The following is a 72,089-nucleotide window of genomic DNA, read 5'->3' as shown; positions in this document are numbered from 1 at the left end:
TATTAACATCGTGTTCATTATTAACGTTATCAAAACTGTGTAAGGTTGTTTCAGAAAGTGGAATGCATATATAATTAGCCTTATCGTTCTACCCGAAGCAAAACTATGTAACGTTAGCCTAGTGTCGAACATAAACCCACTTAAAAAGCGTGTGGACACGTAACAACTTAGTTTTGTGTCAGAACTTTTACACTTTCATTCATAAATTCACCCCGTCTGTGTTTGCGAAACGATTGAATCGCGGAATCCAGTCAAAAATAGAACTTGCTGTATAAAGCAGAACGTCAAGGATTTTGGCCATTTTTGAATGAATACATCTACATTAGGGCTGTAAAATCAATCAAATATCGATATGGACTAGTGTATATGAATATTAAAGTTAAAAGAGACTACAATTGTTCTACGTTACTCTGGGATTGAGCGCTCAATATGTGCATTTTTGTCATTCAAATACACACGATGTTCGCAGTGTTTTCCCCCACGCCGACTCCGCCCTCGCCACGCCCCCAGATATGACTAGATGCCGACTGTATCTATTGTTAATCTAAATTAAAATGTGTAAATTAATTCCTATTAAATAATTAATTCACAACTATTTTGACTAATTTTAAAAAAATTTAATTTTAATTTTTGAAAAAAATAAAAAATTAACTGAGAAATTTAAAAAGCTTACCTGGTTGAGCGGAGCTGGGCGGTATCAGTTGAAGTCGGAATGACAGCTCATTAACTATGCAGAATACCGGCAGTTCCTGCTCTCATTGGCTAGAATTAATCAAGTGCTGAAGAGCTGACGCAAATGTAATATATTATATTATTAAATATTACTTTTTCCTTTTTTTTCCTTTCAGAAATATTTAATAATTAAACGATTGATCATGAATCGTATCCAAAATAACTAAATACATTTATTTATCATTTTTTTTTTTTTTTTTTTTACATAATATATGTGTGTGCTGTGTATATTTATTATGTGTATATGTTTATCAATTTACACTGGCTACAAATTGCTGCTCACATTAAATTCAAGGTATTGATGTTTGCATACAAAACCAACACTGGCTCTGCACCCCTTTACCTAAATGCATTACTTCAGACTTATGTGCTTCTAGAAGCTTGCGTGTCACTTTTACAGACTTTTAAATTAAATGTTCCCTCCTGGTTGAATGACCTCCCCATCTCAATCCGAGCAGCTCAGTCCTTAGCCATCTTCAAGACTCGGCTTAAAACACATCTATTCCATCTTTATTTGACCCTCTAACTTTAGCACTCACTATTCTAATTCTATTCTTAAAAAAAGTTCCCCATTTAGACTTAAACTCTATTAATTTACTTACTTGTTTTCTCTTGTTTTCCCACAGTGGGCTTGCCCACAGAAAACCATCATGGGGGCCCAAAAGCATGGGCTAACCACAGTGGGCTTGCCCACACAAAACCCGCTTGGGGCCCCCTGTGGGCAAAACTGCTGTGGGCCCCGCATGGGCTAACCCACATGGGGCCCACGTGGGTTTAGTGTGGGTTTGCTCTGCCCACACTGTCCCACAGAAAACCCGCAGTGGGCCCGCGCGGGCATGTTTGCTGGGCATTGGCTAGAATTAATCACGTGCTGAAGAGCTGACGCAAATTTAATGTATTATATTATTAAATATTACTTTTTCCTTTTTTTCTTTCAGAAATATGTAATAATTAAACGATCGATCATGAATCGTATCCAAAATAAATAAATACATTTATTTTTCTTTTTTTACATAATATATGTATGTGCTGTGTATATTTATTATTTGTATATGTTTATCAATTTGCACTGGCTACAAATTGCTGCTCACATAAAATTCAAGGTATTGATGTTTGCATACAAAACCAACACTGGCTCTGCACCCCTTTACCTAAATGCATTACTTCAGACTTATGTGCTATCTTGAAGCTTGCGTGTCACTTTTACAGACTTTTAAATTAAATGTTCCCTCCTGGTTTAATGACCTCCCCATCTCAATCCGAGCAGCTCAGTCCTTAGCCATCTTCAAGAATCGGCTTAAAACACATCTCTTCCATCTTTATTTGACCTCTAACTTTAGCACTCAATATTCTAATTCTATTCTTAAAAAAGTTCCCCATTTAGACTTAAATTCTATTAATTTACTTACTTGTTTTCTCAAAATAAATAAATAACACTAACTGTTCTATTCTTATGGCATTCTATCTATTTTCTTTTTATTTATTATACAATTAACAAAAGCAAAAAGGCCTCTAACACTAGCTTGCTCTATTCTACCTGTTTTCTTTTTATTGTATAATACTTTTTACTAATTATTTACTAATAAACTTGCTACATGTACTGTGTTTAAGCTAACTGAGACTTGTTATAGCACTTATGTATCATTGTTTTTTTGTTGTTTTTGATTGCTTCCATTGTCCTCATTTGTGAGTCGCTTTGGATAAAAGCGTCTGCTAAACAACTAAATGTTAATGGATATAAATACAAACACATGCATGTATATATTTAAGAAAAAATATGTTATGTTTATATACTAAATATATATATATATAAAATATAAGAATGTAAATATAAAAACGTATATACACATGTAAATATATAGGCCTACAGTAAAAAAATATATTTATATACTGTATGTGTGTGCATTTATATATACATATTTAAAATACACACTACACATACATATATTATGTAAACAAAAATGTATAAAATTAAAAATATATATACAATTAATGGCTATTAGTGCTGTAAAACAATTAATCGCTATTAATCGCATCCAAACTAAATGTTTTTGTTTACATAAATTTGTTTACATTTATTATGTATATACATACAAACATTTATTTATAAATAAATATATTTAATATAAAAACATTAAATTTTTTCTTAAATACATGCATGTGTGTGTATTTATATATACATAATAAATATGTACTTAACACACACATATATTTAAAAAAAAAATAAAAAACCCAGGGTGCCCACAGAAAATCCCCATAGGGCCCCAAATGACCAAACTGCTATGGGCCCCGCATGGGCTAACCCACAAGGGGCCCCAAGCGGGTTTCGTGTGGGCAAGCCCACAGTGGGCTTGCCCACAGAAAACCATCATGGGGGCCCAAAAGGGCAAACCCGCTGTGGGCCCGCATGAGTTAACCCACAGGGGGCCCCAAGTGGGTTTCGTGTGGGCAAACCCACTGTGGGTTTGCCCACAGAAAACCATCATGGGGGCCCAAAAGGGCAAACCCGCTGTGGGCTCGCATGGGCTAACCACAGTGGGCTTGCCCACACAAAACCCGCTTGGGGCCCCCTGTGGGCAAAACTGCTGTGGGCCCCGCATGGGCTAACCCACATGGGGCCCACGTGGGTTTAGTGTGGGTTTGCTCTGCCCACACTGTCCCACAGAAAACCCGCAGTGGGCCCGCGCGGGCATGTTTGCTGGGCACATGCTATATAGATAATAGAGTCGTGCTTTATTTTGAGTGATGACTGCTATTATAAGAGTGGCTTGATGGAGTGCAGGAGATGCAGATAACATGATATTGACCCTTAAGAAACTTTCATTAATGCTGTCACGTAACAAATCTGTCCAAATATAAAATGAAATGAATAGATCATTTCTACATTGAAATAAAAATGTAAAGACTGTACAACTATTATAAATTGCGAATATAAATAATTGGGAATCATGAAATAAATTCTAATAAAATAAAAGCATGCATCTATTATCTGTTTCATGTATCTATTATAACATTTATGTAGTTTTGTTTCCTTGGCTGTTTCCTTATAAAAGTCCAGAAATTTGTAAAGTTTTTCGCCAGGTGTCGTTTTAAATTATATGACGTCATTACATTGCCGTCTTGCCACCAGCCAATCGCTGCACTGCTGATCATGGTTTCGAGTATCGATACATATCCCCTTTTAAGCCAACACATGAACGCGCAATTAGCTCAGATAACTCAATCCAGCGATACTAATCATACACAACAGGTGTGTTCTAAGAACCCAATTAGCCGGATCATGATTAGCACGATGATATCATCTTGGATGTGTCATTTGATCTAGGATGTAATAAGCGACGTACGAAGAACGGGCCCCAAGAGTCTCGGCAATGTAAATATGTAAAAATAACAATAGAAAGAAAATCTGTTTGAAACATACTGTAACTGAAAAAAAGAAAGCTTAATTAAAAAACTTAATTGAAAATTGTGTGTAATGTATTTTTATTATTTTAAGTATACATGTTTGATTTTAGAAATATATGCACAAATGACATTTTAAATGTAATGCACATGAAATATAAATTAATACATTACTAATAAACCAAACAAACATTGACTTCTGTCATTTTCGGCCCTTTTTATTTAAAATTTGGGGTGGGGTGGGGTGGGCAATAGTAAATCGTTTTTTTTTTTAGGACTACATCACTGCTAATTACAATCATTTTCTCACGTTACCATTGACAGTTTTTTCTATTGTCTCTTTTTGGTGGTCCATTTAGATTTAGATTTAATTAGATTGTATACAAAAATGATTAAAATGTTCATGTTCATGACCCTAAAACCTCCAGTAGGTGGTAGCAATTGTCTGTTTTAATAAATGACTCACTTAATTGTTTAATCAAACCAATTGTTGAAAACAGCTGATTCAGTTAGAAATGAAGCAAGTGACTGTTATAAATGGATCACTGAAGCATTGAATAGCATTTGTGATTGCACATATTCTGATATTCACGAAAGTACTTTTGCATGTGTGATTAACATAAAGAAATAGAAACTCAGAGCAATTTATCCAAAGTTCTGTCATGAAACTAGATGGAAGAGACTGATAGATCAACTCAACTCAATCTGATATAATGACATCCTCACATGGCAGTTCTTTTTGTATTAGAAGCCAAGAGCTTGCTTCTTAATATTCAAATAGTTGACTAGTGCTTGCTGTAGCAGATCCAGCTCTCTTCAGAAACCCTCCATCTTCTCCATCTCCACCTCTACAGATCTGCAACTTTTAAAATTCTTTAAAAACAAAATCGCATTAAGTTATGATTTCAAACCATTTTAAAATGAAAAGTTAGCTTGTGTGCAAATAATAGTATTAATTTCTTATTGGCCAATTGACGTAACTCGTGGGAACGTGATAATATGTCGAGGCCACGAGATATTAATTTGTGGGAACGTCATATTAACTCGTGGGAACGTCATATTATGTTGTGGCCACGAGATCATTTTGTCGAGGTAACGACATCCTTATGTCGTGGCCTCGAGATGCTATGTTGAGGGAACAACATCCATTTCTTGAGGCCACGACTTTTTATGTTGAAGGAACGACATTATCCCGGTTTGCTATGGTCACGCAGGTTTGTTAACACATTAAACCCGTGGCCACGAGAAAAACATGTCATTTGTATGTAGTCTTTACAGGGGCCTTCAGGACATGCTGTTGTTGATCTCTACCTCATCTTGTGCTGATATATTAAATTGTTTAGAAGATACTGGAACTATTTGTGATTTCAAAATTGTGTAGAAGTGGTTTTAACAAACCTGACCAAATTCATGTCTCTGTGTCAAGAAGTCAATAGACATATGAACTATTTGTTCAAAAACTACTAACAAAATGCAAAATTATGCCGTATTGTATGGACTTCTGGTAATATCTTTATAAGTTTGAACTATTAAAGCTTTAATTCTTTAAACTGCAACACATCTATAAACATTTTTAGAAGCAGTTTAATAAATGAAAACAAGAGTGAAGTACTGAAATGTGAAGTTTCTTTATTTGCAATACTCAAAAATGGTCTCTTATAGTAATGAAGACTGGAAAAGCTGGAAACGCATACTTAACATCTTGTATCTTCATCAATATTTACAGAACGTTAACTTACAAATGTTACAGGTTAATATAGTTAAAAATAATGGAGCTACTTAAACCAAGAACATTTCCACAGCAAAAATGGTGTAGCTCTTACAATTAAAACAAATATATATGTATGTATCTATGTGTGTGTGTGTGTGTGTGTGTGTATATATATATATATATATATATATAATATTATTATTATTTTTTATTTATTCTTTTATAATCTGAAACCGAGGTGGGAGATGGGGCAGGTGGTCTGTCTGCTTTGGCTGTCTGTAGGAGAATCATCAGCCATAAAAAGGTCTAGTTCTTCAAGGTTGTTTGTTCATTTGTTGGAGACGCAGATTGTGTAGGTGGTGAGAAACTTATAAGTGGAGTGGTTTGTTGATGCGTGTCTGGATGTGATGGTTCCGGATATGCAAGGTGGGTGATGTAGTGTTTGTGTATGGTCATTTGCATTGTGGGGAGGTCTAAGAGGGAGTCCATTATTGTATCTGTAGTGGCTGTTTTGGGAAATTGGCACTGTGGATCTTAGAATGTTATTTTCAATGTTGACTGATTTAATTTCATCAGATTAGAATTAAGATGTTGTTATTGTTGTTATTTTTAGTTTTGCATGCATGTATAGTACAAATGTGTTGTATTTATAAAATGTCACATTTGTCACAAAGGACTCGGGTGCCATGATAGTGTCATTTTTTTCAGTTTGTGCTTTAATGGTCTGATGTAAATTATACTGACTTTTGCAGCAATGCCTGTGACCTGTTCGGATGTTGTTGGCTGAAGTGAAAATGTGGTGTTGGTGCATGTTGTAGCTGAAAATGTTATGTCTTTTGTTGTCGAAATGAATTTTGTACCTCTAAAGACACGTAGTGAGACATTGGTGAAATAGGACCAAGATTACATCTGGAGGTTGTGCTGTCCCCAGACTGTAAATTCCATGATCCCAGTTGTATCCGCTCTTGTGTAGACTGCTTTTTCAAGGAAAATTCATCCCGGAGAAAGGCATGGCCTTCACTTTCCATCTGATTAAACTTTACTGTATATTAACCTGCAGAAGAAAAAGAACATGAACAATATGAATTAATCTTTTATGGTATATTTGAGATTACGTTAATTTGTTAGTCCACTTTATATATTCAGTAACACTTTAGAATACCGGTTCTTTTTGCATACTTGTAGTTTGTGGTATGTTAGCTGAAGGAGCATCAAACTGTTAACAGATATTGGATCAATGGTCTAATACTGTTACTAGTAGCTGAATTTATTAACAGTTCCTGGTTCTGCAGAATGAGCAGATGTGTAAAAAGTATAGTAAACCTGCATTTGTATTATTAACCAAGCTACCAGCATTTTCTAAAAGTGTTAAGTATAGATTTAACACTTTAGAACTTACTCTCTGGTATTCCATGTCCGTTTCAAGAATTTGGCTTATAGTTTTGTTTTGTATTGTTGCCATAATGGTGGGGTTGTAGGGGAAATCTAGTGAATTTAAGCAAGACCATTTGGATTTGTGCATATACATGATATCCTTTTCACCTTTTCTTGATGGCTGCAGGACTACGTTGTTTTCCTGGACAGGGCATCTAAAGCATGACAAAATACATAAGACATTAGAAAAACAAATTTGGGTTTTGATGCATGTCTTTTTGTTTTGGAAGATTTTTTTTTTTTTGCAGACTTTACATTTTAGATAATCGAATAGCACTTGAGTTTTTCTACTTCAAAATTTAACTGTTAGTCTGTATGATATGGTATTAAATTAAAAAAATCACCAGAAGAGTAACTTTCTGTACAGGTTCAAAATATTAAAAGGAGATATAGATATGTATACACACTCATACATACACACAAGTATTTGTGAGTCTATGTAACATGTAAGTTAAAGAACCATACCACAAAATCTAGTTCCAGGTAACTTTATTCATTGATTCTTTTCACTTTTTTCCAGTCACATGGAAGGTGCACATTCCAGTGTTACTGATGTTTGTTGGTGTGGGGTCTTACCTTTCCCTGTGGAGCTTCCTAGTAGGAGGGGCCAGCCTGCAAACAGAAAGCCATATTTATTCCATCAATGGGAGTGGAGGAGCTTACTCACAGACAGTGTGGAGAATGTTTTTACATTTAGTTACTTTGCAGACGTTTAATCCAAAGCGACTTACAATTGGGGGATACATAAAGCATTCTTCTTAAAGAGACAAACAGACACAGGAAGTTCTTGTAATATCAAGTTTTAGACCTTGTTCAAATAAGTACAAGCTAGAAAAAGAATAAACAGAAAGTTTTTTATTTATTTATTTTCATGATGAAGCCAAGTAGGTTCAAAAGAGATGAGTTTTCAGCTGTTTTCAGTTTTCAACATATCAAATGTTCAAACTGAGAAAATGTATAATTTTAAGGGGAAAATAAGTTTATTTTAAATTTCATGGCATCAACACGTCTCATAAAAGTTGGGACAAGGCCATGTTTACCACTGTGTGACATTCCCTCTTCTTTTTATAACATTCAGCAAACGTCTGGGGACTGAGGAGACAAGTTGCTCAAGTTTAGGAATAGGAATGTTGTCCCATTCTTGTCTAATACAGGCTTCTAGTTTCTCAACTGTCTTAGGTCTTCTTTGTCGCATCTTCTAGGATTAAGAGCTTCCTGCTTTGCTACTGTTTGGATGTTCTAGCTTACTGCTCTGCGCTTTGCTTCTTGTTTCTGTACTTTTCTCTGATTTTTCTAAGATTTTTACTTCAGCAGATCAGCACAGTGCTCAAACAACAGTTTTTTGGCACAAACCCTAAAACTAACAACATTGGGACTGGAATACTACTACAAAAAGAAGACTTTTGTCTCCCACTGCCAATCAACATGGTGTCATCTGCAAACTTAATGATGGAGTTTGATCCATGCACAGGCTTGCAGTCGTGGGTGTAAAGGGAGTAAAGGAATAGGCTCAGCACACAGCCCTGTGGTTCATACAGGGTCATTCAGGCACATTAGGGAGGAGTGTTTCGCCATTGGCACAATGGATGTGGACTTAAAACATGTTGGCACAGTTGTTTGGGTGAGGGACAAATTGAAAACGTCTGTGAAGACCCCTGCAAGCTGTTCTGCACATGCCCTAAGCACAAGTACAGGACTGCTGTCCGGGCCAGCAGCCTTGTGTGTGTTGATCCCGCTCAATGCGGTGTGGACATCTGAGTAGATGAGTTTGAGGGGTTTGTGGTTTGCTGAGGGTGTGATTTTGGTGGCCGTCACATTTCTGTCGTTGTTGGAGCGAGCATAAAAGTCATTCAGCTCATTAAGGAAGGGGAAAGCTGTGATTGCTGGAGCAGAGTTGCTTGACTTGTGGTCACTGATGATCTGTATGCCCTGCTGTATGCGTCGGGGGTCAGAGTTGGAAAGTGTTCCTCTACCTTCAGCTTGTAGCAGTATATGGTCTTTTTGATGCCCCTTTTCAGGTTAGCCCTAAATTTGCTGTAAGCCTGAGCATCATCTGACCTGGAGGCAGTGTTGTGGGCTTTCACCTTGCATTTGAAGATACCACATTACGTTATAATTTTATACAAAAAAAGAAAAATCAGTGAAAAAGGCATATTTTAGTTTAGGTTCTAAAGGTTTATTGAAGTTGTCTATATTTAGACTGTGTGTAACACAAAAGAGAGATGATCAGGTCAAAACACACTGAAGTAAAGAAAAACAAATTGGATCAGTATTGTCCGATACTCAGAACTTTTGGTATCGGATTGGGATTGGTTCTGAAAAAAATTATATTGTGCCACCCCTACTAAAATCACATAGAATTTAACATGGATAGTGTGCACATTGGGACGCAGGCTGTCCAGCGTTTATTGGGTTGTCTTCAGTAATAATGGTCCATGGGCAGGGCCGTAGCTGGGGTTTGCGGGGCCCCGGTGCAGGTGGTACCAGTGGTACCGTTTGAAATTGTTTAATTTGTTTGTTCGTTCTATTTATTTATTTGTGCTATTTACACAATGTTTAATATTTTCAAGTTTGTAGGTGTCCAGGTACAGAAACCAAATAATTACATGTAAAATAGCAATGCATATACAGGTCCTTCTCAAAAAATTAACATATTGTGATAAAGTTCATTATTTTCCATAATGTAATGATAAAAATTAAACTTTCATATATTTTAGATTCATTGCACACCAACTGAAATATTTCAGGTCTTTTATTGTTTTAATACTGATGATTTTGGAATACAGCTCATGAAAACCCAAAATTCCTATCTCAAAAAATTAGCATATAATGAAAAGGTTCTCTAAACAAGCTATTAACCTAATCATCTGAATCAACTAATTAACTCTAAACACCTGCAAAAGATTCCTGAGGCTTTTAAAAACTCCCAGCCTGGTTCATTACTCAAAACCGCAATCATGGGTAAGACTGCTGACCAGAAGGCCATCATTGACACCCTCAAGCAAGAGGGTAAGACACAGAAAGAAATTTCTGAACGAACAGGCTGTTCCCAGAGTGCTGTATCAAGGCACCTCAGTGGGAAGTCTGTGGGCACCTCAGCAGTGCCACCGGCTGATTGCCTCCATTGCCACGCCGCATTGAAGCAGTCATTTCTGCAAAAGGATTCCCGACCAAGTATTGAGGGCATAACTGAACATAATTATTTGAAGGTTGACTTTTTTTGTATTAAAAACACTTTTCTTTTATTGGTCGGATGAAATATGCTAATTTTTTGAGATGCTGATCTGGAGTGTGGATTGCGCATAGATTCGGACTACAGATACAAACGTTCCGTCGGATGATGATGCCCCTTTTAACCACGAAGCCAAGGCATTACATTCGCCTTACCGCGCACGTTTAAAACCCCACGGAAATGATACAGACATAAGTTCCATGAAAAAAAAAAAATGCTTGTAAGTCTCTGGATAAAAGCGTCTGCTAAATGCTTAATTTAATTTAAAATTTTAATTTCCATGCAAATTTTCTGGTAGGACCAAATCATTTGGGGACCTATTTCACCATTTACCGGTGTGATCACTCAAAATTAATCTAAAACGCATCTGCCCTCGTGTTTTGACGCAGGATAGCAAGTGTGAGTAAAATTACTGTCGCCTTTTAAGGACCGTAATACGAAAAAACTGGCAAGTGAATATCTTTAGAAACCACTTGGAAGCAAATAGCACATAACTGCCATTAACCCATTTGCTTGCAAGCATCGCCAACGGCCCCAGTTTATTATCGTTTCACTTTTACAGCACGTTAAACATCACTCTCTTACTTGATCTGGATAAACCCTGCATCAATTGAAAGTCTAAAGACTTTGGCTTTGATATTTGACCAATATTTCGATAAAACATAATTTCAGTGACAGTTATTTAGTAATTATGTCAGAAAAACGATTCCTATTCCTGAACGGTAAACGTCGAAGTGTTAGCTCGTGGACAAATGTTGATCATGGATCTAGTCAGAAAGAATCATGAGCAGAAACATCTTTATTTTGGGTATGTAATTTCTGTCTCCATGCTCAAAATGGGGGGTGACTGGTAAGGGGTTAACGTTACTGCTATAATCATGTCTTTCGGTACAGCGTCTTACAAGACTAAACATGCTTCATCGTTTCCAAAAGCCTCTGTTTCCACAGTCTATACTACAACGTGAAAACAGCGTTCCAAACGCATCTGCTCGGGAGACTGTCTAAAGAGCCCGGAGGCCAAGACGATATTAGGCCCATTCTCCAACCAACGTTTTTTATTATAATTATTAGGCGGCCTACCATAATTCGGCTATAAAAACGCTCCGTTATGCCATCTCAGCACTGCACTTCACGCTCGCCCGTGCTCTCAAAGGATGATGTGAGCCTGTAGGTGGAAAAGAAGTCTCCATCCACAAATAGACATACATCATTTGCAGATATAAGGTATTCCATCGTACTTTAACAGGTAATCCGATACCTGCCATATTTTAAAGGAGCTCTCACTAACGGAGTTTAATGCCACAGTTACATTAGAATGCATTTTTTGATGACAGTAGTGCCGACTACATGAACTAGCAGTTTTAAATATAGTATTTTATATTTAATGCCAGTTTATCAGTATGTCCGAAAAATATATTTTTCGATTATTGGTGATTCCATAGGCTCTTTCGTGCACCTGCATGGTTAAAATGGCAAATAGTAAGCTCAGACAAGTATAAAGAATCATTCTCTTACTCCACCCATGCACGATTACATCATCGATATGTACCATCGATCTCACGTGCTGACAATATGACAATTCGACAACGACCACATCGCCGATACATGGCACCTATTTAGGGTACACTGGCACAGGAAATCCAATTTATTTTTGCACGCTTAATTTCGAATACAATGACTGCACCAAGATTTTTCAGACTCATTATCGGAAGCAGCTCTTTGGATTTGCTAAACAATTATTCAAGTAAGCCTCACAGCGTCTACCCTCGTAGACAACCAAATCATCCTTAGTATCGAACTCCCTGTCAGGTGCTAACCTTTGCCTTCTCCGTTCAACTATCTGCAAAGCTTACTCGTATGACATTGTGAGTATTAAACTCCTGTCAGATGCTTTCCCGCTTAAGCAATCTTGGACTTTCCATCCGACCACCAGCGAAGCTTACCCGATTAAAAAGCCGGATTAACCCAAAAAAAATTCAGTCAGCTACACTTACCTATTGAACACCAACGAGTACATCACACCTAAAACAAATTTTCCCTCCGATGGCAAGATGTACCCATCCAATACTGCAAGTTACGCTTTTGCCGAACACCAACGGGTGCTTCGCAGATAAAACGATCTAAATTTTTCCCTCCGATGGCTGGAGAGACTACCCATCTGCTGTCGCAAATTTAATAAATAAATAAATAAATAAATAAAAATAAATAAATTAATTAAAAAAAAAACACCGGATGCCGGCCATAGCCTCCGGGCCAGATAACCTTACATTTTTCTATACTATCCTATGGCCGGCAAGGCTTCTCTCTTCGATGCCAGGAGCTCGAGCTCCCATCGGATGCTGACGAGAGCCTCCCGGCCAGACAACCTCACCTTTTCCATTCTGCGGCCAGCAAGGCTTACCCGTTCGTTGCCAGGAGCTCACACTCCCTTCGGACGTAGGTGAAAGCCCCCGGCTACCCTTTTGCCATTCTGTCTTATGTACGGAGAGGTTTACCCATCCAATGCATGGAGTCAGGGCTCCTATTGAATGTAGGTAAGAGCTTCCCGGCTAGACAACCTTACCTTTTCCGTCCTTTGGCCAGCAAGGCTTAACCGTTCAATTCCAGGAGCTAAGCTCCTGTCGGACGAAGGTAGGAGCCTCCCGGCTGGACAACCTTTTCTGTCCTTCAGCCAGAGAGGTTTACCTGTTCGATTCCTGGAGCTAAGCTCCTATCGGACGTCGGTCAGAGCCTCCCGGCTAGACAACCTGACCTTTTCCATCCTTGGCAAACTCCCATAAGACGCCGACAACAGCCTAACGACCACACAAACTTACCTTTTCCATCCTACGGCCTGCAAGGCTCACCCAGTTGTTTTGGGGGAACAGGAAGTCCCCGTTGGATGCTGGGAAGAGCCTCCTGGCCACCTATCATTACCTTTTCTGTCCCACATCCGGAGAGGCTTACCCGTTCGATGCGCGTGCTCCCTTCGGACGCCGGCGAGAGCCTCCCGGTTAGACAACCTTACCTTTTCCTTTTCTATGGTCAGCGAGGCTTATCCGTTCGATGCGCGTGCTCCCTTTGGACGCTGGCGAGAGCCTCCTGGACAGACTTCCTTTACGTTTCCACTCTACGGTCGGCGAGGCTTACCCGTTCGATGCGTGTGCTCCCTTCGTATGTCGGTAACAGTCTGTCGGCCACGCAACTTACCTTTCCATTTGACAGTAGGCGAGGCTTAACCGTCCGACGCTACGAGTCTCGTCCTCTCGCCAAATCCTGCAAAAAAAAAAAAAAACACTCTAAGCTACCCTCAGCTACCCTCACATCTTTTAACCCCAACTGGCGAGGCTTACCCGTTCGATGTTCTGAGTTTAATGCCCCATCCGGATGCCACGAGAGTCCTCCCAGTCGGGTTTTCCTTTCCACTCTCCCCGTCCGGCGAGGCTTACCCGTCTGATGCGTGTGCTCCCTTCAGACGTCTGGCGAGAGTTCTCCCGATCGGGCCTATGCTTGCCGGCCGCAAGTGAGTCTCATCCATCTAATGCCGTGAGTCGGAATCTCCCTTCGGATGTCGCCAGAGTCCTCCTTGTCGGCCAGCCCAAAGCTTTTTATCTGCCAAACCGAGAGGACCCAGACGTCCGTCATCCTGAGGCTCAATCTTCTGTCGGAGGCTTCATGGGCCCTCTCGGTCAGCATTAGGCCCTTCACCCACTGAATAGCAGGGGCTATCAGCCAGTAGGGCCCGTACGCCGACACCGTGACTTATTCCGGTCGTGGCAACTCGGGTCCTTCCGGTCGGACACCACAACCACGCTGCTCCTCATCCTCGGCCGGTAGGGCTCACCATTCCAACGCCAAAATGCTCCAGTTGAGCATAGGCTCGAGCAGTACCGACCGGGTGCCAACAACCACGTAGTTCACTAGCTGCAGCCGGTAGGGCCTACTCTCCCAACGCCCAAGTCGCTCCCTCTGGAGTACGTAGGCCCTTCCAGCCTGCCAACGAGACAACTTCTCAGAAACCAAATCAGCCCCCGCCAGTACTTTATGCTTTTTGGGGGGGGCATTCTTTAAACTGGCGGCTGTCCTCTTGTACATTTGCTTTTTTGGGGGGTACTCTAGGTTCGGGCCATTCCCGAGCTCGGAGTCCTTCCCCGGACAGCACGGCAAATACGCATACCATACCTCAGCTAATTGTATGTAAGCGTGAACTAGTGAAATGAAATTTTATTAAGATTCGGAAGGAGCGCGTCAGATACTTGCCTAATCAACACAGGTGGACCATAATCAAGTAATCAATCCCATTTTACAAATATCGCTGACTTCCCTCTATCCATTGACGGTTTATCAGCATCCCTCCTCCTACCCAATTCCTCACTTCGAGTTCACTTTATAAGTAGACGGGGAAGGGGGTGAACTAGTGAAATATATATTCAAACCAAAAATTTATTCAGACACTTCAACATTTCTAACATTATCATTTTCTTTGCTATAGTTTAGAAAATGGCAATAAATATGACAAGAACTCAGAGTTACACTGTCAGAAAAAAATCATCTTGATAATGTCCTGGAAGCTAAACATGTAATTGTATGTTCTTGGAAAAAAGAAAAATGTCCTGGAGTATCTCAATGGATAAAGGGGATGACCTCATGCCTTGCTTTAGAAAACATTACCTATTTTTTGAAAAACAAACTTCATGTATTTTGGTCCATCTGGAAAGACTAGATTGTGACTCTTTTGTGGAATTGATGGACATTGAAATTACATAGAATGTATGTTATTTTTTTATTTATTTTTTAAGGTTATTGTTGAGTTCACTTATGTATTATTATTATTATTATTTAATTTTTTTTCAGTCATAATGAAAACTTTAACGGTTGTCTTAATCTGTATGTCAATCTTTGAAAATAAAATTATTGTAAAAAAAAAAAACATCTTGATAATGTCAGATAACTTTGATAGAAAGGTATTTAATGAATTACAATCAACCAAAACTTCAGACAACTGTTAGTATGACAATATTTACACAATTATCAATGCTTTGTTGACCAATAATAATATGGGTATAATATGTCACAGTTAGCTTTATTTTGGTATACTCACATGAATTATATTGTCCGCCTACTAGTAAAAAAAAAAAAAAAAAAAACTCCTTGTGTCTGAATAATTGTTGGTTTGACTGTGCATTATTCTTGTTAAAACTACAAAGTAATAAAGTCAAGAGCAGTGAGTAACTTTCTTTCATTTTCTTGGATTAACATTACAGCAGCTAGTAGCTAAATTAGGCGGGGTCACGTTAAGAGACAAATAATGCATCCAATAAAATAAACATCCGATGTTCCTATTTTTCGATAAACATCACGTCCTTTTCTGTTTATTTAAACAACTGCAATTTGTATTAGTTCGTTCAGGTGCAGGAGGAACTTCGAGGAGAACTTCGCAATGGAGAGCTCGGTTCAATGTTGCTGTCCGCGAGATGCGGCTCTCTCTCAAACAAAGAGCACGAGTAACCAGCTACTCAGTTCAGCTTTAACGCATCTTGTGTTTCAATGCTTTACACTCTTTTAAATGTTAAATTGGCAAGTTGCAAGGCTTAAAGGGATAGTTCACTTTGAAATTAAATTATGGTATGTTTTAGCTTACCTCAAGGGCATCCAAGATGTAAGTGTCTTTGTTTCCGCAGTAGTTTAAATTTTTATATTTTTAGGTCAAACTGTTCTTGTGTGTGACTCATATAATGCAGGTCTATGGTCACCACCTCAAAGAGCATGCACAGAGAAGTCCAAATTAAACAATTCCCCATTGTAAGTAAACATTGATGGCCTAAGACACGAAACGTGCGGTTTGTGTGAGAAAACGAACAGTATTTATATAATTATTACCTCGTATACACAACCACGTCCAAGTGGAGAAATGCAACATTCACAGATTGCACAATGCTTTCATTTTCGTTTAAAAGACGTTTTAAGCTTTCTGTAAGTATATTTTTCATGTATGTGAGACACCACAATTTTAAGTAAATTCATTATCAGGAAAAAATTAAAGTGATGAGACGGCGCCTCCCTGTCATTAATAATTTTTGCACAAACACTTGAATATGAATATTAATTCACATTTTGCATATTACAACGTAAATTATTTTTTACATGCAATTATCCAAAATAAAACCAAGATTTGTAATGAAGATAAAACAAATAAGAATAAATGCTGCACATCCAGCATCCCACGCGCAGCGCAAACCTTGCACACATTTTACACACCTGAATTTAAATGCAGCTGCAATTTTTTTTATTTTAAATTATATGAAAGCAAGTAGGGCTGGGTGATAAATCGATTTTATCGATTAACTCGAATGTGTAATTTACTTTGTTTTGTTTGAAGAAGAATTTGTTTTCTATTTAACATTCATGCATGGTGTTTTCAGCTCTTCACTATAATGACACATGATGTAGGCTACACATGTGCACAGTGCGCTATGAGAGGATTTCACCATTACACTTGATAAAACTGCAATGTCTTTACGACAACCTGTCAAAATAAAATTTTGGTATTGGTAATTTTGGTAACTTGAAGAAATTTAAACAGAAATATATTACTATTGCTCAGTAGAATATGCTATACTTCCAGTAGGCCTAATAGCTAATAATAATAATAGTTTATTAAAAAAAACACAGAAACTCTGTCTACAACCCACCTCTACAAATGTCTACAACCCACCAAAATAAAAGTTTGGTCTGACTCAAAAAAAAAAAAAGAATTGCGACGTAAAATATACCTTAAAAAAATCTACTAAAACGTTATTTTAAAGGAATATCACACAAGTTTTCCTAGATGTTTTAATTTAAACTTGCCAAAACAATGTTGTAATGAATTAACCTTCGTAATCATCGGGAAGAAGGAGGCGGGAACCGGCGGACACTCAACTGAAACTTCAATAATCCAAACAAACACAAAACAGCGCACCAGCCCCTCACGGACGACTGATGCGCACAAAATAAAACCAAAACATAAAATAAAGTCCAGGCCTGGGGCCCGTTCTTCGTACGTTGCTTATTACATCCGAGATCAAATGACACATCCAAGATGATATCATCGTGCTAATCATGATCCGGCTAATTGGGTTCTTCGAACACACCTGTTGTGTATGATAAGTATCGCTGGATTGAGTTATCTGAGATAATTGCGCGTTCATGTGTTGGCTTAAAAGGGGATATGTATCGATACTCGAAACCATGATCAGCAGTGCAGCGATTGGCTGGTGGCAAGACGGCAATGTAATGACGTCATATAATTTAAAACGACACCTGACGAAAAACTTGACAAATTTCTGGACTTTTATAAGGAAACAGCCAAGCAAACAAAACTACATAAATGTTATAATAGATACATGAAACAGATAATAGATACATGTTTTTATTTTATTAGAATTTTTTTCATGATTCCCAATTATGTAGATTCGCAATTTATAATAGTTGTGCAGTCTTTACATTTTTATTTCAGTGTAGAAATTATCTATTCATTTCATTATATATTTGTTACGTGACAGCATTAATGAAAGTTTCTTAAGGGTCAATATCATAGTTATCTGCATCTCCTGCGCTCCATCAAGCCACTCTTATAATAGCAGTCATCACTCAAAATAATGCACGACTCTATTATCTGTATAGCATGTGTGTAAGACTCTAATACAATTATGAAGTAATAATTTTATGACAAATAAATATTTCAGTAAAACTGGCTGTCTATAGTAGGCTGTTATGGACTACACAGCATTTTTATATTACTTTTAAATAATTTTAATGTTTATTATTTTAAATTATTGTCCCTGGATCAGTACGATACACTTGTAATAAAGTAGCAGTGGTAGCCATATTTTGAGTATTAGTTCTGGTTAAAAAGAAGCGATCTAATCCTGTTTACATGAAATAAGCCTGCTCCCGAGCAGGTTTAAGCTTACGGACCTGTTGCTATGACAGCAGCTCCGGAATGAGCCTTGAAGAACCAAATGATCCAAGATCACGCCAAATCGTCAACAATCAAATCCAGCTAACTGAGTTAGCGACGTACGAAGAACGGGCCCCTGGTCCTCTCTCGTCCTTCACTGTCGTCGCTCCAGTTTTATTTCCTTCCATCTCTTCCGTGGGCCTCGAGACCGGTGGGTCGAACAGGTGTAGCTCATCTCCAATCACTCCACCGGCCTCGCTCCCACGTCCCTCGGCCCCGCCCCACTCGTCACAAATGTCAACATATATTTTTCAAAAACAATTTCTAAAAGTACATTTGTTTTTGTGCCTATAATGTTAATTTATTATTTTTGTCGGCTAAACAGTTTGCTTCCCCTCTCACACATCCTTAATGCCTTTCCTGTGATAATGCCCCTTACTTCTATCACACTTCTAGGGCTGCAACAAACAATTATTTTGATAGTGGATTAATCTAACGGTTAGTAGAACTATTAATCAACTAATTGTCGATTATTTCACTGATTAATCAATAGAATTTGATAGATTATTCAGCTCTTACAATTAGTTAAAATACTATTCTACATAACAAATAAATAAAAGATAGTCTAATCAATTCAGCTTTGGGTAATAATATTATGTAGTTACAATTATTATACAATTAATTTATACAAATAAATATATTTGACACAAAATGACACAAAATGAGATGACAGAGAAGCCTTCTTATTTACCATTGAATTACTATATGAAAATTAAAAGGACACATCATTCTGCCTAACATCTCCTTTCGTAAGTGTATAATAGGGATAAGAAACAAAATAAAGTTAAGTGATTAGATGTTTTATTTTTGGATAAACCATTTTATTCACAATATACACTACCACTCAAACATTTTTGAACAGTAACATTATTTTTAAAGAAGTATCTTCTGCTCATCAAGCCTGCATGTATTTAATACAAAGTACAGCAAAAACAGTAATATTTTGAAAGATTTTTTACTATTTAAAACAACTGTTTTTTTATTTGAATATATTTTAAAATGTAATTAATTCCTGTGATTCCTGAATTTTTAGCATCATTACTCCAGTCACATGATCCTTCAGACATCGTTCTAATATACTGATTTGCTGCTCCAAAAAACATAATTATCATTATCATTATTATTATTATTGAAACAGCTGAATATAATTTTTTCAGGTGTATTTGATGAATAGAAAGTTCAGAAGATCAGCATTTATCTGAAATATAAATCTTTTGTAACATTATTAATGTCTTTGTCAATTTAAAGCATCCTTGCTAAATAGAAGTATTAATTTCTACAATAACACCCCCCCTGTCAGGAGAAAGCAGGCTGGATTCAGGTGCGGGTAAACTCAAGGCTTTATTCACAAAGCGGAGACAGAGAAGAAAGAGTCACGCTCCACAGGTTTCACTCGCAGTGACAGGATGAACAGCAGATGAGTCACGTTTCACAGGATTCACTCGTAGTGACAGGATGAACAGCTGAAGCTACTAGGAGCTCTGGGCTTGTAAGAACTAGAGCAGAGAAATAAGCCAAACACACTGGAGCCTGAGGACAAGACACGACAGGGTGAGTACAAAGAACTGCTAGATGATCGGAGCTATTGGAACGAATAACAACAGTCTGACAATAGACAGAGAAACACAGGGAATAATAAAGGGGAAAAAATTAGAAGGACATAGAGAACAGGTGGCGAGCAATTATGGTTAACAACGGGGAACAAGGGAGGCGGGGAAAACACAAACAGGCAGACGTGGTGAGCTGTCACCATCCCAACACACACACCCACACCAAAAGGACAGGTGATTAGCCCCGAGACCCGACAGTACCCCCCGTCCCAGGAGCGTCACCTGGCGCTCTAGGAAGGGGCCTACCTCGATGCCGCCAGAAGTCCTCAATCAACGAGCGGTCCAGAATGTCCCGGGACGGCACCCAACACCTCTCCTCTGGACCATACCCCTCCCAGTCCACAAGATACTGAAACCCCCTGCCGCGGCGCCGCTCATCGAGTAATCTCTTAACCATATAGGTAGGAGATCCATCCACAAGACGAGGGGGTGGGGGGTGGGGCGACTGCAAGCAGGATTAAGGGGGGAAGAGAACACAGGCTTGACCCTGGAAACATGAAACACCGGGTGAACCCGACCAAGAGTAGGAGGGAGCTTGAGCCTGATCGCCACCTGACTAACCACCTTGGTGATGCGGAAAGGCCCAATGAATCTGGGTGCCAGCTTACGAGAAGGCGCCCGGAGAGGCAGATCCTTGGTAGAGAGCCAAACCCGTTGACCACACACATAGGTAGGAGGAGAGGACCGGCGACGATCAGCTGCAGCCTTGGTTCTGTCAGAGGCTTGGACCAAAATCCTCCTGACTCTCTCCCAGGTGCGACGGCAGCACTGGACGAAAGCCAGAGCGGATGGAACCGCTGCGTTGGGTTCCTGTGATGGGAACAGAGGTGGATTATAACCAACATCACACTCAAAAGGGGACATACCTGACGCGGCCGCAGGAAGGGTGTTATGGGCGTATTCTGCCCAGGAGAGCTGCTGACACCAGGAACTCGGATTGTTGGATGCTAGACAGCGGAGCATTCTTCCTAGATCCTGGTTGGCCCGCTCACACTGCCCATTGGTCTGAGGATGAAAACCAGATGACAGACTAGCAGAGGCCCCAATCTGTCTACAAAATTCCCTCCAGAACCGGGAGACGAACTGGGGACCCCTATCAGAAACCACATCCACCGGTAACCCGTGGAGACGGAAGACGTGATCCACCACCAGTTGGGCGGTCTCCCGGGCGGAGGGTAGCTTGGGCAGGGGAATAAAATGAACCGCTTTGGAAAAGCGATCCACCACCGTGAGAATTACAGTGTTTCCCTTCGACGGAGGAAGCCCAGAGACGAAATCAAGGGCAATGTGTGACCAAGGACGGGAAGGGATAGGGAGAGGATGCAGTAGACCATCAGGAGGGCGATTGACAGGCTTACTTTGGGCACATGTGGGGCAGGCCAACACAAACTGTCTAACATCTGCGGCCATAGTAGGCCACCAAAAACGCTGTCGGATGGCAGACAACGTTCTCCGAATACCTGGATGGCAGACTAACCTGGATGAGTGACCCCACTCAAGGACCTCAGAGCGCAGCGCAGCCGGCACCAGCAACCTGCCCGCCGGACACTCTCCCGGCTTCTGCACCCCTCGACCGGCCTCCTCAACTCGCTGCTCGATACCCCACGAAAGAGCCCCGACCACCACCCCCTCAGGAAGGATGGCCTCGGCCACAAACTCCCCCCCCGGAGCACCGAACAGGCGAGAGAGGGCATCAGGCTTGGTGTTCTTTGATCCCGGCCGGTACGAGAGGGTGAAATTGAATCTGGCAAAGAAGAGTGCCCAGCGGGCCTGACGCGAGCTCAGCCTCTTGGCCGAACGGATGTATTCTAGGTTCTTGTGATCCGTCCAGACCAAGAAGGGCTGCGCTGACCCCTCCAACCAATGACGCCACTCACCCAAGGCCAATCGTACCGCCAGCAGCTCTCTGTTGCCGATGTCATAGTTACGTTCTGCAGGGCTGAGACGACGAGAGAAGAATAGTAAAAGTTTCTTGATAGTAATGTCATTCAAACCTCTGTAATCAATACAAGGGCGCAGGGAGCCGTCCTTCTTCTGAACAAAGAAAAACCCTGCACCAGCGGGAGAGGAGGAATGGCGGATGAGCCCAGCCTGAAGTGACTCACGTATGTACTTGTCCATGGCCTCTCTCTCTGGACCTGAAAGGGAATATAAACGACCCTTAGGCGGAGAAGAGCCCGGGAGGAGATCAATGGCACAGTCGTAGGGGCGATGCGGAGGTAGCGAGGTGGCCCGGGCCCTACTGAAGACCGCCCGAAGATCATGGTACTCCGCCGGAACACCAGTCAGGTCAGAGGGATCCTCCTGAGGAACACAAGACACAGAGACGGGACAAAAAGCAGCACCCAAACATGACACGTGCAAGACTGACTCCAGCCTAAAACAGAATTATAGACCCAATCAATGTGGGGATTGTGCTTGTGCAACCATGGGTGTCCCAGAACTAAAGGAGCCTTAGGGGAATCAATAATAAACAGTTCAATCCGCTCATGATGACTGCCAGCAATATGGAGGTCTATCTTGGGATCTTCCAACGTTGAGCAGAGGCAGCATCAAGGAAGTTCCCCTCAGCCCCTGAGTCCACAAGGGCGAGTCCAGTGTGTGAATGACTCTGGAAGGAGAGTTGGAATGGCAGCTGAGTGCTTGTTGCAGGAGAGCTTGAGCTGAGAACCGTGCCCACCAGGACGCTCCGCCTCACTGGTGGACCCTGGCCCTTTAATGGGCACTGAAGGGCGAAGTGGCCTCCTTTGCCGCAGTATAGACACGCCCCCGACAACAGACGCTCCTGCTTCTGCCGTGGTGTAAGCCGTAGACGACCCAACTGCATGGGCTCCTCCTCCGAGAGCTGTCGGCTGGCTAAACTGGCTGAAGAGAACTCTAGGTGGCGCCACGGGGCGGGTGTTTGCCGTTGTTTGCGGCGCCGGCTGAGACGACCCTCAATGCGGAGCGCGAGACTAATGAGCCTATCCAATTCCCGCGGGAGCTCTATGGCCGCGAGTTCATCCGAAATGGCGAAATCCAACCCCTCAAGAAAACGAGCGCGCAGCGCGCTCTCATTCCAGCCGCATGCCGCAGCTAAAGTCTGGAACTGGATAGCATAGTCAGTCACGGAGCTCCTCCCCTGAGACAGTCGTGATAACTGGGCCGCCGCCTCGTCACCCTGAGCAGAGCGATCAAACAATTTGGCCATCTCTTGACTGAAAACCGCGAAAGTGGCACAACAGGGAGCCCGCGATCTCCAAACGGTGATACCCCATTCGCGGGCGCGGCCCGAGAGGAGTGTAAGGACGTAAGCCACCTTGGTCTCTTCATTAGCGTAACGCCGGGGCTGCAGAGAAAACACCAGCGAGCATTGGGAGAGAAACGCTTGACAGGCGTTAGGATCGCCATCGTAGACCGGCGGATTGTTGGCATGGGGTTCGGACTCGTGTGACATACCGGTGTGAGGAACGGGACCCCGGCTCGTTGCCTCTTGCTGAAGATCGTCCACCCGTGTGAGGAGTTCGGAGACTCGGGCACTGAGAACTTCCACATCCAGCGCGGTGGTGTTGAGCTGAGTGGCATGCTGCCCGATCAACACTCCCTGTTGAGCGAGAGCCGCGCGAAGCGGACCAGATCCCGCTGAATCCATAATATGGTCAGACTGTTCTGTCAGGAGAAAGCAGGCTGGATTCAGGTGCGGGTAAACTCAAGGCTTTATTCACAAAGCGGAGACAGAGAAGAAAGAGTCACGCTCCACAGGTTTCACTCGCAGTGACAGGATGAACAGCAGATGAGTCACGTTTCACAGGATTCACTCGTAGTGACAGGATGAACAGCTGAAGCTACTAGGAGCTCTGGGCTTGTAAGAACTAGAGCAGAGAAATAAGCCAAACACACTGGAGCCTGAGGACAAGACACGACAGGGTGAGTACAAAGAACTGCTAGATGATCGGAGCTATTGGAACGAATAACAACAGTCTGACAATAGACAGAGAAACACAGGGAATAATAAAGGGGAAAAAATTAGAAGGACATAGAGAACAGGTGGCGAGCAATTATGGTTAACAACGGGGAACAAGGGAGGCGGGGAAAACACAAACAGGCAGACGTGGTGAGCTGTCACCATCCCAAACACACACCCACACCAAAAGGACAGGTGATTAGCCCCGAGACCCGACACCCCCCCACCCCAATAAAAAAAAATGATATTGACTCCAAGCTTCTGAATGGTATAATATAATGTTACAAAAGCTTTTTATTTCTGATAAATTCTGATCTCTGGATCTTTATATTCATGTACTCAACTGTTTTGAATATTGATAATAATAATAATAATAATAATAATAATAAATGTTTCTTGAGCAGCAAAAGATGGCGGCGCGATCACATCACGAGGCTCAGCATTTTACCAGATTTCGTAAATTAGTGTTAATCTACCTGGTTATTTCACTCATGTTCGCGCGATTCAGCTATGCGAACTACAGCTATACTAAACAGTCACTTTTGGACATCAACAAACGGTGTTCCAACATAGTTTTAGATCATCCTTTCGACTTCAGCGAACTCCCGCCGGAGCTACTGAGGTCACCGCAGACAAGCGGATCACTCGTACCGACCGGAAGTGCTCGGCGTCGGCGTCGAGACAGTAAATAAAGACGGGGAAGCATGGAGGGCTGCGTGCTAAGCTAAGGCTAAACCCACATCGACCAGCTCTGCCCAGCATCTTCCTTGCCAATGTACGGTCTCTGATGAACAAGATGGACGAACTAAAGATCTGGACCCTCACACAGAAATGGCTTATGGACTGTAATGTTATGTCTTTCACTGAAACATGGCTCTGCAACAATGTCCCAAACAGCGTGGTGCATATGGATGGACGCTCTTTCTTCAGGGCTGACAGAGTAGCAGCAACCTCTGGTAAAAACAAAGGTGGTGGAGTATGCATTTATGTTAACAAATCATGGTGTAAAGACTCTGTCATTGTTGATACCTACTGCTCTGCTGATCTGGAGTTCCTGATTATCAAGTGCAGGCCATTCTATCTACCACGTGAGTTTACTTGCATTGTTGCTGCTGCAGTTTATGTACCTCCGGACGCTAATGCTAACGTGGCTGTGAAAGAACTTTGTGCTGCTATTAGCAAATTACAACCCTGCACCCGGATGGAGCCTTTATTGCTGCTGGGGACTTCAATAACTGCACTTTAAGATCTGTTCTCCCTAAATTTCATCAAAATGTCTCCTGCACTACAAGGGGACATAAAACACTGGACCACGTTTATACTAATGTGACTGATGCCTACAAAGTCACACCCCTCCCCCATCTGGGTCAGTCTGATCACCTCTCTTTGTTCCTGCTCCCCAAGTATACCCCGGTTATCAAATGTGTGAAACCTACAATAAGGACTGTTAAAATCTGTCTGGAAGGTGCTGACTCCACTCTTCAACATCAATTCCAGCACACAGACTGGAGTGAGTTTGCTGCCCAGGCCACCACAAACTCTCAGATCAACATTGACATTTACACCAACTCTGTCCTGGAGCACATCAACAGATGTGTGAGCAGAGTGACCACACACAAAAAAAAATAAAAAAATTTCCCAATCAGAAGCCCTGGATGAAAAGAGAGGTTTGCCTCCTGCTCAAAGCAAGAGATGCAGCCTTCAAGTCTGGAGAACGGGAGGCTTACAGCTCAGCAAGAGCCAACCCGAGGAAGGGTATCTGCCAGGCCAAACTCAAACATAAACAGAAGATTGAAGAACATTTCAATTCTTCAGACCCCCGGCGTATGTGGCAAGGCATACAATCTATCACAGATTACAAACCACCTAACTCTGTGCCCCCCTCCAGCTCTGCCTCCCACCCAGACGAGCTCAATCACTTTTATGCTCGTTTTGATCAAAATAATAAGGAGATCTCACTCAAAGCTGAGCATCAACCCAGTGAACTGCCTCTCACACTCTCCACATCAGATGTTTGCTCCACTATGCGTAAAGTGAATGGACGGAAAGCAGCTGGCCCTGACGGAATACCTGGTCGTGTGCTTAAAGCCTGTGTGGAGCAGCTGGCTGAGGTCTTCACAGACATTTTCAATCTGTCCCTGGCCCAAACAACGGTCCCCACTTGCTTCAAAACCTCCACCATCGTGCCTGTACCGAAGCACTCCACTGCCTCGGTCCCTAACGACTTCCGTCCTGTTGCACTAACCCCCATCATTGCCAAGTGCTTTGAGAAACTGGTTGCATCCCACTTAAAATCCTGTCTCCCTGCTACATTAGACCCATTCCAATTTGCCTATCGCAACAATAGGTCAACAGAGGACGCCATCTGAACGGCACTTCACTCTGCCTTTACCCACCTGGACAGTCAGAACACACATGTGAGAATGCTGTTCATTGATTTCAGTTCTGCATTTAATACGGTAATCCCCTCCAAGCTGATCTCCAAGATCAGCCATCTTGGAATCAGCACACCCATCTGCAACTGGATTCTAGATTTTCTGACTAACAGATCTCAGTCTGTTAAGTTAGATAACCTCTCCTCCTCCATCATCACCCTGAACACTGGAGTGCCCCAAGGCTGCGTATTTAGCCCTCTCCTGTACTCCCTATTCACCCATGACTGTGTTCCTGTTTATGGCTCCAACACTATAATCAAATTTGCAGATGACACCACGGTGGTAGGTCTGATCAAGGATGACGATGAGTCAGCCTACAGGGATGAGGTGCAGCACCTGGCTGTGTGGTGTGCCACCAACAACCTGGAACTAAACACCCAGAAGACTAAGGAGATCATTGTGGACTTCAGGCGGACTAGGAATCATGCAAACACACCCATCTACATCAACGAAGCTGTAGTGGAGTGTGTGTCGAGTTTCAAGTTCCTTGGCATCCACATCTCAGATGACCTCACCTGGTCCCTAAACACCTCCACCCTGGTCAAAAAGGCACAGCACCGCCTTTACTTCTTACGGAGCCTTAAGAAAGTTCACCTCAGTCCCAGGATCCTTGCTGAATTCTACCGCTGTACCATTGAGAGCAAACTCACAAACTGCATCTCAGTATGGTACAGCAATTGCTCAGCATCTGACCGCAAAGCACTCCAGCGGGTGTTGAAAACTGCTCAACGGATCACCGGCACCCAGTTAACTTCCATCGAGAACATTTATCAGAAGCGCTGTCTGGGCAGGGCAAGAAACATCATCAAGGATGCCTCTCATCCTAACCATGGACTTTTCACCCTCCTTCCATCCGGCAGGCGTTACAGGAGCCTACGCTCTCGAACTAGTAGGCTCCGGAAGAGCTTCTTCCCCGAGGCTGTGACACTTCTAAACTCCACAACACCAATCTAACCTGCACCTGCTCTTTTACTGCTCTGGTCACAGTACTTTACATACATTTTTTGCACTATTCATATTTTGCACAGACTGCACATGGTTAAAGCTATTACACTATAAACTGTCTAAAGTTGTTACTGTACAAGCACAGTAAACTATTTCTACAAAAAATATCATTGCACTACTGTTTTTTTGCATATAATACATTGTTCAACAATACTTTTGCACACTCATCCAACTGTATTTATTACCACTGTTCTCACGTTCCTGCTTTTCATAATGTATATATAATCCTTCATTGCTCTGTTCATAATGTACATACAATCCCTACATTGCATTCATATTTATATTCTGTATATACTCTGATCAATATTGTATATAGCAACTCCACTGTACATTCTGTATATCATAGCTTTATTTACTCTGCACTTTTATGTATATAAAACACTATATTCTTGCACTTCTGGTTAGATGCTAACTGCATTTCATTAGCTCTGTACTTGTACTCTGCATAATGACAATAAAGTTTAATCTAATCTAATCTAATCTAAATCATCATATTAGAATTTCTGAAGATCATGTGAAACTGAAGACTGGAGAAAATTCAGCTTTGATCACAAGAATAAATTACATTTTAAAATATATTCAAATAGAAAGCAGTTATTTTAAATCATAAAAATATTGCACAATATTACTGTTTTTGCTGTATTTTGGATCAAATAAATGCAGGCTTGGTGAGCAGAAGAGACTTATTAAAAAAAAAAAAACATTAAAAATCTTAACGTTACCATTCAAAAAATTTTGACTGTAGAGTAATTTCTCTTAAAATACTTTACTGGGTTATGATATTCAAAACAGTCCTGAGCTAGATTAAGCTTTGATCTCTGCAAACCAAACTATCACATTAATAAAATATTTAATAATAATGTTTAATACCGTAAAGCTGCTTGATTTAAGGTATTGCATAAAAATTATATAGACGTGACGTGAATGCTTTACTGAGCTCGTGCAAACATCCTCATCGGTGTAATAAGATGCATTTTTAACTGCTGCTTTCACACTGCTGTGATTGTTTTTGTTGTTGTTGTTTATTTCGTTATTGAGAGGAAAGCGCAGGTGGGTCATTCTATGAAAATGGTGGCTTTTTGAACAGACAACTTTTTAAAAATGTAATTTTTTTTATACCAAAACTTATAGTCAGATAATAGTTAACCTCTTAACATTATAAATCAACTTAAATGGCAGCTTAATGTATTTTTGTATTTTTACTACATTACATTAAAAAATGCTTGTGCTGCTTTTTTGTCACTGGTGTTACCTATATTTTAGATGACAATTCAGGCTTCCCAGAATGTAATTTGACTATTTAATTTGCACTCATAATCAAAGACAGAAAAATGTAATGTAATATTAAGAAATTGTCTTGATAAGTAAGAATTTACTTTAAACAGGCATGTGAAAAGTTTTATTGTGTGACATTTTTCTATTTCTACCAATGTGTTTTCTGAACGCAAAACTTAAACTGTTTTCCCAACAGCGCTGATACAAACATTTTGTATGCAGTAAAACATGTTCATGAAATATTTCCTTTACTAACTGTTCCTCAATTTTACTTGAGGGCGCAGGAGCTGGACAGGGAAGCGGCACAGGGGCTGGTAAGGGCGCAGGGGCTGGTCAGGAAAGTGGCGCAGGAGCTGGTCAGGGCACTGGAGCTGGACAGGGAAGCGGCGCAGGGGCTGGACAGGGAAGCGGCGCTGGAGCTGGTCAGGGCGCTGGAGCTAGACAGGGCGCTGGGGCTGGACAGGGAATAGGCACAGGGGCTGGACAGGGAAGCGGCGCTGGAGCTGGACAGGGAAGCGGCGCAGGAGCTGGTCAGGGCGCTGGAGCGGGACAGGGAAGCGGCGCTGGAGCGGGACAGGGAAGCGGCGCTGGAGCTGGACAAGGAAACGGCGCCGGGGCTGGTCAGGGCGCTGGACCTGGACAGGGAAGCGGCACAGGGGCTGGTCAGGGCGCTGGAGCGGGACAGGGAAGCGGCGCTGGAGCCGGAGCTGGTCAGGGTGCAGGGGCTGGTCAGGGTGCTGGAGCTGGACAGGGAAGCGGCGCAGGAGCTGATCAGAGCGCTGGAGTGGGACAGGGAAGCGGCGCAGGAGTTGGTCAGGGCGCTGGAGCTGGACAGGAAAGCGGCGCAGGGGCTGGTCAGGGTGCAGGGGCTGGTCAGGGCGCTGGAGCTGGACAGGGAAGCGGCGCAGGGGCTGGTCAGGGCGCTGGAGCTGGACAGGGAGGCGGCGCAGGGGCTGGTCAGGGCGCTGGACCTGGACAGGGAAGCGGCACAGGGGCTGGTCAGGGCGCTGGAGCGGGACAGGGAAGCGGCGCTGGAGCTGGTCAGGGTGCAGGGGCTGTTCAGGGTGCTGGAGCTGGACAGGGAAGCGGTGCAGGGGCTGGACAGGAAAGCGGCGCTGGAGCTGGTCAGGGCAGCGGCGCTGGAGCTGGACAGGGAAGCGGCGCAAGAGCTGGACAGGGAAGTGGCGCAGGAGCTGGTCAGGGTGCAGGAGCTGGTCAGGGAAGCGGTGCAGGAGCTGGTCAGGGAAGCGGCGCTGGAGCTGGACCGGGAAGTGGACAGGGAAACGGAGCTGGACAGGAAAGCGGCACTGGAGCTGGACAGGGAAGCGGCACAGGTCAGGGTGCTGGTCAGGGAAGTGGACAGGGGAGCGGAGCTGGTCAGGGTGCTGGAGCTGGTCAGGGCGTTGGACAGGGAAGCGGAGCTGGTCAGGGTGCCGGATTTGGTCAGCGCGCTGGAGCTGGACAGGGAAGTGGCGCAGGAGCTGTTCAGGGCGCTGGAGCTGGACAGGGAAGCGGAGCTGGTCAGGGAAGTGGACAGGGAAGTGGAGCTGGTCAGGGCGCTGGACACGGAAGCGGAGCGATGTGAAGAGTTTGTTTGGTGTCATTTGGCTGTTTTCTCATAACCGCTTTCTGGCATCAGTGCTGTAAATTCCTCTCCCTAAGTACTGGACAATTAGGGTTTTGTTTGTTTTTTTCTTATTTGGCGCCAATTTAAAAACAATATTGTGTATTGTCACGGGAGGAGCACAAGACAAGGGACATGAAACAGGGGATAAAAGGTGGCCAAAGGGGAAGAGTGTCCAAAGCAACAGGGAATCTGGTGTCCTCGTCGTGCTGCGGGGTTCGTGTGGGTCGGGCAGTGTTCTTGGAGGAAGGGTCCAGGTAAGGGGCGGAGTCCGGCGGCCGCACGCGCTCCCCTCCTCGGTCCGGGGCGCGAGGGGCGGCGGCTTCCTCTAGCGGCCTCATCTCTCTCGTTGGCCGCGGCACTGGTAGGGGATGGACGGCCTACAGGTGCAAACAGGTGCGGTTCCAATCCGGATCGCGCCAAGCATTGCCCATGGCAGGTTATATGATTACAAAAGGGGTCTTTGGGATACCTCCCTGAAATGACTTTTTGCAGGTTGGGATGTCTGCTATATTATCCATGCATTTTGTAATTGTTTTTATATAATTTTAATTTTTAGATTTTTGTTGGATGTGCAAAATGTAAAGAAAAGGAAAACGTATTACGTTCAAGTTAAAGAATTTTGATACGTATGTGTTCAAATGAATGTAATAACTTTTCTTGAACATCTTTTTATTATTTTGAAAAATTTCACATAAAAGGTCAGGATCCAATCCAAATTTCATCCATTTTCTTCAGGAGACTTGAGGACTACTGCGCCCGTTTGGAGAACATTAATTAAAAAAAAGCAAACAAGGCTTCTTTTTTTTGGAATATACAGTTGTTGATTACTGAATAAACGGTCTGCACACTCTTGTGCATTACTTTTGTAAATTTTGTTCTGGATAAATTTAAGAAAAGAACGCGCACCGCTTCGGTCTGCGCAGCGCTGCATGAAGTCGAACACACCTATTCATTTTGCGATTGATAGTGTCGCCATAGAAATGCACAATCCTCTCGTAAGTAGGCTAGCTTAATTTATGACATGGCTAGAACGCAGCATTCAGCTGGTCCAACCCCAATCAAACACACCTGCACAAGCTAATCAAGACATTTCAGATTAGAAGGCTACAGGCAGGTGAGTTTGATCAGGGTTGGAATTGAACTGTTTTCCTTGGATCTTTAAAACCCCATTTTACAGAGGTTGATATTGCAGCAACACGTATTGGTTTTAGTTTTGTGGGCTTTGCTGTCTGTTTCTCCTGACGCATCAATTCAGTGCATTTTCCAGCAGAGATCGCAGGCTGGGAGGATGACAGCTCGAGTGTGTTTCTCGTTGACTGCTGTTTATTTTGTGTCTGTTCGGATACTTGAGCATAACTCATGCTATTCAAAGACGAACCACAGGTGAAAACATATGTTAATTTCATTACACAACCTGAAAAAATGCAGAAATAAGTGACCCTCAGTCTTTGAAAGTAATTAACGGTTCATGATTGAGTAGTAGGTTTTAAAACCCTTTTGATTTGAAGCAGACAAATATGTATAAACTTTGTATTTTGGTTTGAGACCCATTGTGAAAACCCCAGATTTACAAATGCTGAAACCGCACTCCCTGGCCTCCCCTAATGATCCTCTTGAATTCTCTAGTGGACGATTTCTGTCCGGCGAGGCTGACGGTCGTGCCGTCCCATCGAGGATGTTCCTCTGATGAAGACTGCCTTGGAGGGCACAAATGCTGTCTATTTGACTGTGGGCCTGTTTGCGTGCTGCCTGTTTTCAGTGAGTTTGTTAATAATGGATGTTAAGGCTAAAAAAAAACGCATACACGTAACACACTGAATTCAATGTATGTTCTAAGCAGAGACTTTGCCTTTTTGTTGTTGTCCCCTAAAGTCGGTTTGAAATTCATCCCCTAGGATGGTTTTCAGGACAGGATGGCTTTACAAAATAAAGAAGAATAATACTTCAAACAGTGGTTCCAGTCTTAGGGGACCCCCTGCTCTGTACACTTTGCATGTCCCCCCTATTTAAAATGCCTGATTGTGATCATCCGCTTGTCAGGAGTGCGATCTATGAACTTGACTAACAAGTTGATGAGCTCGATCAGGCATGTTAAATAAAGGAGACATGCAAAATGTGCAGAGCAAAGGGTCCCCAGGGACTAACAGGGAAGCGGTTATGGCCAGGGCGCTGGACAGGGAAGCAGTAACGGCCAGGGCGCCGGACAGGGAAGCGGTCATGGCCAGGGCACCGGACAGGGAAGCGGTTATGGCCAGGGCGCCGGACAGGGAAGCGGTTATGGTCAGGGCGCCGGACAGGGAAGCGGTTATGGCCAGGGCGCCGGACAGGGGAGCGGTTATGGCCAGGGCGCCGGACAGGGGAGCGGTTATGGCCAGGGCGCCGGACAGGGAAGCGGTTATGGCCAGGGCGCCGGACAGGGAAGCGGTTATGGCCAGGGCGCCGGACAGGGACAGGGAAGCGGCGCAGGGGCTGGTCAGGGCGCAGGAGCGGGACAGGGAAGCGGCGCAGGGGCTGGTCAGGGCGCTGGAGCTGGTCAGGGCGCTGGAGCGGGACAGGGAAGCGGCGCAGGGGCTGGTCAGGGCGCTGGAGCGGGACAGGGAAGCGGAGCTGGACAGGGGAGCGGCGCTGGAGCAGGACAGGGAAGCGGCGCTGGTCAGGGTGCAGGGGCTGGTCAGGGCGCAGGAGCTGGAGAGGCAAGCGGCGCAGGAGCTGGAGAGGCAAGCGGCGCAGGAGCTGGAGAGGCAAGCGGCACAGGTCAGGGTGCTGGTCAGGGAAGTGGACAGGGAAGCGGCGCTGGTCAGGGTGCTGGAGCTGGTCAGGGCGCTGGACAGGGAAGCGGAGCTGGTCAGGGTGCAGGGGCTGGTCAGGGCGCAGGGGCTGGAGAGGGAAGCGGCGCAGGAGCTGGAGAGGGAAGCGGCGCAGGAGCTGGAGAGGGAAGCGGCGCCGCTCTGGTCAGGGTGCAGGGGCTGGTCAGGGTGCAGGGGCTGGAGAGGGAAGCGGCGCAGGAGCTGGAGAGGGAAGCGGCGCAGGAGCTGGAGAGGGAAGCGGCGCATGAGCTGGAGAGGGAAGCGGCGCAGGGGCTGGTCAGGGCGCTGGAGCTGGACAGGGAAGCGGAGCTGGACAGGGAAGCAGAGCTGGACAGGGAAGCGGCGCTGGAGCTGGACAGGGAAGCGGCGCTGGAGCTGGACAGGGAAGCGGCACAGGTCAGGGTGCTGGTCAGGGAAGTGGACAGGGAAGCAGAGCTGGTCAGGGCGCTGGAGCTGGTCAGGGCGCTGGAGCGGGACAGGGAAGCGGCGCTGGAGCTGGTCATGGCACTAGAGCTGGAGAGGGAAGCGGCGCAGGGGCTGGTAAGGGCACTGGAGCTGGACAGGGAAGTGGAGCTGGACAGGGAAGCGGCGCTGGAGCTGGACAGGGAAGCGGCACAGGTCAGGGTGCTGGTCAGGGAAGTGGACAGGGAGCTGGACAGGGAAGCGGAGCTGGACAGGGAAGCGGAGCTGGTCAGGGCGCTGGAGCTGGTCAGGGCGCTGGAGCTTGACAGGGAAGCGACGCAGGGGCTGGTCAGGGCGCTGGAGCTGGGCAGGGAAGCGGAGCTGGAGCTGGACAGGGAAGCGGCGCAGGGGCTGGACAGGGAAGCGGCGCGGGGGCTGGTCAGGGCGCTGGAGCTGGACAGGGAAGCGGCACAGGTCAGGGTGCTGGTCAGGGAAGTGGACAGGGAAGCGGAGCTGGTCAGGGTGCTGGAGCTGGACAGGGAAGTGGCGCAGGAGCTGGTCAGGGTGCTGGAGCTGGTCAGGGAAGTGGACTGGGAAGCGGAGCTGGTCTTAGGAGACGGGGCCTAAGACGCGTTGATTCTTAAACCATTGTACTTGTATAGGAATAGCTTAACAGGTGTTACAGGTCAAAAGCTTATTGTGGACCTGTGGATTTCGAATTTGAATAAAGCCTGGCGTGTTTGTGAAAATATACTGTTTAAACAAAGTAAAAGAGGCTCTATTTAAAATGTTTCATGGTAGGGGTGTCGCGATATAACTGGACAGGGAAGCGGCGCTGGAGCTGGACAGGGAAGCGGCACAGGTCAGGGTGCTGGTCAGGGAAGTGCACAGGGAAGCGGAGCTGGTCAGGGTGCTGGAGCGGGACAGGGAAGCGGCGCTGGTCAGGGTGCAGGGGCTGGTCAGGGTGCTGGAGCTGGTCAGGGCGCTGGACAGGGAAGCGGAGCTGGTCAGGGCACTGGAGCGGGACAGAGAAGCGGCGCTGGTCAGGGTGCAGGGGCTGGTCTGGGCGCAGGAGCTGGAGAGGGAAGCGGCGCAGGAGCTGGAGAGGGAAGCGGCGCAGGAGCTGGAGAGGGAAGCGGCGCTGGAGCTGGAGAGGGAAGTGCTGGACACGGAAGCGGAGCTGGTCAGGGCGCAGGAGCTGGTGAGGGTGCTGGTCAGGGAAGAGGCACTGGTCAGGGAAGTGGCCAGGGCGCAGGACACGGCAGCAGAGCTGGACCCGGAATCGGCCAGGGCGCAGGAGACGGCAGCGGAGCTGGACACGGAAGCGGCCAGGGCGCAGGACACGGAAGTGGCCAGGGCGCAGGACACGGAAGTGGCCAGGGCGCAGGACACGGAAGTGGCCAGGGATGCGGCGCCGGACAGGGAAGCGGTCATGGGAATTGTCATGGATGTGGCAAAGGTCAATGTTGTGGTCAGGGACATGTACATGGTAATTTAGGATAATAGTTTCTGGAGATCTTTTCCACTGTTTTGATTCAAATGGCATGTTTTCCCTGTTTGTTCATATGGTTTAGAAAGAATTTGTGTCTCTACCACCTTAAATAAAAAAAAAATTGCTTGATTTGAAGAGTTTGTTTGGTGTCATTTGGCTGTTTTCTCATAACCGCTTTCTGGCATCAGTGCTCTAAATTCCTCTCCCTAAGTACTGGACAATTAGGGTTTTGTTTTTTCTTATTTGGCGCCAATTTAAAAACCGTATTGTGTATTAAATTTTATTCTTGGCAAAGATGAATAGCCATTACTCCATTTAGAATTCATTGTATTATGCCGATTTGGTGCTCTAGAAACATTCCATGAATGCTGAAAACAGTTTGTTGGGCACAAGTCATACTTCCATAAGCGCTTGTGATTCTTCTGAGGCAATATGCTAAAGACGGCAAGTTTTGAAGGCTACGTCCACACGAAACCGGAGCTTACCCCCCGTCCAATCTTTTTTTGTTTTGTTTTTTTCTTTTCCTAAAAAATATCCTGTCCACACGGCGTTGTATCAAGAAATAGCTGCGTCCACACAAAACCAGTGAAACCGACTGAAAACCATGTAGTATACATGCCAGATCAGTATGTGGTGCATAAACCTTGCGCGCTGTATACAAACCGTTGTTGTTGCTCTTACGTGATGTAGCGGTGTCTGACTTGGGTCGACACGTGGGTTGATGACATCATCGTCTCAGAAAATATATGGATGGCCCCTTCGACACGAAAACGCAAATATGGCGTGTTCAGATTTATCCACTCTGGGATCCGCTTTCAAAAAATAGTGGTTTCACCTTCCGAAAACACTGGATCCGTGTGGATGAAATTCCTATCCGATAAAAAAAAAATTTGTGCGTCTTCACAGAAACGTGTCACCGTGTGGACGGGGCCTAAGACGCGTTGATTCTTAAACCATTGTACTTGTATAGGAATAGCTTAACAGGTGTTACAGGTCAAAATCTTATTGTGGATTTCGAATTTGAATAAAGCCTAGCGTGTTTGTGAAAATATACTGTTTAAACAAAGTAAAAGAGGCTCTATTTAAAATGTTTCATGGTAGGGGTGTCGCGATATAACTGTGATATACAAAGTAACAATTATTGATAGTGTTAATTTAGTGTGTGGCAATATCCGCAATATTTAAAATGAACCGTTCTCTTATAACACCACATGTAAATACTCCAGCGCCACTACCTGGTTGAGCTCCCAGGTGGCAGTATTGTGCCTTAACGCTGACACCTGTCACACGAGAAGACGACGCAGCCACTCTGAGGAGAGTCGTGTTCGTCAGAGTAAGTTGCCATTATTTTGCTAGTCCTAGACTGGGAAATGTTATATTAACCTGTTAACAGCGGTTTTCTGTGTTCATATATTTAAGTAAAGGGTGATTATTTAATAAGTACCACGTTTTCTTTACTCGTTTTTCTATTTGTAATCATGTGCGTAGTCACACTTTATTTCGTTGTTCAAATCTATTAACAGTTATGTGATTAAAACTGATCTTGAAAAACTGAGCAAACACATTGCTACATTAAACTTGTAAAATGTTAAGTTGGTCGCAGTGCCATGCACTTAATGCCTCATCTGCAGTCATTCTTCAATAAGGTTCATTAGTATAACCGCTTCCCTGTCCTGGACAGGGAAGCGGCGCTGGAGCTGGACAGGGAAGCGGCACAGGTCAGGGTGCTGGTCAGGGAAGTGCACAGGGAAGCGGAGCTGGTCAGGGTGCTGGAGCGGGACAGGGAAGCGGCGCTGGTCAGGTTGCAGGGGCTGGTCAGCATGCTGGAGCTGGTCAGGGCGCTGGACAGGGAAGCGGAGCTGGTTAGGGTGCAGGGGCTGGTCAGGGCGCAGGAGCTGGAGAGGGAAGCGGCGCAGGAGCTGGAGAGGGAAGCGGCGCAGGAGCTGGAGAGGGAAGCGGCGCTGGAGCTGGAGAGGGAAGCGGCGCTGGAGCTGGAGAGGGAAGCGGCGCTGGAGCTGGAGAGGGAAGCGGCGCTGGAGCTGGAGAGGGAAGCGGCGCTGGAGCTGGATAGGGAAGCGGCGCTGGAGCTGGACAGGGAAGCGGCTCTGGAGCTGGACAGGGAAGCGGCGCTGGAGCTGGGCAGGGAAGCGGCACAGGTCAGGGTGCTGGTCAGGGAAGTGCACAAGGAAACGGAGCTGGTCAGGGTGCTGGAGCTGGACAGGGAAGCGGCGCTGGTCAGGTTGCAGGGGCTGGTCAGCATGCTGGAGCTGGTCAGGGCGCTGGACAGGGAAGCGGAGCTGGTCAGGGCGCTGGTCAGGGTGCAGGGGCTGGTCAGGGCGCAGGAGCTGGAGAGGGAAGCGGCGCAGGAGCTGGAGAGGGAAGCGGCGCAGGAGCTGGAGAGGGAAGCGGCGCTGGAGCTGGAGAGGGAAGCGGCGCTGGAGCTGGAGAGGGAAGCGGCGCTGGAGCTGGACAGGGAAGAGGCGCTGGAGCTGGACAGGGAAGCGGCGCTGGAGCTGGACAGGGAAGCGGCGCTGGAGCTGGGCAGGGAAGCGGAGCTGGGCATGGAAGCGGAGCTAGAGCTGGAGCTGGGCAGGGAAGCGGAGCTGGAGCTGGAGCTGGAGCTGGGCAGGGAAGCGGAGCTGGAGCTGGGCAGGGAAGCGGAGCTGGAGCTGGAGCTGGGCAGGGAAGCGGAGCTGGAGCTGGAGCTGGGCAGGGAAGAGGAGCTGGAGCTGGACAGGGCGCAGGAGCTGGAGAGGGAAGCGGCGCTGGAGCGGGAGAGGGAAGCGGCGCTGGAGCGGGAAGCGGCGCTGGAGCGGGACAGGGAAGCGGCGCTGGAGCGGGACAGGGAAGCGGCGCTGGAGCTGGACAGGGAAGTGGAGCTGGACAGGGAAGCGGCACAGGTCAGGGTGCTGGTCAGGGAAGTGGACAGGGAAGCGGAGCTGGTCAGGGCACTGGAGCTGGTCAGGGCACTGGAGCTGGTCAGGGCGCTGGAGCTGGACAGGGAAGCGGCGCAGGGGCTGGTCAGGGTGCTGGAGCTGGACAGGGAAGCGGAGCTGGACAGGGAAGCGGCACTGGAGCTGGACAGGGAAGCGGCGCTGGTCAGGGCGCTGGAGCGGGACAAAGAAGCGGCGCAGGGGCTGGTCAGGGCGCTGGAGCTGGACAGGGAAGCGGAGGTGGACAGGGAAGCGGCACAGGTCAGGGTGCTGGTCAGGGAAGTGGACAGGGAAGCGGAGCTGGTCAGGGTGCTGGAGCTGGTCAGGGTGCTGGAGCTGGTCAGGGCGCTGGACAGGGAAGCGGAGCTGGTCAGGGCGTTGGAGCTGGACAGGGAAGTGGCGCAGGAGCTGGTCAGGGTGCTGGAGAGGGAAGCGGCGCTGGAGCAGGAGAGGGAAGCGGCGCTGGAGAGGGAAGCGGCGCTGGAGCTGGACAGGGAAGCGGTGCAGGGGCTGGTCAGGGCGCTGGAGCTGGACAGGCAAGCGGCGCTGGACAGGGAAGCGGCGCTGGAGCTGGACAGGGAAGCGGCACAGGTCAGGGTGCTGGTCAGGGAAGTGGACAGGGAAGCAGAGCTGGTCAGGGCACTGGAGCTGGTCAGGGCGCTGGAGCTGGACAGGGAAGCGGCGCAGGGGCTTGTCAGGGTGCTGGAGCTGGACAGGGAAGCGGAGCTGGACAGGGAAGCGGCGCAGGAGCTGGTCAGGGCGCTGGAGCTGGACAGGGAAGCGGCGCTGGTCAGGGCGCTGGAGCGGGACAGGGAAGCGGCGCAGGGGCTGGTCAGGGCGCTGGAGCTGGACAGGGAAGCGGCGCTGGAGCTGGACAGGGAAGCGGCACAGGTCAGGGTGTTGGTCAGGGAAGTGGACAGGGAAGCGGAGCTGGTCAGGGTGCTGGAGCTGGTCAGGGCGCTGGACAGGGAAGCGGAGCTGGTCAGGGCGTTGGAGCTGGACAGGGAAGTGGCGCAGGAGCTGGTCAGGGTGCTGGAGCTGGTCAGGGAAGTGGACTGGGAAGCGGAGCTGGTCAGGGCGCTGGACACGGAAGCGGAGCTGGTCAGGGCACAGGAGCTGGTGAGGGTGCTGGTCAGGGAAGAGGCACTGGTCAGGGAAGTGGCCAGGGTGCAGGACACGGCAGCGGAGCTGGACACGGAAGCGGCCAGGGCGCAGGACACGGAAGTGGCCAGGGATGCGGCGCCGGACAGGGAAGCGGTCAGGGGAATTGTCATGGATGTGGCCAAGGTCAATGTTGTGGTCAGGGACATGTTCATGGTAATTTAGGATAATAGTTTCTGGAGATCTTTTCTACTGTTTTGATTCAAATGGCATGTTTTCCCTGTTTGTTCATATGGTTTAGAAAGAATTTCGGTCTCTACCACCTTAAATAAAATAAAAATTGCTTGATTTGAAAAGTTTGTTTGGTGTCATTTGGCTGTTTTCTCATAACCGCTTTCTGGCATCAGTGCTCTAAATTCCTCTCCCTAAGTACTGGACAATTAAGGTTTTGTTTTTTCTTATTTGGCGCCAATTTAAAAACCGTATTGTGTATTAAATTTTATTCTTGGCAAAGATGAATAGCCATTACTCCATTTAGAATTCATTGTATTATGCCGATTTGGTGCTCTAGAAACATTTCATGAATGCTGAAAACAGTTTGTTGGGCACAAGTCATACTTCCATAAGCGCTTGTGATTCTTCTGAGGCAATATGCTAAAGACGGCATGTTTTGAAGGCTACGTCCACACGCAAATATGGCGTGTTCAGATTTATCCACTCTGGGATCCGCTTTCAAAAAATAGTGGTTTCACCTTCTGAAAACACTGGATCCGTGTGGATGAAATTCCTATCCAATAAAAAAAAAATGTGCGTCTTCACAGAAACGTGTCACCGTGTGGACGGGGCCTAAGATGCGTTGATTCTTAAACCATTGTACTTGTATAGGAATAGCTTAACAGGTGTTACAGGTCAAAAGCTTATTGTGGACCTGTGGATTTAGAATTTGAATAAAGCCTTGCGTGTTTGTGAAAATATACTGTTTAAACAAAGTAAAAGAGGCTCTATTTAAAATGTTTCATGGTAGGGGTGTCGCGATATAACTGTGATATTCAAAGTAACAATTATTGATAGTGTTAATTTAGTGTGTGGCAATATCCGCAATATTTAAAATGAACCGTTCTCTTTCTCTTATAACACCACATGTAAATACTCCAGCGCCACTACCTGGTTGAGCTCCCAGGTGGCAGTATTGTGCCTTAATGCTGACACCTGTCACACAAGAAGACGACGCAGCCACTCTGAGGAGAGTCGTGTTCATCAGAGTAAGTTGCCATTATTTTGCTAGTCCTAGACTGGGAAATGTTATATTAACCTGTTAACAGCGGTTTTCTGTGTTCATATATTTAAGTAAAGGGTGATTATTTAGTAAGTACCACGTTTTCTTTACTCGTTTTTCTATTTGTATTCATGTGCGTAGTCACACTTTATTTCGTTGTTCAAATCTATTAACAGTTACGTGATTAAAACTGATCTTGAAAAACTGAGCAAACACATTGCTACATTAAACTTGTAAAATGTGAAGTTGGTCGCAGTGCCATGCACTTAATGCCTCATCTGCAGTCATTCTTCAATAAGGTTCATTAGTTAATTACATTACTTAACATATATAAATAACATAAATAATATTGAACAATATTTCCACCGCATTTATTAATCTTAGCTCATGTTAATCTCAGCATTTACTTATGCATTATTAAAATCTCAAGTTGTGTTTGTAAACATTAAAGTACTGTGAACTAACATGAACGACTATTTTTATTAACTTTAGCAAAGATTAATAAATTGTGTAACGTATTGTTCACTGTTCATTCGTGTTACTTAATAAATTAATGTTAACAAAACATCTTATTGTAAAGTGTTACCATTAATATTTATTCATCATACTGTTGAACTTGACAGTATTTTCTCTCTTATTTCATAGGAGCTTCAAAGATGATGGAGAAAGCCAGCGTCTTGTGTCCTGCATTTATCCTTGTTCGTTGGGTGAAAAAGAAAAACTCAATAAACAAAGTAAAAAAAAATGTGACTCTTTTTTCCCCCACAATGTTTCTATAGATATCACGGTTTCGAGGCCACAATAATCGTGATATGAAAAATCAAATATCTTGACAGCCCTATTTCATGGTACATGCGGCTAAAGTGTGTTAGAGTTCTGGATCTTGATTATCCCTGCGATTCGTTTGCTCAATGCACTGTTAGCCCTTACAGGTTGATTGAACTTAAAAGATTTATGGAAAACTCGTTGCCCTAAAATAGTTAATTTTGTCTTGTTGAAAAAGCAGCACATTTTAAGTATAATGTACTTAAGATTTCAAATGCATTTAACTGAAAACTTTTAGTTCATTGAACTAAGTTTTTAATGCAGTGCAATTGAAATTTTAGGTACATTAAACTTAAAATGTGTTGTTTTTTTCAACAAGACAAAATTAACTTTTTTTAAAATTAAAATTAACTAAAATTAGCAACGAGTTTCCATAAATGTTTTAAGTTTAATCAACCTGAAAAGGCTTACAGTTATGCACAGAAAACATATATAAAACCTACAATCTGGATGAATGTTGTGAGTGACAGAACCCAAAACTTTAATTTAAATATAGCTATTTATTGTAAATGATTTAATAAAGATCCACCTGCATTACAAATAAGGACAAAGGATAACAATAATTTATTTGAACTTACAATTTATTTGAATTCACTTTCCAAGACTGACAAATTTAGTTTTCCAAGACTGACGAAAACAATGCAATACCTAAAGTACCAATTTCCCAATTTGTAAATCTTTAAAACAATATTTTAAAACTTTTCCAAATATTTAACAAGCACAGTGTTGTTACACTGTATTAATAAGAACATTTGTCCAACCCTAAGCATAGCTCAATGAAAGGGAAAGTTTTTTATCTAACAATTCTGAAAGAACCAGATGAAACATGCATTTACTGTACCTGTTTACATGGTAAGCTGATTTGTAACAGCCATAATCTTGCCCTTCAACTCCTTCTTTCCTAAACCTAGCAAAACTTGCTGAATGAAAAGAAAGGTGTTGCCCATGCACTTTGGGTAGTCTAGGTGCAGTGCGTAAGTTAAACCTAAAAGAAGACACATGGCCTGGGGTATGTTGTCTAAATTGTCCATTACAACATTCCCTTCCAAGATGATTCCCAACGAGGATGGGTGGAGATGGATGGAAGGGGTTGCAGAGCCACATCTTCATTTTCTAAGCTGATGATTCCAACTGGCACATGTTGGTATGAGTCTCCATCATCAGAAGCCTGGACAAGAGATTGGAGATTATTAAAATACATTTTAGCAGTGTACAGTTTTTTTTCGAGATATTAATTTTATTGGACATTTTTTTGTTCAGTTGTATGCAAGCATATTTCTTTGTGAATTATGTACACAAATGCATCCAGGAGATCATTTATATTTAAACATTAAGTATGTTTTTCTTTTGTATACAAGTCTTTGCATATGACATGAATTACTGATTAAAATAAAACGTTATGAGATTAACCTTGATTGTATTTTAGTGTTTCAAAGTTCCATACATAGTGTTTAAATCAAATTATTTAAAATTAAAACTTCTCATTCATTTCATTCAACATTTATGTAAAATATAACTTTGTTTTTGGTGTTTTTTATTGTTCTTACTAACATAAATGCACAGTAAGGTTTACATTAGAGGTCTTCACGGGTCCAAAAATTCGTGCCCGAACCCGAAAGAGACCCGTAATGTACTACACCGAACCGACCCGGACCCGTCTAATATTTCAAAAACTGGACCCGGACCCGTGTAGATCCGAGAAATGCCTACCAGGACCCGACCCGGACCCGTATATTATTTAAAATCTGGACCCGAACCCGCCGGGAAGACACAGACCCGACTGGACCCGACGTTCACATATTCCACCTTAAATTACTATTACAAGTCAATAAACCTGTTGCGAAAAATAAAGCTTTTTGTCTTACCTAATTTAAAGAGGCGTAGTATCTCTTCCTTGTACCTGCCTGTGATGCATTAATCCTCCGACAAGAAAGTTATTCATGTTATTCCTCTCGTTATTCCAAGTCCAAGCTGAATCCACTCATTATTTCAGCTTAAAAATCCACTTGATGTCACGGTGACGGATGACAAATCCTACTGTGCACATGTACATTCTGACTCGAGTTAACTCGCATAATAACTTCGACTCTTTGCCCTTTTGAACTATAATAACGATAGCTCGTAAAATGCCATGGCTGCTGACGTTATTTATTTGCTATCATCTGATCTCTGTGCTCTCTGCTCTGCATCGAGTCTGAATCTAACCACTAAAACTTTAAGATTAAACGGTTTATTTATAATATTATAAAAATGGGAGAAAATGTAAAACGCGGTTTGGCGGTCGAAGTGTCCCTCACTGGTTGCCATATAAACATGAAACGCGATCGAGACTGCACATGCGTGCTAGCTGTATCAACCTAAAATGCTTTAACGCAATTTGAGCGTCATAGAAAACATTAATGTGACAGTTCACCTCAGATTGTGTTGCTGATTTGAAATATATTAAATATGAGTGTGTCAAGTCTTTAAGCATTAATACCGTGCGCGCTCTGCTTCTAAAAGCAGAGAGAGAGAGAGAGAGATCGATCACTTTTTTTGGCTCACTCTTTTCTTTTCCTAATTTTACAAGTTGCAAGTTACAAAAAACACAAGCAGTCTTTGATCACGGCCGGATGTTCTCCGAGTCCGATGATTCCGATCGCACGGGTATTACACACAATGTTAAACAGACCCGGGACCCGAGGTAATAGTTTCGGACCCGACCCGGACCCGGCTGATGATTTAAAATATAGACCCGAACCCGTACGGGTCCCGGGTCGGGTCCGGGGTCGACGGGTCTCGGGTGCACTGTGAAGACCTCTAGTTTACATATCTCCAGCTGAAAATATAATAAACCTATGACAGTAAAAATGCATTAATAATACTTACAAAGCATGCTTTGAAAAACTCAGTTGGGTCATCACCAAGAAGTACTGGAAGCCCTCTCATGGCAACACATCGCATGTCAACGAGATCAGAGGTCTGAGGTATGGTCACTGTTACTTAACAGTCTTAAAGGGTTGGTTTACCCCAAAATTAAAATTCTTTCATTAATTACTCACCCTCATTTTGTTCCACACCTGTAAGACCTTTGTTCATCTTCAGAACACAAGATATTTTTTATGAAATCTGAGAGGTATCTGACTTGTCCATAAATAGCAAGTTAGCCAGCACTTTCAAGGTCCAGAAAGGTACTAACAACATTGTTAAAACAGTTGAAGTGCCTGCAGTAGTTTAACCTTAATGTTATGAAGAGCCAAGAATACTTTTTGTGCACAAAAACTAAAATAACTTTATTTAACAAAATTCTCTCTTCTGTGTCATTCTCATACACTGTTTTCATTCAGAGCTTCCAGGTTCTACATCAGAATGTCGACTAATTATTGATGTAGAACCTGGAAGCGCTGGATGTAAACATTATAAGGGAATGACACAAAAGAGAGGACTTTGTTAAATAAAGTCGTTATTTTTGTGCACAAAAGTATTTTCGTCGCTTCATAATAATAAAGAATTAATCCACTTTCAAATAAAAATGTCCTGATAATTTACTCACCCCCATGTCATCCAAGATGTTCATGTCTTTCTTTCTTCAGTCGAAAAGAAATGAAGGTTTTTGATGAAAACATTCCAGGACTTTTCTCCTTATAGTGGACTTCAGTGGCCCCCAAAGGGTTTAAGGTCAGAATTACAGTTTCAGTGCAGATTCAAAGGGCTGTAAACAATACCAGACGAGGAATAAGGGTCTTATATAGAGAAAAGATTGGTCATTTTCTTGAAAAAACAAATGTACACCTTGCAAGTGCTTCCATTTGTTATTAAAAGCTTACTCTGTATGTCCTATGCCTTCCCTATTCAATTTACGGAACGAACGTGGCGCCAGTTCCATTTTTTGTGTAGGACATACAGCAAAGCTTTTTGAAGAATACGGAAGACGGAAGCAATTGGAAGGCGATCATTTGTGTTTATAAAGTATACACAGTTGTTTGTTTTTTTTAAAGAAAATTACCAACCATTTCTCTATATAAGTCCCTTATTCCTCATCTGGTATCGTTGACAGCCCTTTGAAGCTGCACTGAAACTCTAATTCTGACCTTCAACTGTTTGGGGCCAATTGAAATCCACTATAAAAGGAGAAAATCCTAGAATGTTTTAATCAAAAATCTTAATTTCTTTCCAACTGAAGAAAGCAAGACATGAATATCTTGGATGACATGGGGGTGAGTAAATTATAAGGAAAATTTCATTCAGAAGTGAACTAATCTTTTAACGTTGAACTAGTATAGTTGATATGACTATTTTAATGATTTCTTTACTATCTTCCTGGACCTTGAAAGTGGAGGTTAAGTTGTGGTTTATGGAACAATATCTAAAAATATCTTAATTTGTGATCTGAAGATGAACGAAGGTCTTACAGGTTAGTCAGGGGGCCAAAACTGATATTAAAACTTTGTCGGACACTTTTTGGTACAAGTATACAACCTATCCAGTATTAATATTTAACTCCTCAACATGTGTTCTAGCCAGGTTGTCAGCTTAGAAAATGTTTTTTTTGTCCATTTTAACACTATATTCTTAAAAGTGGTAAAAGCGGATTTTTTTCCAAAATGCTTCCATTTTCTTCCATGTTACCTATTGTAATTTTGGGCAAATGTGCAATATAATCCAACTTATGTGCAAGCATGATCATTAAAAAATAATAATCAATAAATACCACAAGATTATCACACCACAAGGGGCAATGTTGTGTCAGCATAGCTGTGATTTGGCAGCAGATTGAGGCAGCAGATTCAGAGAAGATGATCACAGAAGGTGTCAACAGTTCAGTCTGAACAAAACTTTATAAAGGAGTGAATCACACAATCACACAACAGATAACCTTGGTCTATTTGTCTACACAAACATTTACCTCAAGATTCTACCATTCTACCATCAAATATTGCCAGAAACAGGTAAGCTAAACCGTTTTCCAACTAACTATACTTACCAGTCATATACAGTAGCTAGGCTAATTTACTTGCATAATTACTAGCTTAATTACTAATAGGTAAATTAAGTTTTGTGCAGATGTGTAATGGAAATATTATGTTTTTAATTTATTTGCTGCTCAGCAGCCTATTTTACAGTCTGTTAGCTAAAAGTGTTAACCAGTTTGTTAAATAGTAAAGCCCTCAGCTTATGTCAGAGGACATTGTAGTGATCCACTCAGAAACCAATCAGACTAGTGTAGTGAAAAATGTATTTGCCTTCAGATGAGATAACATGAATCCAGAGGGAGCTGTAAGCCTAGTGACCAAAGAAAAACAAATAGGAAGAAATATTGATTGGGAAAAATGTTTCATTTGTCAAGACAAAAATGGAAAATACAGCCAAGATAAAGCCCTAAGAAATCCTTCTGAGAATGGGCTAAAGTGTATTAAATTGAGAGCAAATGAACGGATGAAATACCAAGACGTGGAGTATGCTGACACCCTGGAGAGAATTGAGGAGTTTCTAGACACAGAAACTGAAAAGATAAAATGGCACAAAACATGCTATGCAGCTTTTACAAATGTGACTTTCATTTCCCGTCTGAAGAAACGCTTTGAAAGTGAAAAGAAGTCACTAAGTCTTGCAAGCAACTGCCAGCCGATTACCACTAGGAGTTCGATGCCTTCAGTGTCTTGGGAAAAATGTATTTTCTGTCAGAAAGACAAGCCTGAGGACAAACTTCGAAACATCCAAGTCATGACTACATCTAAAAAGATTCTTGATCTAGCTCAACAAGACACAGAATTGCGACTGAGGCTTGCAGGAGTCAATGACTTGATTGCCGCAGAAGGCAAGTATCATCTTATCTGCTACAGGGAGTTCCTCAGGAAGTATCAGAGCACTTCATCAAGAGCAGGTGATCCATATTCTATTTGCTTACACAATGTGGCTGATGAGCTTAGAGCAGGACTTGCCAGAGGTGAAATATACTAATTGAAAACAGTTTGGGAAAGATACTGTAAATTTCTGGGAGACTTTGATTTGGAACCAGGAACATACAAAGGTCAGCGTTTCAAGACAAAGCTTGAAAAATTGCTTCAGGGAAAAGCACTATTTGTTCAATCATTAAAACCAACTGATTCCATCATTATATTTCCTGAAATGACAGCTGGAACTGCTCTGCTTCACATGAAGAAATTAATGGGTGACAAACAAGATGATGCTAAAGGGATGACAATGGCTAGCTGTTGAACAGACAAGGACGTTGAGATACTGAGTTGGCTGTATCGGGTGTTGGTAAAGGTCAAGGCAGACATCAGGGAGTCCCCTAGACATGATGTTATTGGAGGGATAGATCAGCATCATGCAGAAAAAACTGTGCCTGACAGTCTGTACATCCTCTTACGGCTCCTTTGCATTAATGATGATGACTCAGAAAATGAGAATGAACAATCCCTTCACACAAAGCTACTCAGCATTGCTCAAGACATTGTTTTCCTGGCATCTGGTGGACGAAAACCAACACCAAAACACATTGGAATTGGAGTTGCTTTACACCAAGCTACACGCTCAAAAGACTTAGTGCAGTTACTTCATGCTGCTGGGCACAGCATAAGCTATGAGTCAGTGTTGAGAGCAGATACTGCCATGGCAAATGAGGCTATGAAGTGGTACTTTGAGAATGGTGAAGTATACATTCCACTGAACTTTATCAATGCTAGTCTCCCTGGATACATAATGTATGCAAATGACAACATAGACATAAATGAGGAGACCCTTGATGGGAAAGGAACCTTTCATGCTTCCCAGACTGCTGCTTTCAGACGAAGTAATCCTGAAGAAGAAATTCCAAAAATAATTCTGAAACCTGGGAGATCAAAGTCAGTCTCAGTTCCACCAGGAGTGTTTGAACTCAAGGATGCTAACATGGAATCGCAAAAGCCCCCTCCAATATTTCATGGATCAGTTACACCTGAGATGTATTATTCAGACACACAACTAACTAAACAATCAAAGAACCAAGATCTTGCATGGATTATATGCAGACTACAGAACACAGATGATCAGGCTGTTCCATCTTGGAGTGGGTTCAACCACCTTGTGTCAAAATCAGATCACCAAAAAACAGTAGCTGGAATGATGCCTATCATAAATTCTCCAGCACATGACTATGACACAATCTGGACAGTGTTACAGAACTGCCACAAAATGACTACAAAACTGGGCCAAAGGTACACAATCATAACCTTTGATGAGCAGCTCTACTGCAAAGCAAAGATGCTTCAGTGGCACCACCAAAAAGATTGTGAGGATATTATTATTCTCTTGGGTGGCTTTCATGTGCAGATGAACTTTTCAAAGGTCATTGGACAGCATCTTGCTGATTCTGGACTGAGGGACATTCTTGAGGAAAGTGGTGTGTTCGGAAAGAACACAGCTGAAAACATCATGAAGGGAAAGGGATGGAACCGTGTAGCCCGTACACACAAACTTGCCTTTGAAGCACTTTGGAGAATACTGTGGCCAACCTTTCTGCAATGGGTGGATGACAATGATAACACAATAGACAACAGTTGCTTTGAGTTGGCAGACGCACTCACCAAACACATACGATGTGGAGAAATTGAGGCAGCTGCAGCATGCTATGAAGATCTTGTTCTGAAAGTTGGAGAGGTTCAAGATCTCCTTGCTGAGTTTGACAAGGCTAATGAAGACAAACCAACATTTACCTTCTGGCGACAATACATGGACCTTGTGTCTATTCTCCTGGCATTCACACGGGCACTGAGATGTGGTGACTGGAAGCTTTACATGTCGGCCTTCAAGAGCATGATGCCCTGGTTTGCTGCATATGATCATACCCACTACACAAGATGGGGTGCTGTATTCATAGCAGACATGGAACATCTGGCACAGACGGCACCACAGGTCTACCAGGGCTTCCTAGATGGTGATTTTGTAGCCAAAGAGGCCAAACACAGCTTCAACGAGGTGCCATTTGATCTTTGCCTTGAGCACATCAACAAAACCTGAAAGGTTGCTGGAGGATTGGTAGGCATCACTCGAAATGAGACCGCTAGAAACCGTTGGTCCATCACCTACAATGAACGTGCATCTTTAGCACAGGACACTAGATCCCTGTTAGGACTGACACATGATGGAGAAGATGATGAAGACAACCACAAAGACTGCCTTCCATCAAGACTCAGAAGGGACAAGGATGATGTCATTCAACTTGTAGACCAATTCCAGAGATACCATGTCTTCCAACTGGAGAATATGTATGAGTTGGTGTCTTTGACAACCGGTGATGTTGCTTCAGAAGATATACTGAATGACCTAACAAATGCTGCAGAGTCTGGGAAACAGATGGTAACTGAGCTGGTGAAAAAAAGAATGAGCACAATGAATACAAACTTCCATAACAGCCTACCTAAGAGAAAACTCAAAACATTCTCAAATCTTTACAGAACAGACAGCAAACTTGGAAAACTCAAATCCAAGTGTGTGAAGCCTGACAGGGATATTTTCCGTCACATCATTGTATCCATGGACAGTGGCAGAGAGGTTAACATAGATGGTCTTCTTCAAGAAGAACTGTTCGCAGTCCCCCTTTCACTTGCCACAACAGAGTCAGTTCTCAGACCTACTAGCAAAGCTGACTTAGCCACCATAATACAAGCTGGTGCACAAGAGACGGGGCTAAGTCCATCTCTTGTGAGAACATGCACTATCATTGATGGGATGGCTTTAGTAAGAGCAATAGGAAAACCTCAAAATGCATCAACCTTTGGGGATTATGCTGACATATTCATACAGAAAGTGACTGGCAATCTACATGGGAACATTACTAGAGTGGATCTAGTCTTTGATCAGTACCTTCAGAACTCCATAAAGAGTGGAACAAGAGCAAAACGCAGCACCACGCAGCGAAAAATTCGCACCATTGTAGGTAATGATGTAAAGATGCCAGCTAACTGGAATAGTTTCATTGAAATAGACGAAAACAAGGCCAACCTGACACAATTCATTTCAGTTGAACTTGAAAAGCATATCATTCAGTATGGTCTTGAAATTGTAATTAGTGGGGGATTTGATGATGCTGAGAAAATGGCAACGGCAGCTGGGATTGATGTTTCCCACCTACGGCTGCACATGAAGAAGCAGATACCCGCATATTGCTACATGCTGTTGATGCCACAACCAAAGGGTATGAGAGGCTCATCATTCAGTGCAGAGACACAGATGTACTGTTGTTGCTTCTTGTGTTTGCACACCTGCTGAGCCCAGAAATTTGGATGAAAGCAGGAACTGCCAAGAAACCACGCTACATTAAAGTGCATGATATTAAAATGTCAAATGAGATTCTGGATGGTCTGTTGGCATTTCATGCCATCACTGGATGTGACACTACCAGTCAGTTCACTGGAATAGGAAAAAGGACGGCGTGGAAAGTGTTCCAGCAGTGTCCTCATCTTCTCCACAACTTTGGTGAGGATGAAGTACCAAGTCCAGCTATTCTATCCTCAGCAGAACAGTTTGTCTGCAAACTGTATGATCCAAAAACGACCAGCACTTCAATCCATGATGTTCGCTGTGCCCTGTTTCGGAAAGTAAAAGCCAATGTGGATACTTTACCACCAACTCAGGATGCCTTGTCTCTGCACCTTATGAGGGCCCACTATCAAACAAAGGTTTGGAAACAGTCACTAGTGACCCATCCACAGTTGCCCTCACCCACCAGTTGTGGTTGGCACATGAAGGATGGAATGCTTGTCCCCCAACTTCTAACAAAAGAACCTGTACAGGCCAGGTGCTTGGAGCTGACGATATGTGGGTGCAAGGAAAGTGGAAGTCAGTGCAGTACCAGGCAGTGTAGATGTCGCAAAAGTGGATTATTTTGCATTGGGGCATGTGGGTGTGCCTGTGCAGCTTGGTGCAAGAACACTCAGGTACTCACATCATCATTACTGAGCTTTGACACATTATATGCAACTATATTGTTTTAGATTATTTGGCATGATATTTTTTTTTAATGTTTTGTAGATTAGATTTAGATTATGCCCTTAGATGCATGCATGTTTTGTATTGGAAAGGAATTCATTATCAAAACAGTAAATTCTTCTTTTGTGTCCCTGACCAGGACTCAGACTGAGCACATGGACATGGTCTGTTGGCTGCCAACCTGAGAGCCACTGCTTTGATGGGTGTTATGTCCCAGGGTCTTTAATATAATCTGTTGTGAGAAAATGCTTGTGTGCCCTGTGTTGTGCTGTGTGCCCAACAAGGCAGTGTGTGTTGTAAAGGTAAAGGTGTGTTGTTCTCTCCCTCACTCTCTCTCACTCAGGTTATTTACCATCAGTTTTTGGATTATCTGGGAAATTTAGGGAGAGGGTGCCTTTTTATTTTAATATATTTTTTCTTCTGTTTTTGGTTAAGAGAGGGAGCTCAGGAAAGTTTTGTTGTTGATTTTCATCTTTGTTTTTGTACAGGGTAGATAGCTCCCTTAAACCTTAGTTAGTCTGTTTTTGTTTGTTGTTTTAGGCCATGCTCTCTTGACGACTTATTCCCATCCTTTGTTAATCTCTTGGATATATAACAGAAATAAATACCTTTGCTTGTACTTGAAGTTGTGTTTGCTTTCACTCTGGGAGTTAGGCTGAAGTGTGTTCTCCACGTAATTTTACATCTCTACGTTACCTTTTTTATCATATCTTCTTTGTTTCTTTGCTACTTCCCCTCCTGACTCCAAGGCTGGGAGGAGAACGTAACAATGGGGAAAAACATACCTTTGCCATACGACTATTACATAGTTATTACTACTAACTAGTTACTAACCCCTAACCCTAAAGAAGTGAGAGAGCAGTTTTGTTAGGATGGAATTAATAACTATAGTGATATGTCATTTAAATATAATTTGTGTTACAACTTGGTACACTAATTAAGTCAAATAGCACCATAGACCACCATACAGTTCTAAGTTTCCCGCCTTGACATTAAAGTATTGTAACTTGTGCAGCATTGCACTGTCTCTCCCTACAAGCTTTAAACTTGGCTTGACTCATTCCCATAGATATGGGTACTGATTGATAGAGGTTTTGGGATACTAGATTATGTTTCCAAGCTGATATTCACTTTGAAAACTGGTTCTCTTTAGGCGGAGATGTTTTTTTCATGTTCTGGTTCTGTTGTCTCTTACACTGTACAATAAATGTTCATTCTAACACTTCAGCAGACATTCCATGAGTGTTGGCTTTCATTTGATACCAAATTATGAATATGCTCCTTGTGGTTGTGGAGATATTAAACATTTACTGTTGGCATGTCGTGTTGAGCAGGAAACCAAAAAAATAGCCTGAAATTGATTGTACAAGTCACAAAAAAAAAAAAATTCAGCTTGACAACCACCCTAATATCTTACCTATGGGTGTCTTCTAACTAAAAAAATAGGGTGACAGCTTGTACCAAAACATGTCCGCAAAAGTCTTAACGGGAGCCCTTTTCAGAATTGGCCCCCTGACTAGGTGTGGAACGGCATGAAGGTGAGTAATTAATGACAGAATTTTCATTCTTTTAAAAATAATCATATCAGACTGCATTTTAAAATTAAGCAAACAATGGCATCAACTTAAATGTACAAACCTTGGCTTGTTGCAGAAGATCGCTCAAAATCTGCCCGGCGAGACCTCTCTTTGACCTGAAGATCTGAATCAGTTGAGGACAGTGACGATCAAGAGACCCATAAAATTCTTGCTTAAGGGTCTTCCCAACCACCCGGTTGAATTCTTGATACACCTGAAATAGTAAGGGAAAAAAGTATTTGTTACGAGAACTGTCAAAAATAAAGAAATTTCAAATAAATATCTAACCATCGTGTTTATCAATACTCATTTCAGTACAAATGTTGCAAAAATAGGCATTTCCCTTTACCTGACTTTCTCTAAAAAGTGCTGGCCAACGTTGAAGTATTTGGCTTACAGGAGGCTTGTTGATCACAACATCCTTTCTCCTCAAGGACAGAGTCATGTCCATCTTCTGATTAATAAAGACGGCATCAGGGTTTTTCTCTCTTCATTTCATCCACCAATTGCTGTCTGAGCATATCAAGACTGGAAGCATCCTGCCCATCTGGGAGGTCAGGTAAGTAGTTGACCTCCCCTTTCCTTGGCTTCTTAATGTTCTTGTTAGGTAGACGACTGCTCGTAGAGTATCTTCCTCTTTTCCCAGCATTAACCATGACGTCTGTGTGTCCAAGGCTCCTCATTTTGGATCGGTAATTTCCCATTTTGTCTTTCAAACTGTTTGTCCATCCACAGTATCCAGAAAGCGATCCTGGTTCTTGAAGGCAGGGGTGAGTATTGACCAGTGCCTTTGCAACAGCTCGTAGATCTTCAGTAGTTGGGTATGCTTTGAAGGAATATATGGTCTCTGCAAGTTTCTGAAGAATGTCATGTTTCAATTCCTTTGTCACTTTTAGGTGCGTTCCATCTTTCAAGTAGATCAAATTTGCTTGACGCAGCCTAAATTCAACATCGACAGAGAATTTTGGAGTCAAAAAGATATCAGGCCATGGCATTCTCTTTTCCTGGGGTAATTCCGAGGTCAATATGGTCTCTGCAGTACTTGGGGCATCACTCAACATATCACTTGATGTCTCCATTTCACCTGAAGAGAGTGGCACCAATTCAATCACTGGTATGATCTTCACTGTAGGCTTCTGAGGGAGCTCTGACAAAACGGTCAGATTGCAAAGTTCATTATCAAACTCGGGATCTTGAAACTGTAAAGTAAAATTGTAGACCAGTCTCAGAGTTTTTTTTAAACAACTAATTAATTCTTCAACAGAGCCTGGCTTTGATGTCAGCTTTACTTTCCTGATATCAGCTTCTGTAAGAATAACTCGCAAAGTCATGGTTTCTTTAGAAGCCATCTGGAAGGAAAGTACACAAGAGAGTTAATTTAGCAAAGAATAAAACGCTTCAATGTCACCATCAGTTTACCATGTACACTATAGGCTGAAAGTGGAAGAATATCATTCAGGTCTTTAAGCTGAAGTATGCAAAAAGATGGCATATCTGGGCAGCAAATCTCAAAAGTGCTCAAAATACCATGATGTCATCACTTTGCACACAAAAAGTACCTCTGTATTCACTGCAACAATGTGAGTAATTTGCTTAAAATCAGGTAGCCCTGAACATGATCCAGCTGAAAGTATCATGTCTGTCTTATAATCAGTCCCATTAATGCAGACAGATGGTGCAACAAGAAGTGCTTGAGTTCGAGGGAGTTTTTGACCAAGTGCTCTTTAAACGTTCTCTGGAAAGGTGATAACTAACACTGGTGTAACATTAGCCATTTCCACGTCCAGCTTGAAAAAAGAACTGCAGTCTAGCTGATGGCTAAGAGCCCTCTGGTGTTTCAGAGTGTCATGGCAACATTCTTGAAGTTATGGGCATCACGTATAACCTTTTTGAAAAACTTCAGTTCAGCGTAGTGTTCAATGTAGTGTTGTTTTGGTCGCAATGTAAAGTCAGGGAAGGTTGACTGCAGAAGGTTCCTATGCTCTGCTACTTTGAGGTCAAGGATGTATAATGATTCTTCATTAAACTGAGGTGCCGCAACAATGTCCTTTAGGAGCATGAGTATTTCCCATGTGTTGTCACCCTCAGGAATGTTATGGCCAATAAGCAGAGGAAGAAGACTAATTAGACACCAATTCTCATGGCCTCAGAAGCCCTTTGAAATCAGCTGAGGCTGATCAGTTTTGTCAGCAAATGTATAAGGAAATGATCTGATAGCTTCATTCAACACATCTAAGGTGATGTATTTCTTTGAGGCAAAGAGACAACTCCATTGGGACTATTCCCTCAAAGACATCATGTAATATGTCAGGGGGATAACCACCAATTACATGAAAATGCTCCAAATTTGCTGTGAATGGGCACGGTCTTCTCACACCTGTCTTTCGACCTGAATTTGGATCCTGCAATGTTTCTTGCATATGCCTGTTGTGTTTATCTCTCTCGGAGTTGAAATGCGCCAGATCTTATGTTGTGTGTCAATCCTGGATGCCATGCAAAATCTGTAAAACTTGTCCACAATGAAGCTTTCAAAAAATCCTGCAAGAGAATGGGCACCAAGGTTATCTGCTGACACAATGAGTACTGTCCCTTTAACACTCCTACCAAGATGCTCAATGTAGACCCCATGCTGTGTGGTTAAATCACAAAGAAGTGGGTACAGAACTCTTTCATAACCACACTCTTTAACTGTTTCAGTGTTGCACAGAAGAGCAAGCTGAGTTGAGTTTAGTGTGGATCTGTATTTTCCATGCAAGTTTGCAATAACCCAATAAAGTGCACACATCTTATGTTTTCTTTTAGATGTTCCTAAAGGGTTAGCCACTTCGAGATCATCGATGTACAGACCCAGAGCGATTGTGAATTCATCACAACTAAGAAGTGCATTCTCTCTAAAGTTTGAGCCATCACTACATGTCCTATATTCATGTGGTTTATGTTCTTGTTTTGACAACAACAAACTCTATAGGCATTACCAGAGGAAAGTTGCGCATTACATATGATGCTCTCCTTTTACTAGTTGCAAGACGTCCATTTTTTCCACATGATTTGGACAATATGTCAGTCTCCGCCACAGTCTCAACCGCCTCTTTCAAAACTGACTCATCTACATCTCCAAAGTGTTTCTGAAGAACAGCCTTCACATTCTTTTGCAAAAGTGGCAGGGACAACTGAACTATTTGGCAAAGCTGTTGAATTACTTCCTGAACGGAGTTCTCTGGCATGTGAAGGATGGTTTGCATTTTTAAAAAAAGAGCTGCTAAATTATGTTCCAATTGTTCTCCTAAATCTTGAGATTGTGTTTCGTTTTCTTCTGCATTGAAGTCATCGGTTTCATTCTCATTACTCTCTATTCTCACTATTAACTCTGGTTTAAACATTCTCTCATTTTGATCTTGGTGATGCTTACTTTTGTGTGCACTGAAGGTGGAATATACACTCCTTTCAAAGCTACAGCCTTGAAATGGACATTGAACTTTTTGATGGTCTTTGAGATGTCTACGCAGAAGGTGGGCAAAATATTCAGTAATCTGACAGATAACAAGATAACAAGAAAAAAAAATATACCCTTTGATCTGTTATCTACAAAATTGATATCCAAAATAAAGTACTATCTAGCTATCCTTTTATTTATTTAGTACGTCATGATACAATAGACTAGCATTAACTGAAATGTAACTTACGAGCTAACACCACACTGATGAGCAGGAGGTTGCATTTCTTTAAGACAACTAACGTTAACGTTACATGAGCAAGTATTTCTTGCGGGCAGTCGAATTTCAATTTAAGCTATTTTGTTTAATACTTCACTCACAAAGAAATGTAAAAACTTCTAAAAGGTTAATGATAAATTTGCGCTGTATTTAAGCCATGTTGAGCATTTCTAATATGGCAAAACACCAAGATGCAAAAACACCATTGAAAAAAGATATCGTTTTACACAACAGACGACATTCACGGTCATTTGTTTAATGAGAATTATTAATAAAAAAAGGTTAAGCGTTAGATTTTAAATGTGACGATCCCAAAGAGCATGTCTTAACATAGAACTATATAGTGTCGGTTGCGACTGATCGATACAACACGACGGCGAACGTTAACATGTAAACACAGCCTAAACTTACATTTAGTTTTACTGACTAGTGGCTAAATGTTATACATCTCATTTATCGATGTTTTATAATGTATTCGCTGTTTCAGACCAAAATGTAAAGTCCTAACGTTACTCACCAGCAAACACTGATGAAAATGAGCGCTGCATCCATGTCTGACGTCAGTTCAAAGAGCCAACCAACATCTTCCTTGTATAGCGTTGCATTGAAAACAGTCTAAAATAAGCTAAGTACATTCAATTTAAACAATTTAATAGAATGAAAAGTATCATGCAAATCGTACAACAAACTTAAAACATGGAGTAATTGTGCAAACATTTTGGAGTTTATGTTTATTGTACCTAAGTTGTTTGAATTAAAACAATTTCAGGGATAACAGTGTGGAAAAGGAGTCTATATTACCCATGTATTTTGTAATTGTTTTTATACAATTTTAATTTTTTTATTTTTGTTGGGTTGATGTGCAAAATGTAATGAAAAGGAAAATGTATTACATTCAAGTTAAAGAATTTTGATACATATGTGTTCAAATGAATAAAATAACTTTTCTTGTACATCTTTTTATTATTTTGAAAAATTTCACATACAAGGTCCGGAACCAATCCAAATTTCATCCATTTTCTTCAGGAGACTTGAGGACTACTGTGCCTAGGGGTGTAACGATTCACTCGTTTTCTCGATGCATCGATTACAAACCCTGTCGATTCATATGCATCGATCTTGAAACATGATTTTTGAATCGTGAATCGCCGATCTTGGACAGTAATCGATTCAAAATGCTAAGAATAGAATGAATCCCGATTTCTATAGCGATTCATTGCTTACAAAATGTATACACATTAAATATGCACGAATTAATGGAGACCTTGAAGAGTGTTCGTGAATCGTGCCTCTTATCTGTCCTTCACGCGCTCCACTGTTTACCGACTGAGACTGTCAAAGGATTGCGCTCGCGCTCCGTTCGTCTCTGACGCAGCTGACGTGTGATCTATAGGACTCGTGGCCAGTAATGCTAACGTGAAGTAGTTTTACTTTTCTGTAGTTTGTCAATGGCTCTCTACATCTTACCGACGGAGTTACCGGAGCCGTTGACAGCTGTATTTATTGCATGGACGGAGCAGAAATGTAAGTGTCTAAATCATACGCACATATCCATTGAATGATAAATGTTTTTAAACAATGCGGATGAACCGAATATACGAAGGAAACTTTTAAAATTAACCACAGCATTAACAACGACCTTGAAATAAGAGCGCGAGATTTATCTGATAATCAGATGCATGAAAGTAGCGTTTGTTTCAATAGCAAACAGACATCTGGCACGTTTTCTCTCAGAATCATTCGCTGATGGAGAGGAAAAGTTAAATAGAGATGAAGACGTTTTCACACTGAAAGAGAAGCGATCTCGCTCTCATAGACGTGCCAGGCTATATCTGCAGCTAAAACTGAATAAAAGCAGAATGAACTGATGAAACTAAAAAAAAAACACAAACAATTTATGAATGATGCAGTGCTAATTGACATTTATTACAGTACAGAAACTATAAAGTATATTTTCTACCTTATTCTGTGCAGAAAATGTAAATAATTGCTAATTAAATGTAGCCTAGTATATAAAACAATCATAAAATTGCCATTAGGAAAAAAATATCGATTACAAATGATTGATTATTGTCCAGCAGTGTATTTGATTTATTACAGCTAATTAAAGTAATTAAAAAAGAAGATAATTCCTTGTAAACAAAAAAAATAGTAATTATAATTATTATTATTATTATTATTATTATATAGGCTACATACATAAAATGATTGTATTTGACATTTCTGTCACTTCTGAAATTATGGCTACGCCCCCTGGTGTGAAAAAATGTTAGCTTATACATAATACTCTTTTAAGCTCTTTTTTAAAAACTTGGCTTACATACATTTTTACGTATGCCATGTCGCATCATTAAACTATCATTTAACAATGGACAAAAGTTTTTTTTTTTAACCTATGGTTCTCTAACCATAAATGCTACTGTAATTTTCCCTCTGACTAAGCATTTAAAGAATTTAGTAGAAGCATTTAAATAATCCCATGAATGCACTTAAAGAATGCAGAATCGAATCGTTATAATCGAATCGAATCGAATTTAATTGTGAATCGAATCTAATTGAATCGTTCTAAATTTGCAAAAATCGTTCTTGAATCGAATCGAAAACCTATGAATCGTAATCGAATCGAATCGCTGCCTTGTCAAAGACTCACAGCCCTAACTGCGCCCGTTTGGAGAACATTAAAAAAAGCAAACAAGGCCTGAAATTAAAAAACAAATAAAAAAAATTGTGGAAAATACAGTTGTTGATTACTGAATAAATGGTCTGCACACTCTTGTGCATTACTGTTGTAAATTTTGTTCTGGATAATCTGAATAGCGTGTTCAGCGCGGGGGCGTGGTCACATTAGATATAATGAAGGGAGACATGAAAACAGACATCGCGTTGTTTTCATATGGATTACTTTATCACAGAATATCTGTTTTCGGCGGCACTTGTTTAGTTTAAAAATAGACATGTCAAGCTTTCTATAGATATAAAACACCCAGTCAGCTGATGAGTTTGAAGTAGAAGAGAGTGAGAGAGACAATGTAAAAGATATGATATAATGTGTGAGTATAAAGAAGGTCAGTCTTTTTTTGTTGAACTTCATATTTAAGCTTCATGTCAAACAAGCCATAAGGTTGTATTTCTTAACAGTGGACTGTGAGGTTAAGTGAACTTGAAAAGCACAGAAAACAGAACTGAATGAAATCAAATTACATGTCAACTGTAATAAAATAACAGTGCAATTATTAATCATGAAATATAAAAAGCATGCTTTTGAATAACATCTGAAAAAGAAAATTGAGTTGGATTAAGTACATTTCTAGTACATTCCCTTTTGAGATTAAACTCCGGGTCACATTGTTGGAGATGTTCCCCTTTTCACTACTACAGAAAGATGAGATATGACTTCAAATGCAGCACAGAAACAATTTAATAAATAGACTGAAACCAAAATGTTTAGAGTTCTAAACATACATTTTATTGATTTTCATTATTTTGGAGTGAATCCTTTGGCTGCCAGGAATGGGCCCACTGCTCACCACTAAAAACAGAAAGGATTTTTTATTCTGTTACTGGTTGGGGTTTCCAATAAACTTACAACATTACCGAACATGTCTTTTATAAGTTTTATTTTCCATCTATGAAGGACCACCAACTTTATGCATGGAAAATAAAACTGTTATACTTATAAAAGACATATTCGGTAGTGATGTGTGCTTTACACTTGTTTAAAATGCTTGTTTAATCTAAAACAGAACAGATTAAAGGTGCATTCAGTGATCCCAGTTGGCCTAACCTCTTGTTGATGTTTGAAATTATTATCAAACAAAACGGAGGCTAGCTAGACCCTCCCTCCTCCTCATCAGCGCAATAACCCCCCAAACCACACCCCACATCATTATTGTCGGTGATTAGCTGGAACAGTCTGTTATGTTTCGTGATACAGGTCGATCTGTTTGTTGCTCAGTTTGTTTGACCTGCGTTTGATCGCGTTTCTTTACAGTGTGTTCAGGGGACACGCAGCTAGCGGATAGTGACGAGATGTTTGCAGTAGGTAAAACAAAATGTTTTGGCATAAAAAATGTGTGAGATCGCTGAATGCACCTTTAATAATAAACAATTGTAGCAAAAAGCAAAAAAAAAAAGGTTTAAGTAAATAAATAATGAATGCATTAATTCATAAAGCAGAAGAACAGAATAATACATACCATACTGGACAGGGCTCCCAGTCAACCAGCATTTCTGCTTTGCCCTAATGTAAGAAAAGACAACAACAAAAAAATCCATTCTTAGCATTAGGCTATTATGTCTGGTTATAGGCATTGAGTTTCATTGATTTTCAGTAGACACTCCTTCATAAACTGTAATTCAAAAAGACTGAACACATAAACAGTATCTACCTAACAATTATGGTATGTATAATATGTATTTGCCAACACACAAGGAAGTTTCTAAATCCTATATTACACTCTGCATACTGCCTAAGCTCTGCAGTTCCTTTATGACTGTCTAACCTTTCTCACTCTTTCTCTTAATACACTCCTGATAGGGAAAACCTCTAGGCGAGTGTGGTAGGAGCAATCTGTGAACATCAAAAACACATTTCAAATATTTCTTAGATAGTTAGATTAGAAACAAAATAAACACAACTATGAATACTTAAGGAGTGACCAGACTTGCAAGGATAACAAGTGATGTTTATCACTAATCAAAACATGTATCATGGAACCAAATTACTCTCGGTTCCAATGTGGTATGCTTGCTTGAATAACCACACTACTGCTAAGCCACAGCTCACAACTAAGAATACTCCACTGCTGCTACTACTACTAATTGGCAATGCATTTTGGTCAAATTTGACTAATTAAGCCTGTTGAATTTTTATAGGTTGTCAATTGTACTAATCTCACTAATAGTAATCATTCCTATTCTATAGCTATTATGAATAATCATGGTTATGTGTGCTACGCAAGACTAGCTGGACTGGTCTCGACATTTACATATTGTTGCCCTGTTGTTGATTTGACTGCTTGTATTGTAAATATTGTATTTATTTGTAAGTCGCTTTGGATAAAACAAAACACATTTACAATAATTAGACAAAATGCACTTTGTAATGTCTTTTCAACATAAATATGTGTCCCTGGTGTGTCTAGACACCCCTGAAATATGAGAAAAGACCATCCTCTCTTTCAGTTAATGTGTGTGCAAACACGCTGTTTCATTTTGGCTCCACATTTTACATCATGTGTAGGCTAATTAGAATAGTAATCATAGTAGGCTTTTAGAATACTCCATCTAAAATTATCTGTTTCAGACAGGGTCTGCATAAAGGAACAGTTTAAGATAAATAAGGATTTTTTTAAAGGATCATGCAAAGCTACTCTAGTGGAGTATCAGAATAAAAATATAGAACTGGAAATTAGCATAATAGGTCCCCTTTAAATTCTATTTAAGTAATTAATTTACTTATAAGAGAATCTGCTTGACTAATGAGCTATGGTAACAGTTATCAGAACCACCAATAATTACCCTAACAATAATAATAATAATAATTCATTACATTTATATAGTGCTTTTCTGGGTACTCAAAGCGCTTCACATATGGAAGGGGGAATCTCCTCAACCACCTCCAATGTGCAGCATCCACTTGGATGATGCGACGACAGCCATATTGCGCCAAAACGCCCACCACACACACACACACACACACACCAGCTTACTGGTGGAGAGGAGACAGTGATGAAGCCAATCAGTATATGGGGATGATTAGGAGGCCATGATGGACAGAGGCCAAGGGGCAAATTTGGCCAGGATGCCGGGGTTACACCCCTACTCTTTTTCAAAGGACATCCTGAGATTTTTAATGAACACAGAGAGTCAGGACCTCGGTTTAACATCTCATCCGAAGGACGAACAAACATTATTTACATACCTGACTTTTTCTTTTTGCGACTTGCGAATGTGTCCCTGGCTGACCCTGTGAAGACAGCTGTGGTTTTGGAGAAGAAAATTACTCATATACCAAATAAACCTGTATTAATACGTGTAGAAGTACATGTATTAATAGGTGTAAAGTACATGCATTCTTATTGCGATTGAATTAAGGTTGCTCCATTAACTCCACGTGTTTCATTTTCTTGCTTATGTCCATCCTGTTTGTGATAATCCTAATTTGTTTCAACAAGCGCTGATCCTGCACTAACTTGTTCAGGGAACGCAAGGGGTGGGAGAGTTGTTAAGTTAAGTGTTCATGGGACACTGAAATTCCCAATTATTTTGAATATTCAAATTGTCCTAATATCTTTAATAATAAAATTTGGCCTAGTAATTTCAGCATTTGATTAGTAGTTTTTATTTGTAGATTTATAATACTCACAAAATTCCTTCCAACAGCCCTAGTACAGAATCAGATAGACCTATTATCTAATTATGTAATATCAGATCGACTTTTCTAGCAAATTATCCATCGAAAATGAGAACCCTGTGAGTTTTACTTTATCAAGCAGCAAAAAAGTTATAGCGTGGTGTGTTTGAGTTCATTTCCCCTACTTGACATCATGAATCCTGCATTGTGACTATTTCACATGCGCACATTGCAATGTCGATGCTGAAAAGAGCCCTAACCTGCATCAAGCTCTATGGGGGAAAAAGACTGGAAGTCAAGTAAAGTTAAGGTAACCCATGGGTCAAACGTTTTTGGCCTTTACAAATATAAACTGTAACTCTTTAAATTTGTTCTAATTACCTTGCCCCTTCGTGGGGTTCGCCTGCCCCTCCGTGGGTTCAGCCTGCTCCACCTGCCCCTCCGTGGGTTCAGCCTGCTCCACCTGCCCCTCCGTGGGTTCAGCCTGCTCTACCTGCCCCTCCGTGGGTTCAGCCTGCTCCACCTGCCCCTCCGTGGGTTCAGCCTGCTCCACCTGCCCCTCCGTGGGTTCAGCTTGCTCCACCTGCCCCTCCGTGGGTTCAGCCTGCTCCACCTGCCCCTCCGTGGGTTCAGCCTGCTCCACCTGCCCCTCCGTGGGTTCAGCTTGCTCCACCTGCCCCTCCGTGGGTTCAGCCTGCTCCACCTGCCCCTCCGTGGGTTCAGCCTGCTCCACCTGCCCCTCCGTGGGTTCAGCCTGCTCTACCTGCCCCTCCGTGGGTTCAGCCTGCTCCACCTGCCCCTCCGTGGGTTCAGCCTGCTCCACCTGCCCCTCCGTGGGTTCAGCTTGCTCCACCTGCCCCTCCGTGGGTTCAGCTTGCTCCACCTGCCCCTCCGTGGGTTCAGCTTGCTCCACCTGCCCCTCCGTGGGTTCAGCCTGCTCCACCTGCCCCTCCGTGGGTTCAGCTTGCTCCACCTGCCCCTCCGTGGGTTCAGCCTGCTCCACCTGCCCCTCCGTGGGTTCAGCCTGCTCCACCTGCCCCTCCGTGGGTTCAGCTTGCTCCACCTGCCCCTCCGTGGGTTCAGCCTGCTCCACCTGCCCCTCCGTGGGTTCAGCTTGCTCCACCTGCCCCTCAGTGGGGCTCGTCTCACAGGGTGTGAGCTGCAGAGATATCAGCTGATCCTCATTGCCACTGGAATCCTGGGTCCATCCTGTGCAAGTTAAACAAGTGTTGTGTTTTGCTTATTTAAAACATAGAGGTTAACCATAAGCTTTATCTGTACCCGTTTTAAGTGTTAGGTAAATGTGTTTGAATAATATATACCAAATTTTCCCCAACCAGATTTGAAGGCACTTTTGATTGCAGGAGAACTATTGAGAGTCTACTAGATTTATTAGATATCTGTAATATATTTGATTAATTTTCTATGACGATAACCAATACAATTTATCTTTAAGTTAGGAAAATAAAACCTAGAGTGCTCATAATATCTATTAAAAAAATGTCAAGTATAATTTTTCTGTTTGTTTACAGTATGGGTCAAACTATTCAGTTAAGACCGAACTGTGTGCGCTAAAAAACTTTGGGCTTTATGCCTCAAAGTTAGTAGCAGTGTAAGGTTGTGGTGTATCCAGCAAACATTTGATGGTTTTCTTTTTCTTTGTGTTATTTCCGTTAATGACCTACATTTTAGCACTGTCCTTGATATTGTTTCATTGAGTATATATAGATCCATTATCATTTGATTCATTGAACCAGTGACCAAAACGGGTCTTTGCAAATGTAATGTGTTCAATAAGTATGTCCCTACAAAAATTGCTGTGGTCAGTGTGCCTAAACATAAAAAATATGGTTGTATGTGGGTTGAAAACAGAAATGAAATATGGCTAATTGTAGCTCAAATCCCATTGTAGACCAGTGTGCTACATGCTATTAATACAAACAGGGCTCAATACACTTAGAATCTACATATCTACAACTGCAGTTGCAGGAAACTACTGTTTTAAAACACTTTACTTCAATTCCCATAATCAATTGCCAGGTGTGAATTTTTTATGTTTTTCGACCCATTTGCGTCTACATTAAATGTGTTGGTAGAGACGTCACATAGAGTAGACTATGATCATACAAGCATTCAGCAGCAGAAAAAAAAAGAATGACTGAATTTAAGTTTTAGGGGTGAGCCATTCCTTTATGATTTAACACAAGTTATGAACTGTGACTTTAAGATACAGTGCATGCATCTCACCTTCACAAAGGTATTCATAAAATGAACCTATCTTCTGTAGGTAGTCCTGGGCAAAGGTGGAGAGTGTGCAGCGAGGCGTTAATATTTCACACTTAATTTCCTTTTTTTTGTTCGCCTTTCCTAGTAGCAGAACTGGCTTGTAGCCAATGGCATGGAGTTTCTCAAGCTGCAATGACAAAATTGTGTATTTGCTGTTTAAAGTAATAGAAAAACAACAAAAAATAACTAAGGATATTAATTAAAAAATATAACATTATTAATGACAGCATCCAGGTTACTGACATTCAGGATTTTTAATCTAATGTTGAGTTTAGCTTTATGTGCAAACAGGAAAGGCCCATACATTAGAAGCAAAAAACAACTCTATATAAAAAAACAGCAAAAAGATGAATCTGACACCATGAGGCTACCCTTTATATAACTTTATAGAAATATTACTTTTTGTAACATTAGTAGCTCGGGTTTTGCACCTACATTGATAAGATTATGTAACCATTGTGCAACTGGACAATGACAATCTAAAGATTTATTAAAAATAAAGGCAGAACCTTAGTGATTACGTGACCAAATGTGTGAATGCTGCACATATTTACAGTTGACGCATTCACATTTTAAAGTGCTTTGAGTAGTAGTACAGCATGAATGCAGTTCATGTGTTATTTCTCATCCACTCGATAAGAAAGTTTGATTATTAAATTGCCCCTGTAATTCTGTCATAATGCATGCCTGTATATGTTATGAACTAAAGAATTCCTGAGTTTCAATTATATTTGCTGTGTGATCAAATTTTGCTCTGGTAGATCATTTAGGTGTGTGATGTATTACGGTGAAGATGTGATAACTTTATGGTTGCATTACCACCACTAAATTAACAACTAGAAATCACAATTACGGTAAGTGTGCTTTCAAAGTTAATAGTTAAATTATACTTTTAAAGTGGTTCTGATGACACAGGGAGGACAAAGTATAATTGAAAAAAATGATTCAACTTTATCTATACTGGCAAAAAAGAATGCCTTTCTGACCTTGTGCTGGGATGCTCACCTAATAACAAATGGTACCACTGAATGTACCTAGATGATCTGGACAGTTTACTGTCATGTAAGAAATTGTACGTACCATGACATTGGCTTCATCCTTGATGGATGCAGAGTTGTGGTTTTTCTTACGACCAACCACCCATTCATCTCGCTTCTCATCAAACCTCTGAAGCTTCTTCTTGAGGCGCTGCTTCAGAGGCTGCTCCTTTTTGCAATGTGAGCAGACCTTTTGTGCACAATATAAAATCCCCTGACAAAAGGGGCAGATTTTTTTTATAGACCCCCCTGGCATTATAACAAACTGATACAGACAGACAGACAGACTGACAAAGATGGGTAAGACAAAGACAGACGGAGAAAAGAAAGAGCAATAGATGTGAGATAGATAAATATTGAAGAGATGGACAGAAATATAGATATTGAGAACAGAGAGGATGTAAGATATAGAAAATAAAGAGATAAAGGTTGGCTCTTAAAAGTGCCGTTGGGTTTTAAAAATCAGGTGTAGCTATAGGACAGGTGATGAGTTTGACAGGATCTGCAGGGAGAACAACAGAAAATGTTAATTATGTAGTATTATGTTGATATTATCATTTAAAAAGTGTACCCCAATAGTGAGTGATTCTCATTAAATGACATCATCTAGATAACTGGAATTGTTAGCTTATGTTAAAAATGGCTAGCCATTTAGCAAGCCTAATTTCACAGGTTTCTTTTCTGATAATGAGGAAACCATGGACGGTATTTAATCTTTGCCCTAACGTGTAAACAATGTGAATCTATAATGGCAAAGAAAGACAACAATTTGTATAGCATTTAAGCAAAACGTGATCGTCACGTCATATGACTCTACGAGCCTCGTAACTTAACTTACCTGGAAAGTGGTTTGAGCGCAATGAGAAATCACCGAAGAAATCACCCAATTGCAAAGCGGGCTGGCTCCGTCTCCATAGCAACGGAAGCTGATGATCATGGGTAATGCTGGAAACAAATAAAACTGATGGCCATAACATAGTATTGTTGAATTATCAAGCACTATTTTGCGTTTGTGTTGAAAAAAAGATGAGGATATCATTAAAAGAGGATCGGCGGCGCATCCGCAGTTTTATCTGTCGTCTTCACCATAGTAACGGTCGATAAGGCTCGTGGGAAATGTAGTTAGGCTACTCTAAGATTTGACACATTAAACCGATGGAAACCCGGTATTTCTATAAAGAAACCAGCGATAGACGTAACTCAACTCTGCAGTCGCATTCAGGAAGAATATATTTACTATATTTTGACTGTTAGGAGCACTGACGATGGTTTACAATGTTGAGTAGCCTACAGATTATAAAGCAATAAAACAAGGATTAAAATCTCCTTAATAAATGTAGATTAATGTAGCCCTTAAAGTTTGCAAAATGAATATCAAATGAGAAAAAAAAAACAATACTGTACTCTCAAAAGAAAAACGAGGTGCATCAAATAAATTAGATTGAAAGACGTCCCCATGGACACGAATAAATAGGCTATATTCATTTTGAGTAGCCTATCGAATATAAAGCAATACAAAAAGGCTTAAAAACTCCTGATTAAATGTTGGGTTGTGTAGCCCTTAAAGTTTGCAAAACAAATAACAATTGAGAAAAAAAAATACTGTGCTCTCGAAAGAAAAACGAGGTGCAGCCGCGGAAAAAAAATGTCCCATTGAAATACATTAGATTGAAGGTCGTTCTGTATGACACGAAAAAAAAAGGGAAATTCGTGTCCATAAAGACGATTCAATAGATTAAATTTTGTGTCCTCAATGACGAACTGCCGTGAGACTGGGTTGTTCAAGCACACAAAATAATTTATTCAGTACGGTGCAAATACATTTCGGCAGTCATTCCTTTTTTCAAACACTCTAATAAAAAAATATGAGCCAGTAAATTTATTAATGAATTTTTGCATTTATTTATACTATGCATACCATTTCTGCACAGTGCTTTTATCCAATTAGAGAACCCTGATTCTGACCTGAATATAGACATTGGGTTATTTGGGAGCGAAAAGTGTTGGGAGCGAAAAGAATGTACTTTTAGTTAATTTTTCCTGTTTTATTCAAAACATTTGCAAACATACTCACTATATTATGAAATATCTGATATTCCGATTCTGAGATATGTGCAAGTAAATATATTTGGTAGCTTAAACACTTTTATATCAACCGTGTTGATCTATACCGGGTGATGGGCGCGGCCATGTTGGTTCGTGCTGAATCCCGTTTCCATATTCATCGGCGTGTATTTTACAAACTATAAATGTATGGTTTTGCTAGTACTTAAGTGTATTTAAATGTCTTAAACCTAAAATAAGCCTTATATGTTTGAAAACACTGAATAATTGTGATAATATGACCAGCGCTCAGCGCATCCGATCTGGCTCAGCGCCAGTCAAAGCTCGAAAGTGGATTTAAATTCAGCAGTTGATGACGTGACGCAATGAAAGTTCAAATCACAGTATCACACCGGTGTAATCGTACGCTTTAGGGACCAGCCAAGACTGATCACACTGCTGTGATCGTCTGGTCAAAGGGTTAACAAGTTTATTGGTTTACTTCGACAGTGCTTTCAGTGCTCCTTCCACAATTTAGTAAACAAACCTAAATAAGTAAGAGCAGCAGCTAAATATCCTCTCATATTTTAATGACAACCAACAAGAGGAGATGGATTCTTTCTCCCGCCTACTGGCATAACGTCAGAGAATGTTCTGGTATCGCTCAAGCCAAGCCATTCACAGTCAAAATGTCAAGAAAATATAATATAAAGCCAAGAGCTCTGCTTCTTCTCCCAAGTTGCATCGACACATTACGGCCGCGAGTGCCGCCAATTGTTTGGGGGTGGAATTGCATCTGTGATCATTGTCAAGAATTCTCCGGTTGCTCTTCTCATCAACGATTGATGGAACGGGGGCCAATCAGGGGCCAGTCAGATTTCAGCAGGGGCCAGGGCCCTTTTTAATGGGAGTTTCTGAGAGTGATTGAACTCTAGACTGTTATAATTACTTTGATAATGTAAATGTTATTTGCTCTCTTTCTGAAATATGAAAGATTAGTAGCAGTTTTTATATCACATTAACTTTAAATATAATATAATATATTTAAATTCACATTTAATATAAAGTCAGTCGTATTAAAAATATGTTATGGCATGACACCTATATCTGTTACTTAAGTAAACAGACAGGGTTTTATAATAAATTACGTAATTAGGCTACTTTGACCATTGCATATTATTATTATTAACAATCTATGAAATGTGACCTAAGTCAGACATTTCATCGAGAAAACAGGTAAGCTAACCATACAGTATACATTGAAACTGAAGCTTGTATAATCAATATTGTTTACTGTGACATTTGACAGTAGGCTGCATAAGTGTGTGTGTGTGTGTGTGTGTATATATATATATATATATATATATATATATATATATATATATATATAAAATATATAATAATTTTTTTTTTTTTTTTTTTTTACATAGGATTGAGGGTCGAGGACATCAAGGTGGAAGGGGCCCTATGTTTAGTCGTGCACAAGAGGCCGCCATTGTAAACATGGTTTTGGCCAATAATTGTATCAGGCTACGAGAAATCCAAGCCAATATCATCAATGATGACAATATTTTCAATAACATCCAACGAGTCTCTCTGTCAACATTAGGTCGAATCCTAAAGAAAAATCAAATATACATGAAGCAACTGTATCGGGTACCATTTGACAGAAATTCAGAGAGAGTGAAACATCTGCGAAATGAGTATGTGGAGCTATGCATTGTTCATCTGACTATGGTGTGGTATCATGCACTGCTCATAATGTTCTGTCACAAAAAAAATACTGTGCTTTAGATATTGAATAGAATCCTATTTTCTTTAATGTGTTTCAGAGAGTCTTGCAAATGGATGCTGCTGAAATTCAACATGAATTTATATATGTGGATGAGGCTGGATTTAACCTTGCAAAAACAAGAAGAAGAGGGAGAAATGTAATTGGTCACAGGGCAATAACCAATGTGCCAGGGCAGCGAGGGGGTAACATCACCCTTTGCGCTGCTATCACACAAAATGGGGTCCTCCACCACCATGCAAATCTGGGACCCTATAATGCAAATCTGATACTTGCATTTCTTGACCGATTGCATGAGATTGTCACAGCATTACACCAAGTGGACCAGATGCAGTACATTGTCGTTTGGGACAATGTCTCATTTCATCGGGCTGCTCTGGTCCAGAACTGGTTCCATGATCACCCTGATTTTGAAGTTTTATACCCTCCCCCATACTCCCCCTTCCTGAATCCTATAGAATTTTTTTCAGCGTGGCGGTGGAAGGTATATGACCTACGGCCTTATGACCGTTTGCCCCTCATTCAGGCCATGGAACAGGCATGTGATCTTATTGAAGCAGCTTCAGTGCAGGGGTGGATTCGTCACACAAGGCGATTCTTCCAATGGTGCCTTGCCATTGAAGACATAGCCTGTGATGTGGATAAAATCTTATGGCCTGATCCAGCCAGACGGAGAGACGGATAGTTACAGTATTCTTGTTGCTTTTACAGTTGTTTTCTTTCATTTCTGTTCACTTTTACTTTACTTTTCTTCAGAGTCAAAGTGTATGTACTGTAATTCATGCAGTAATTTTTATTTGTCTATAGATTTTATTTGTTTACAGTAATTGATATAATTGTTGGTTGATTACTGTAACTGATTATGGTAAGAAATACTGTAAGTATTGAAATAAATACTTGAAATATTCAGTCTGCAGCATCAAGTGCTGTGCAGTGCTTGGTTAGGTTATAGTAGGCCTACAGTATTTGTCTACATTCTCCTTATATCTCAAAACAAATCATGAATAATGTTGTGAGTTTCTCACTATTTTTTTTGTCACCTAAATTATCTCTTACATACAGTAAGAATGTCTGGCCAAAAATCTCTCTTTTTTTTTTACAAATGTGTTTTTTATTTATCACAGCAGTGTGAAACTGGCTGCAATAGTGTATGATCATTGATGACTGTGTTGGTTAAATGAAAACAAATAGCATTTTCACAAATATGTGTATATGTTTTGACTGAAGTGTGTCATTTTGCAAACAATCTAGGAATTTTGCTAATTGATTGTGGTGTTTGGATAATTGTGATTATATTTTGACAAAAAGAACTCGGTTTTCAAAATTGCGTGTAAACAATTGAAAAAAACTGTAAGAAGATGAGTTTCTCTTTATGCACTCAACCAGAAAGATCAACCAGAAATTGTCATACTGTACTTATCTCTTACTTACTGAAAAAAGTCCATATTGTAAAAACTGTCTAAATAGGCATTTTAAATGGGGCCAGAGATGCTTTATTAAAGTAAAAGTGTAGTAACGATGTTTTTTTGTCAGATAGATTACCATTTGTATAACCACAGTTTTATTACAAATACCAGAGTCAAACTGTGGTTAGCCATGGTTAATTTTTGTTTGTTTGTTTGTTTGTTTGTTTTTTGTAGTAAAAACCATAGTTAATTGTCATGATGGTTATATCAACACAGTAAACATGTCAGAATTCATGTCAGAATTTCTCAAGTTCAGCAGAAGGGAATAAAATGACCTTGGAGAATAATCATAATTTGGGTTCTATAAACATTTGGCAATGCCCCTTTTTTGTGTGTGCATGTCACTAGTGTTCTGGAAATAACAGATGCTGCTTGTGCAGATAAGAAGACATGATGCAAAAGTGACTTCTGCAAAAAAAAGAATTTATCTTGCATTAATAAAAAAACATTTCTAAGCAATTGTAGAAACATTTCAAGTCATCTTTAACATTTGCAGACCAGTTATGCACATTTCTTAAAACAACTGTTCACAAATAAGATCAAGTCAAAATGCCTAGCACTGTTGTCAGTTTTTCCATGTAAACAATGGCTGTGGTTTGGATGACAATGATTAAAAATGCACAAAGCTGCAGTTCTTTATAGCAAA

At 41.9% G+C, this 72,089-nt stretch overlaps 2 long non-coding RNA genes across 3 annotated transcripts; both read right to left on the bottom strand.

Annotated features, from left to right (window-relative positions):
• Positions 1 to 33,384: 33,384 nt before the first annotated feature.
• LOC132106369 (uncharacterized) lies at positions 33,385 to 39,427 on the bottom strand. The gene is made up of 4 exons (XR_009424137.1): positions 39,240 to 39,427; positions 34,765 to 34,824; positions 33,852 to 33,881; positions 33,385 to 33,539 (listed from the first exon to the last, which is right to left on the bottom strand). It is a non-coding gene; the product is annotated as an uncharacterized LOC132106369 (long non-coding RNA).
• A 20,026-nt stretch (positions 39,428 to 59,453) lies between these two features.
• Positions 59,454 to 61,522, bottom strand: LOC132106274 (uncharacterized). Of its 2 annotated transcripts, none has more exons than XR_009424107.1 (3): positions 60,967 to 61,522; positions 60,661 to 60,704; positions 59,454 to 59,993 (listed from the first exon to the last, which is right to left on the bottom strand). It is a non-coding gene; the product is annotated as an uncharacterized LOC132106274 (long non-coding RNA). The 2 variants fall into 2 exon arrangements; XR_009424126.1 differs by having other exon boundaries at positions 60,661 to 60,976; positions 61,009 to 61,522.
• Between the last annotated feature and the right edge of the window lie 10,567 nt (positions 61,523 to 72,089).

Source organism: Carassius carassius, chromosome 1 (assembly GCF_963082965.1).
Source record: "Carassius carassius chromosome 1, fCarCar2.1, whole genome shotgun sequence".
In the NCBI taxonomy this organism is placed as follows: Eukaryota; Metazoa; Chordata; class Actinopteri; order Cypriniformes; family Cyprinidae; genus Carassius; species Carassius carassius.
This window is presented reverse-complemented; position numbering and strand designations above follow the sequence as displayed.